At 44.1% G+C, this 62,599-nt stretch overlaps 1 protein-coding gene across 1 annotated transcript; it reads right to left on the bottom strand.

Annotated features, from left to right (window-relative positions):
* Positions 1-21,414: 21,414 nt before the first annotated feature.
* LOC106585357 (cell surface hyaluronidase) lies at positions 21,415-60,702 on the bottom strand. Its single transcript, XM_014171452.2, has 24 exons — positions 60,480-60,702; positions 54,229-54,572; positions 53,893-54,033; positions 53,131-53,698; positions 43,956-44,125; positions 43,120-43,308; positions 41,738-41,907; positions 39,856-40,065; positions 39,231-39,436; positions 37,533-37,602; positions 36,493-36,621; positions 33,122-33,210; positions 32,320-32,451; positions 31,891-31,926; positions 31,610-31,765; positions 27,163-27,340; positions 25,497-25,712; positions 25,163-25,374; positions 24,738-24,920; positions 24,304-24,526; positions 24,079-24,180; positions 23,648-23,793; positions 23,228-23,334; positions 21,415-22,998 (listed from the first exon to the last, which is right to left on the bottom strand). The coding sequence occupies exons 2-24, from the start codon at positions 54,551-54,553 to the stop codon at positions 22,805-22,807; spliced, it is 4,152 nt and encodes a 1,383-aa protein (XP_014026927.2). The 5' UTR covers positions 54,554-54,572; positions 60,480-60,702; the 3' UTR covers positions 21,415-22,804.
* Between the last annotated feature and the right edge of the window lie 1,897 nt (positions 60,703-62,599).

Below are 62,599 nucleotides of genomic sequence, written 5' to 3' on the forward strand. Positions count from 1 at the left end.
ATGCAAGCTTCAACTGGAAGCCAGTGGAGTGTGCGGAGGAGCGGGGTGACGTGAGAGAACTTGGGAAGGTTGAACACCAGACGGGCTGCGGCGTTCATGATGAATTGTAGGGGTTTAATGGCACAGGCAGGGAGCCCCGCCAACAGGGAGTTGCAGCAATCCAGACGGGAGATGACAAGGATTAGGATCTGCGCCGCTTCCTGTGTGAGGCAGGGTCGTACTCTGCGAATGTTGTATAGCAGGAACCTACAGGATCGGGTCACTGCCTTGATGTTAGCGGAGAACAACAGGGTGTTGTCCAGGGTCACGCCGAGGCTCTTAGCACTCTGGGAGGAGGACACAATGGAGTTGTCCACCATGATGGCGAGATCATGGAAAGGGCAGTCCTTCCCCGGGAGGAAGAGCAGCTCCGTCTTGCCGAGGTTCAGCTTGAGGTGGTGATCAGTCATCCACACTGATATGTCTGCCAGACATGCAGAGATGCGATTCGCCACCTGGTTATCAGAAGGGGGAAAGGAGAAGATTAATTGTGTGTCGTCTGCGTAGCAATGATAGGAGAGACCATGTGAGGATATGGCAGAGCCAAGTGACATGGTGTATAGCGAGAATAGGAGAGGGCCTAGAACTGAGCCCTGGGGGACACCAGTGGTGAGAGCATGTGGTGCGGAGACGGATTCTCGCCACGCCACCTGGTAGGAGCGACCTGTCAGGTAGGACGCAATCCAAGAGTGAGCCGCGCCGGAGATACCCAACACGGAGAGGGTGGAGAGGAGGATCTGATGGTTCACAGTATCAAAGGCAGCAGATAGGTCTAGAAGGATGAGAGCAGAGGAGAGAGAGTTAGCTTTAGCAGTGCGGAGAGCCTCCGTGACACAGAGAAGAGCAGTCTCAGTTGAATGACCAGCCTTGAAACCTGACTGATTTGGATCAAGAAGGTCATTCTGAGAGAAATAGCAGGAGAGCTGGCCAAGGACGGCACGTTCAAGAGTTTTGGAGAGAAAAGAAAGAAGGGATACTGGTCTGTAGTTGTTGACATCGGAGGGATCGAGTGTAGGTTTTTTGAGAAGGGGTGCAACTCTCGCTCTCTTGAAGACGGAAGGGACGTAGCCAGCGGTCAAGGATGAGTTGATGAGCGAGGTGAGGTAAGGGAGAAGGTCTCCGGAAATGGTCTGGAGAAGAGAGGAGGGGATAGGGTCAAGCGGGCAGGTTGTTGGGCGGCCGGCCTTCTGTGGTTCAAGGTCATTGATGACTGCCTTCAGCTAATTTGCAATGTAGAGACCGGTGTGTCTGTTGTCCCTTGTGTCTGTGCTCTTGTAGAATACTGGTTGAGGGGTGGAGATGATGTAGTTAATTATTCCTTGCCCACGAACATTCAACCACCCATCAGAGATGATTGCAATACATTCTGCTTTCTCTATGATTTGCTTGACCTTCACTTGAACTCTGTTGAACTCTGCATCCAGCAAATGAGTAGATAAAGCATGTCTGGTTGGAGGGGTGTGCTGTGCGAAGAACATTCAGAAATCTCTTCCAATACAAGAATTTGATAGAAGAATGGAATGTTGATAGAAGAATTTGTATGTTTAAAGTAATGACTAAGATATTTCACCCTGAAACTGTATAACTGTGTGAAATGTACTGTGTGAAATGTATTAGAGTCTTAAAACTATAATCTGATGATGTGTGTAGTTTTAGTCAGAATTAGAACCAGGACATTTTGTTCCTTTTTAGCTGTGTAAGCAGGGTGCAAGTGTGAAACAAATGATCCGAGGAACTATCGACAGACAAGTTGTGCAACTGTGAAACCAATAACAGGACATTCTGTCCCCACCCGTGGAGTGGAGAAACTGTTAGGCTTGCAGAAAATGATGAAACATGTTGCAGAATATGATAAACAATGTATGTGGACAGTAGAACAATACAGCCTGCCTAAAGCGGGGTGGGGTTCTCGACTGATGTGTGTGTATAAAAGATGGGCTCTGAACTTGAGAGGGCAGAGCTCTCTGAATAAAGAACTGATCATTTGTATGCTGAGACTCTATCTGTTTATTAAAACTTAGAACATTACAACCTCTAGGATACATAGAGTTATAAAATAGTTCAGTTAGAACACTGAGATAGAAATTCTCGTGACACCTGTGAGCATCAGAGGTGAACCAGTTGCATACACAGCTCGAGCAAGACATTCATCAGCATTTCTCTGACTACGTTCCTCTATTGAGTCAAAAAACCTTCTGATTCCAGGAGGACCATGAGCTGTTGCTATCGATAAGGTGTCTGATACTTAATTTTCACCACAAATAGAAGTAGAGGGACTTTTGTCAAAGGTTGCTTGTTGTGAGTGCTGAGGGAACGTTATGTACTTGGCCAGATGATTCTGCATCTTGTTGCATTCTTCACATATGATTTGGCACAGTATTTGCAAATGTACACAGCTTTTCCTTCTACATTAGCTGCAGTGAAATGTCTCCACACATCAGATAGTAACCATGGAATTTCCTGTAAAGATGAGAAGAAAATGAGTAAGAAAAAAAAGTAATACAATTCCATGTACAGATAAATAGTTAAGCAGATAGATTAAACAACTCCTTTGTAAGATAAATGTTTTGAAATCAAACAGGTATGGAAACAGGTGTATTAACACTCCTTAGTTAGCAGGCTCAAGCAAGCTAAAACCCACATGGTAACAAAAAGTAACTAGCATAAATTGTAACTAGTTAACTAGTAAATAGGCTACTATTTACTAGTTAACCTCTTACATCTAGACGTTCCGCTAGCGGAACACCTGCTCCAATATCCAATGATAGGCGTGGCGCGAATTACAAATTCCTCAAAAATACAAAAACTTCCATTTTTCAAACATATTACTATTTTCCAGCATTTTAAAGACAAGACACTCCTTTATCTAACCACACTGTCCGATTTCAAAAAGGCTTTACAGCGAAAGCAAAACATTAGATTATGTCAGCAGAGTACCAAGCCAGAAATAATCAGACACCCATTTTTCAAGCTAGCATATAATGTCACAAAAAACAACACCACAGCTAAATGCAGCACTAACCTTTGATGATCTTCATCAGATGACACACCTAGGACATTATGTTATACAATACATGCATGTTTTGTTCAATCAAGTTCATATTTATATAAAAAACCAGCTTTTTACATTAGCATGTGACGTTCAGAACTAGCATACCCCCCGCAAACCTCTGGTGAATTTACTAAATTACTCACGATAAACGTTCACAAAAAACATAACAATTATTTTAAGAATTATAGATACAGAACTCCTTTGTGCAATCGAGGTGTCCGATTTTAAAATAGCTTTTCGGTGAAAGCACATTTTACAATATTCTGAGTAGATAGCCCAGCCATCACGGCTAGCTATTTAGACACCCACCAAGTTTAGCCCTGACCAAACTCCGATTTACTATTAGAAAAGTTTGATTACCTTTGGTGTTCTTCGTCAGAATGCACTCCCAGGACTGCTACTTCAATAACAAATGTTGGTTTGGTTCAAAATAATCCATTGTTATATCCAAATAACGGCGTTTTGTTCGTGCGTTCAAGACACTATCCGAAGTGTAAATAAGGGTCACGAGCATGGCGCATTTCGTGACAAAAGATTTCTAAATATTCCATTACCGTACTTCGAAGCATGTCAACCGCTGTTTAAAATCAATTTTTATGCCATTTTTCTCATAAAAAAGCGATAATATTCTGACCGGGAATCTGCATTTAGGTAAACAGACGAAAGAAAACAAAGCATGGGGTCGACTCGGGCACGCGCCTGAGTCTCACAGTACTGTGACCAGCCACTATCCAAACGCGCTACTTTTTTTCAGCCAGAGCCTGCAAAGCCACGATTCAGCTTTTTGCCGCCTTCTGAGAGCCCATGGGAACCGTAGGAAGTGTCACGTAACAGCAGAGATCCTCTGTAATGGATAGAGATAATCAAGAAGAGCAAGAAATTGTCAGTCAGTGCACTTCCTGCATGGAATCTTCTCAGGTTTTGGCCTGCCAAATGAGTTCTGTTATACTCACAGACACCATTCAAACAGTTTTAGAAACTTTGGAGTGTTTTCTATCCAAAGCTAATAATTATATGCATATTCTAGTTTCTGGGCAGGAGTAATAATCAGATTAAATCGGGTACGTTTTTTATCCGGCTGTGAAAATACTGCCCCCTAGCCATAACAGGTTAACAAAAAGTCATGTATGTCATACAAAATATATTCATCCCACCCAGTATTGTAATAAAAACTTACCAGAAAGCATGTAGTCCTTGGCTCAGACAGTGTAGTAGTGTGGGCTCAATAGCATCTCATTAGTGAGCAAGATCTTGAGAATCAGCTGTAAATGTGATGGAAGAGTGCACTGCACATGTGATGGAAGAATGTACTGTGCATGCAGAGGGCTGCAATTCCATTAAATTGGGGATAGTTTAAAAAAAAAATATGCTATAAGACCAAGAATTGCCTTATGTATATCCCACAAAAATTGTTCACTGTTAAGGTAACATGTTTGATGAATTTAAGCAAAATTCACAAAGTTCCCGGGCTTAACTTCCCATGGAAAATTTCCGGAAAAATTCTGGAAATCTACCAGAAAGTTTCCGACCCTTTGCAAAATTCCGGTACTTTCTTAAAATCTACAGGTTTCCCAAAAATTCCGGTTGGAGGATTTCTAGATTTCCTGCAAGATTCTGTGAATCTTCCAACCAGGATTTCTGCAAAACCTTGGAATTTTGGGAAAGTTACCAAAACGTTGCAACATAGTCAGCAGCACAACAATAGACAAACATAGTGTGCTTAAACTAATAACACACAAATTATTGTATTTTTCTTGTCTATATTGAATACAATATAACTGGAGCACTGGTTAGTCGAGGTAATTGAGGTAATATATACATGTAGGTAGAGTTATTAAAGTGACTATGCATAGATAATAACAGAGTAGCAGCAGTGTAAAAGGGGGGGGGCAATGCAAATAGTCGGGGTAGCCATTTGATTAGATGTTCAGGAGTCTTATGGCTTGGGGTAGACACTGTTTAGAAGTCTCTTGGACCTGGACTTGGCACTCCGGTACTGCTTGCCATGTGGTAGCAGAGAGAACCGTTTATGATTAGGGTGGCTGAAGTCTTTGACATTTTTTAGGGCCTTCCTCTGACACCGCCTGGTATAGAGGTCCTGGATGGCAGGAAGCTTGGCCCCACTGATGTACTAGGCCGTACCCATAACCCTTTGTAATGCCCTGTGGTCGGAGGCCGGGCAGTTGCCATACCAGGCAGTGATGCAACCAGTCAGGATGCTCTCGATGGTGCAGCTGTAGAAACTTTTGAGGATCTGAGGACCCATGCCAAATCTTTTCAGTCTCCTGAGGGGGGATAGGTTTTGTCGTGCCCTCTTCACGACTGTCTTGGTGTGCTTGGACAATGTTAGTTAGTTGGTGATGTGGACACCAAGGAACTTGTAGCTCTCAACCTGCTCCATTATAGCCCCGTTTATGAGAATGGGGGCGTGCTCGGTCTTCCCTTCCTGTAGTCCCTTCCTGTAGTCCCATCATCTCCTTTGTCTTGATCACGTTGAGGGAGAGGTTGTTGTCCTGGCACAACACGGCCAGGACTCTGATCTCCCTATAGGCTGTCTCGTCGTTATCGGTGATTAGGCCTACCGTTGTTGTGTCATCAGCAAATTTAATGAATGTGTTGGAGTCGTGCCTGGCCGTGCAGTCATGAGTGATCAGGGAGTACAGGAGGGGACTGAGCATGCATCCCTGAGGAGCCCCTGTGTTGAGGATCAGCGTGGCGGATGTGTTGTTACCTACCCTTACCACCTGGGGGAGGCCCGTCAGGAGGTCCAGGATCCAGTTGCAGAGGGAGGTGTTTAGTCCCAGGGTCCTTATCTTAGAGATGAGCTTTGAGGGCACTATGATGTTGAATGCTGAGCTGTAGTCAATGAATAGCATTCTCACATAGGTGTTCCTTTTGTCCAGGTGGGAACGGGCAGTGTGGATTGCAATAGAGATTGCATCATTTGTGAATCTGTTAGGGCAGTATGCAAATTGTAGCGTTTCTAGGATAATGGTGTTGATGTGAGCCATGACCAGCCTTTCAAAGCAATTCATGGTTACAGATGTGAGTGCTACAGGTCAGTAGTCATTTAGGAAGGTTACCTTAGTGTACTTGGGCACAGGGACTATGGTGGTCTGCTTGAAACATGTTGGTATTACAGACTCAGACAGAGAGAGGTTGAAAATGTCAGTGAAGACACTTGCCAGTTGGTCAGTGCATGCTCGGAGTACAAGTCCTGGTAATCCGTCTGTGAATGTTGACCTGTTTAAAGGTCTTACTCACATCGGGTGCGTAGAGCGTGATCACACAGTCGTCTGGAACAGCTAATGCTCTAATGCATGTTTCAGTGTTACTCGCCTCGAAGCGAGCATAGAAGGTATTTAGCTCGCCTGGTAGGCTCGTGTCACTGGGCAGCACTCGGCTGTGATTCCCTTTGTTGTCTGTAATCGTTTCCAAGCCCTACCACATCCGATGATTGTCGGAGCTGGTGTAGTCCCATTCGATCTTAGTCCTGTATTGAAGCTTTGCCTGTTTGAGGGTTCGTCGGAGGGCATAGCGGGATTTCTTATAAGCTTCCGGGTTAGAGTCCCGCTCCTTGAAAGCGTCAGCTCTACCCTTTCGCTCAGTGCGGATGTTGCCTGTAATCCATGGCTTCTGGTTGGGGTACATACAGTCACTTTCGGAACTACGTAATCGATGCACTTATTGATGAAGCCAGTGACTGATGTTGTGTACTCCTCAATGCCATTGGAAGAATCCCAGAACATTTTCCAGTCTGCACTAGAAAAACAGTCCTGTAGCTTAGCATCTGCTTCATCTGACCACTTTTTTATTGACCGAGTCACTGGTGCTTCCTGCTTTAATTTTTGATTGTAAGCAGGAATCAGGACGATAGAATTATGGTCAGATTTGCCAAATGGAGGGCGAGGGAGAGCTTTGTACACGTCTCTGTGTGTGGAGTAAAGATGGTCTAGAGTTTTTTCCCTCTAGTTGCACATTTAACATGCTGGTGGAAATTTGTAAAAATGGATTTAAGTTTCCCTGCATTAAAGTCTCCGGCCACTAGGAGTGCCGCCTCTGGATGATCGTTTTCCTGTTTGTTTATGGCGGCATACAGCTCATTGAGTGCGGTATTAGTGCCAGCATCGGTCTGTGGTGTTATGTCGACAGCTACGAAAAATACAGATGAAAATTCTCTAGGTAGATAGTGTGGTCTACAGCTTATCATGAGATACTCTACCTCAGGCGAGCAAAACCTTGAGACTTCCTTAGATATTGTGCACCAGCTGTTGTTTACAAATATACATAGACCGCCACTCCTTGTCTTACCAGAGGCTGCTGTTCTATCCTACCGATACAGTGTAAAACCAGCCAGCAGTATGTTGTTCATGTCATCGTTCTTCCACGACTCGGTGAAACATAAGATATTACAGTTTTTAATGTCCCGTTGGTAGTTTAACCTGTTGGGGCTAGGGGGCAGTATTTGCACGGCCGGATAAAAAAACGTACCCGATTTAATCTGGTTACTACTCCTGCCCAGAAACTAGAATATGCATATAATTAGGAGATTTGGATAGAAAACACTCTAAAGTTTCTAAAACTGTTTGAATGGTGTCTGTGAGTATAACAGAACTCATATGGCAGGCCAAAACCTGAGAGGATTCAATACAGGAAGTGCTCTGTCTGACAATTTATTGTCCTTCTGTAGCCTCTCTATCGAAAATACAGCATCTGTGCTGTAACGTGAAATTTTCTAAGGCTTCCATTGGCTCTCAGAAGGCGCCAGAACGTGTAATGAGATGTCTGCAGTCTCTGGGCTAAGTACAGCAGCAGAGTTTGTTACTGGCCTGCCTGGGGACAGTGACACTGGAGATGCGCATTCATGTGAATTCTCCATTTTGTTCTTTCAGTCTTTGAATGAATACAACGTCACCCGGTTGGAATGTTATCGCTATTTTATGAGAAAAATCGCATAAATATTGATTTTAAACAGCGTTTGACATGCTTCAAAGTACGGTAATGGAATATTTTGCATTTCTTTTTCACGAAATGCGCTCGCGCGTCACCCTTTGGCTTGTGACCTGAACGCACGAACAAAACGGAGCTATTTGAATATAACTATGAATTATTTCGAACCAAAACAACATTTATTGTTGAAGGAGAAGTCCTGGGAGTGCATTCTGACAAAGAACAGCAAAGGTAATCCAATTTTTCTTATAGTAAATCTGAGTTTGGTGAGGGCCAAACTTGGTGGGTGTCAAATTAGCTAACCGTGATGGCCGGGCTATCTACTCAGAATATTGCAAAATGTGCTTTCGCCGAAAAGCTATTTTAAAATCTGACACCGCGATTGCATAAAGGAGTTCTGTATCTATAATTCTAAGAAGACTGTGTTTGTCTATCGGTGACCAAGATGAAGAACAGATCAAATTTTATGACCAATGTATGCAGAAATCCAGGTATTTCCAAAAGGTTCACATACTTTTTCTTGCCACTGTATCTGAGAATGAGGGAACCTACAGCTTCAGTTGGTTATATCACTGGAAATAGAAAGACAAAATGATTTAGATAGACATGCCTAGATCTAGCCTATATGCCGAGACATCCCATCCATTAAAGACATTAAGTATAAGATAGACGATACTCCTTACATCTTTGGATCAATTCACGGATAGCTACATGAGCTCCTGATTCTGCACTCTCTTTCTTCAGTCATAGTCATGAAAAAATATTCTTCCCAGGGTTGAATAAATGGCCCATTCCAGAGAACCTGGCCAATCGTAGCTCTTTGTGTAAGAACAGTCAAATGGCCATAACATAATGATGAGATAATATTAGGAATAATGAGATGATGCAATGGCTGAATTGCCTTTGCTCTAGGAGCTGATTGGGGCCGTGGGAAGGAGGGCCTGATGGAGACCCCAACACTTCAGGAAAGCCTGGTCACTGTTATGACCAGCTCTGGAACCTATAATCGACACCATGTGTAGGCTCTTTTCTCTTTCTCGGTCTTTCACCTAGTGCCACAGAAAATATATCCTTTTCAACTATACTGAACAAAAATGTATACGCAACATGCAACAATTTCAAAGATTTTACTGAGTTACAGTTCATATAAGGTAAAAAAAAAAGGAAATCAGTTAACTGAAACAAATTCATTAGGCCCTATTCTATGGATTTCAAATGGCTGGGCAGGGGTGCAGCCATGGGTGAGCCTTGGAGGGCATAGGCCCACCCACTTGGCAGCCAGCCAAATTCTCTGGCAACGGCTCTGGTGGAAATTCCTGCAGTCAGAATGCCAATTGCACGCTCCCTCAACATTTGAGACATCTGTGGTATTGTGTCGTGTGACAAAACTGAACATTTTAAAGTGGCCTTTTATTGTCCCCAGCACCTGTGTAATGATCATTTTGTTAAATCAGCTTCCTAATATGCCACACCTGTCAGGTGGATGGATTATCTTGGCAAAGGAGAAATGCTTACTAACAGGGATGTTAAACAAATGTGTGCGTATGGAACATTTTTGTGCTTATGGGACATTTCTGGCCTTTTTTATTTCATTTCATTAAACATGGGACCAACAATTTACATGTTGCTTTTATATTTTCAGTCAGTGTATGTGTGGGATAAACATAGTGTAGCTGATGACAGGTAGATTGGGACATGGATTGGATGGTTTGCTGTTTCAAATTTCAGATTGGATTTACAGATATGATGTCTGAGTTGGTAGACGACATTATTCACACAAAATAGTGACATTCTGTAGATGTCCTTATGGAGATAATCACAAAAACCCTTCTTTCAGCATTGTCGACAAAGAGCAATGACAAATAATTACATTTGTATTAAGTTACTGCTGGCCTAATAAACTGGTCTCATCTTGTTTAAGGACAGGGTAAAGTATTTAACAGCCTGAGTCCCTTTCAGCTACACTGGCTGTGCTATGAGTGTCTAATACATCTCCATTAGCAGGTAGATAAGGTTAATGCACTGGCTAATGGGGTAGGGGAACTGATGAGGCATTTGATGTTAAAGGGTAATTGAGTAGCCCTGTCTCTCTCTCTCACACACTGTGTGTGTGTGTGTGTGTGTGTGTGTGTGTGTGTGTGTGTGTGTGTGTGTGTGTGTGTGTGTGTGTGTGTGTGTGTGTGTGTGTGTGTGTGTGTGTGTGTGTGTGTGTGTGTGTGCTCAAGTGCAAATGTGTGTGTAAAATCGAACAAGATTTGTATTTTTTTTTTTTTATTGAATTAAATGTATTTAAAACGACTACAATACAATTCAAAGACAATATGAATGTTCGCCCCTACCTGCACCGAGACGCTGGTAATAAGTCAACACTCAACCCCTCTGACGTTAAAAACTACAGACCGGTATCCCTTCTTCCTTTACTTTCCAAAACACTTGAGTGTGCTGTCTCTGACCAACTCGCTCGCCTTCTCTCTCAGAACAATCTTCTTGACCCTAACCAGTCAGGCTTTAAGACGGGTCACTCAACCGAGACTGCTCTTCTCTGTGTCACGGAGGCTGGACGCTTTGCCAAAGTTGAGTCTCTCTCCTCTGTTCTCATCCTCCTAGCTGCCTTCGACCCCGTGAACCATCAGATCCTCCTCTCCACCCTCTCAGGGCTGGGCGTCTCAGGCTATCCAAACTCTAGGATTGCATCCTACCTGGCAGGCCGTTCCTACCAGGTGACGTGGACAGGATCTGTGTCTGCACCATGTACTCTCACTACTGGTGTCCCCCAGGGCTCGGTTCCTGGCCCTCTCCTCTTCTCTCTATATACCAAGTCACTAGGCTCCGTCATATCCTCATATTGTATCTCCTATCATTGCTATGTGGATGACACTCAACTATTCTCCTTCCCCCCTTCTGACACCCAAGTTGTGACACATATCTCTGCGTGCCTGGTAGAGATCTCAACTTGGGTGTCGGCCCACCACCTCAAGCTCAACCTCAACAAAACGGAGCTGTTCTTCCTCCTGGGAAAGGCTTGCCCAATCCAAGACCTCTCCATCACGGTTGACAACTCAACGGTGCCCCCCTCCCAGAGTGCAAAGAACCTTGGCATGACCCTGGACAACACGCTGTCGTTCTCTGCAATCATCAAAGCAGTGTCTCGCCCTTTCAGGTTCATGCTCTACAACATCCGTAGAGAATGATCCTACCTCATACAGGAAGTGGCACAGGTCCACTTCCTGTGCAACTCACTGTTGGCTGGACTCCGCGGTTGTGTCATCAAACCCCTGCAACTTATCCAGAACGCTACAGCCCACCTGGTGTTCAACCTTCCCAAGTTCTCCCACATGTCACTGGTTTCCAGTCGAAGCAGAAAGAGGAACTGCCAATCCCTACCTTCAGGCAGGCTATGCTCAAACCCTACATCCCAACCCGAGTACTCCATTTCTCCACCTCTGATCTCTTGGCCCTCCCACTCCTTAGCTCCTGCTCAGCCCAGTCCAAGCTTTTCTCTGTCCTGGCTCCCCAATCCTGGAACCAACCTCCCGCTGAATCTAGGACAGCAGAGTCCCTGCCCATATTTCTAAAACATCTGAAACCCTACCTCTTCAAACAGTATCTTAAAAAAGCACCTCACACTGCACCTCCCCTCACACAGCACCCCCCCTCCTTCCAACCCCCAAAAATATTAAAATAATTTTGTGAACTAACACTCGCACTTGACTTTTTCCCCCTTACTAGCTTGGACTTTGCTGATAGCTATTTTATTTAAGAGAAATTGTACATACTATGACTGTGATATGTGGTTGTCCCACCTAGCTATCTTAAAATGAATGCACTAACTGTAAGTCACTCTGGATAAGAGCATCTGCTAAATGACTAAAATGTAAATGTAAGTCTCCTTTGAAAGTTTGAAACATTCTTCACATTGTGATTACAAAGAACTCAATAAACTAATATTATTTAGTATTCTGTTGATGTATCTTTGATTTGAGCTAAGACAGTTAGATAAAAATCCTTTCCTGGAGTCAAATGACCAAAGCGCCTTCTAGTGGCCTCATGGGTGGAATGCTATTAACATTTTTCATAATTTCATAATTAATAAAAGTTATTCTTTTTTTGTACAGAAAATATGGTGTTTCTATTTCAAACAGTTTTGTTATACTTCAGTCTTCTGTGATGTAGTATATAAAGTGTAATATTGGGATGCAAACAAAACATTTTGTAAATGTCAACTCTATATTTTTCTTAAGCCCATAACCGTGTGTGTGAGGTGTATACATTTGTTTCAAAGTAGATTTGTTTAAGACTACCAAGAAACACTCTGTGTGACCCTGATTTAACCCACTGCAGTAAAAGTTCATGGCTGTGTGAATTTGATGTTCCATTTTGCTCCCAGTGCAGATATACTTCCTGAAGAATCAATCTTGAGATACATGACATCACTGTTTTATAGTTGTTTATTTAGCCTAATCTGTAATAGGTATGAGAGGATTTCTGCGTTGACCATATGACAGGTCTTACAACATTGTACACTTATAAAGCTGTGAGTGGGTTGGCTACAACAGGTTCTCTGACTGCCATAATGCCATTCTGTGCCCTGTTCCAGAGAACAACCCTCCACTGACATTAAGCAGGGAAGAGATTTACATTACCCCTCAGTGTGGCATGTCCACGGGTGAGAGGGTGCCATGGAAACGCACCCGTGTTGCTGTCAGAACCATTTAATTATTCAGGACCTCACACATCAGCTAGGAAATTCGTAACACACTGCTTGTTGTACTCACAAATATGCATACATAACAACCTAGCAACAAATACAGACACTACTAGCAGCCTACAGCAGTTTCCACAACAGCATATATTTTTTGTTGTGGCCCTGGACAAGCACACCTGATTCTACTTGTCAACTAATCATCAAGCCCTTGACAAGTTGAATCAGGTATTTTTGTCTGGGGCTACAAAAAAAAAAAGTGTTGTTGAGGCTACCTGAGGACCAGGGTTGGGAAACACTGGACTACAGTATAGAAATAGTTTAGCTATGAATATCATGTATCAAGGTAAGACCCAAGTGCAAACAGTGTGAAGTAATATTGTTTATTGTAACACCGGGACAGGAAAACGACAGGTCAAGGCAGGCAGGGGTCGATAATTCAGAGTAGGAGCAAGGTACAAGACGGCAGGCAGGCTCAGGGTCAGTCAGAGTTCAGTAATCCAGAGGTAGAGCAAGGTACAGGATGGCAGGCAGGCACAGGCAGAGAGGTCAGGTGGGCGTGTACAGGGTCAGGACAGCCAAAGGTCAAAAACCAGGAGGACGAGAAAAAGAGAGGCTGGAAAAAGGCATGCGCTGACAGGACAACCGCTGGTAAGCTTGAACAAACAAGACGAACTGGCACAGACAGACAGAAAACACAGGTATAAAAACACAAGGGATAATGGGGAAGATGAGCAACACCTGGAGGTGGGTGGAGACAAGCACAAGGACAGGTGAAACAGATCAGGGCGTGACAATGAATATCGTCACATATGAGTGGCGATATATCGGTGTATCCATGATAGTCTAAAGGAGAATGATATGTCCAATAAATGGTTGTAAATTCATGTAAATTAGGTATCTAGAAGTTTACCGGTAATTAGAATAATATACACTACATGAGCAAAAGTATGTGGACACCTGCTCGTCGAACATTTCATTCCAAAATCATGGGCATTAATATGGAGTTGGTCCCCCATTTGCTGCTATAACAGCCTCCACTCTTCTGGGAAGGCTTTCCACTAGATGTTGGCACATTGCAGCTGGGACTTGCTTCCACTCAGCCACAAGAGCATTAGCGAGGTCGGGCACTTATGTTGGGCGATTAGGCCTGGCTCGCAGTCGGCTTTCCAATTCATCCCAAAGGTGTTTGACGGGGTTGAGGTCAGGGCTCTGTGCAGGGCAGTCAAATTCTTCCACACCTATCTGGACAAACCATTTCTGCATGGTCCTTGCTTTGTGTGTGTGGGGGCATTGTCATGCTGAAACAGGAAAGGACCTTCCCCAAACTGTTGCCACAGTCTAGATTGTGTAGCATTAAGATTTCCCTTCACTGAAACTAAAGGGCCTAGCCCAAACCATGAAAAATAACCCCAGACCATTATTCCTCCTCCACCAAACTTTATAGTTGGCACTATGCATTCGGGCAGGTAGCATTCTCCTGGCCATGGAAACCCATTTCATGAAGCTCCTGACGAACAGTTCTTGTGCTGCCGTTGCTTCCAGAGGTAGTTTGGAACTCTGTAGGGAGTGTTGAAACCAAGGATAGACGTTCCCGTTCTGTGCGCTTGTGTGGCGCTCTGTGCACTCGTTGTTGGTCCTAGACGTTTCCACTTCACAATAACAGCACTTACAGTTGACCGGGGCAAGTCTAGCAGGGCAGAAATTTACGCATTTACTTGTTGGAAAGGTGCATCCTATGACGGTGCCATGTTGAAAGTCACTGAGCTCTTCAGTAAGGCTATCCTACTGCCTATGTTTGTCTATGGAGATTGCATGGCTGGTGCTCAATTTTATACACCTGTCAGCAACGGGTGTGGCTGAAATATCCGAACCCACTAATTTTAAGGGATGTCCACATACTTTTGTATATACAGTGTCATTTTTATGACTAAAATAATGTATTAATCAGTGTATAGTCTAACATAAAACATGTGGTTGCCATTCTTACTGGCAAAGACAAAAAATAACCCCATGATGTTCATAAGGTACACTCTTAGAAAAAAGTGCTATCTAGAACCGAAAAGGCTTCTTTGGCTCTCCCCATACTTGAACCCTTTGAAATACCCTATTTTTTCCTGGTATAACCCCTTTGAGTTCCATTTAGAACCCTTTCCACATAGGGTTCTACATGGAATCCAAAAGAGTTCTACCTGGAACCAAAAAGGGTTCTAGCTGGAACCAAAAATGGGTTCTCCTATGGGGACAACCGAATGACACTTTTGGAACCCTTTTTTTCTAAGAGTGTATGTATAGGCCTAGTGTGTGTGTGTGTGTGTGTGTGTGTGTGTGTGTGTGTGTGTGTGTGTGTGTGTGTGTGTGTGTGTGTGTGTGTGTGTTAGAGTATATTACATGGCATAACCTTCAGTGCAAATGTGTTGTTGTGGGGCAGGGGCTGCTGCACACACTTAAGCGTGCACGTGACATACAGTTGACGTCGAAAGTTTACATACACTTAGGTTGGAGTCATTAAAACTTGTTTTCAACCACTTCCCAAATGTCTTGTTAACAAACTATAGTTTTGGCAAGTCGGTTAGGACATCCACTTTGTGCATGACACAAGTCTTAGTCACAAGTCACAAGTCTTCTGTAGCTTGTCAACTATGTGTCTGTCTATCCCTGTTCTCTCCTCTCTGCACAGGCCATACAAACGCTTCACACCGCGTGGCCGCTGCCACTCTAACCTGGTGGTCCCAGCGCGCACGACCCAAGTGGAGTTCCAGGTCTCCGGCAGCCTCTGGAACTGCCGGTCTGCAGCCAACAAGGCTGAGTTCATCTCAGCCTATGCTACCCTCCAGTCCCTAGACTTCCTGGCGCTGACGGAAACATGGATTACCACAGATAACACTGCTACTCCTACTGCTCTCTCTTCGTCTGCCCACGTTTTCTCGCATACCCCTAGAGCATCGAGCCAGCGGGGTGGTGGCACTGGAATCCTCATCTCTCCCAAGTGGACATTCTCTCTTTCTCCCCTGACCCATCTGTCTATCTCCTCATTTGAATTCCATGCTGTCACAGTTACCAGCCCTTTCAAGCTTAACATCCTTATCATTTATCGCCCTCCAGGTTCCCTTGGAGAGTTCATCAATGAGCTTGACGCCTTGATAAGTTCCTTTCCTGAGGATGGCTCACCTCTCACAGTTCTGGGTGACTTTAACCTCCCCACGTCTACCTTTGACTCATTCCTCTCTGCCTCCTTCTTTCCACTCCTCTCCTCTTTTGACCTCACCCTCTCACCTTCCCCCCTACTCACAAGGCAGGCAATACGCTTGACCTCATCTTTACTAGATGCTGTTCTTCCACTAATCTCATTGCAACTCCCCTCCAAATCTCCGACCACTACCTTGTATCCTTTTCCCTCTTGCTCTCATCCAACACTTCTCACTCTGCCCCTACTCGGATGGTATTGCGCCGTCCCAACCTTCGCTCTCTCTCTCCCGCTACTCTCTCCTCTTCCATCCTATCATCTCTTCCCTCTGCTCAAACCTTCTCCAACCTATCTCCTGATTCTGCCTCCTCAACCCTCCTCTCCTCCCTTTCTGCATCCTTTGATTTTCTCTGTCCCCTATCCTCCAGGCCGGCTCGGTCCTCCCCTCCTGCTCCGTGGCTCGACGACTCACTACGAGCTCACAGAACAAGGCTCCGGGCAGCCGAGCGGAAATGGAGGAAAACTCGCCTCCCCTGCGGACCTGGCATCCTTTCACTCACTCCTCTCTACATTCTCCTCTTCTGTCTCTGCTGCTAAAGCCACTTTCTACCACTCTAAATTCCAAGCATCTGCCTCTAACCCTAGGAAGCTCTTTGCTACCTTCTCCTCCCTCCTGAATCCTCCTCCCCCTCCCCCCCTCCTCCCTCTCTGCAGATGACTTTGTCAACCATTTTGAAAAGAAGGTTGACGATATCCGATCCTCGTTTGCTAAGTCAAACGACACCGCTGGTCCTGCTCACACTGCCCTACCCTGTGCTTTGACCTCTTTCTCCCCTCTCTCTCCAGATGAAATCTCGCGTCTTGTGACGGCCGGCCGCCCAACAACCTGCCCACTTGACCCTATCCCCTCCTCTCTTCTCCAGACCATTTCCGGAGACCTTCTCCCCTTCCTCACCTCGCTCATCAACTCATCCTTGACCGCTGGCTACGTCCCTTCCGTCTTCAAGAGAGCGAGAGTTGCACCCCTTCTGAAAAAACCTACACTCGATCCCTCCGATGTCAACAACTACAGACCAGTATCCCTTCTTTCTTTTCTCTCCAAAACTCTTGAACGTGCCGTCCTTGGCCAGCTCTCCTGCTATCTCTCTCAGAATGACCTTCTTGATCCTAATCAGTCAGGTTTCAAGACTGGGCATTCAACTGAGACTGCTCTTCTCTGTGTCACGGAGGCTCTCCGCACTGCTAAAGCTAACTCTCTCTCCTCTGCTCTCATCCTTCTAGACCTATCTGCTGCCTTTGATACTGTGAACCATCAGATCCTCCTCTCCACCCTCTCCGAGTTGGGCATCTCCGGCGCGGCCCACGCTTGGATTGCGTCCTACCTGACAGGTCGCTCCTACCAGGTGGCGTGGCGAGAATCTGTCTCCGCACCATGCGCTCTCACCACTGGTGTCCCCCAGGGCTCTGTTCTAGGCCCTCTCCTATTCTCGCTATACACCAAGTCACTTGGCTCTGTCATATCCTCACATGGTCTCTCCTATCATTGCTATGCAGATGACACACAATTAATCTTCTCCTTTCCCCCTTCTGATAACCAGGCGGCGAATCGCATCTCTGCATGTCTGTCAGACATATCAGTGTGGATGACGGATCACCAGCTCAAGCTGAACCTCGGCAAGACGGAGCTGCTCTTCCTCCCGGGGAAGGACTGCCCGTTCCATGACCTCGCCATCACGGTTGACAACTCCCTTGTGTCCTCCTCCGAGAGTGCTAAGAACCTTGGCATGATCCTGGACAACACCCTGTCGTTCTCCACTAACATCAAGGCGGTGACCCGATCCTGTAGGTTCATGCTCTACAACATTCGCAGAGTACGACCCTGCCTCACACAGGAAGCGGCGCAGGTCCTAATCCAGGCACTTGTCATCTCCCGTCTGGATTACTGCAACTCGCTGTTGGCTGGGCTCCCTGCCTGTGCCATTAAACCCCTACAACTCATCCAGAACGCCGCAGCCCGTCTGGTGTTCAACCTTCCCAAGTTCTCTCACGTCACCCCGCTCCTCCGCTCTCTCCACTGGCTTCCAGTTGAAGCTCGCATCCGCTACAAGACCATGGTGATTGCCTACGGAGCTGTGAAGGGAACGGCACCTCCATACCTTCAGGCTCTGATCAGGCCCTACACCCAAACAAGGGCACTGCGTTCATCCACCACTGGCCTGCTGGCCCCCCTACCTCTGAGGAAGCACAGTTCCCGCTCAGCCCAGTCAAAACTGTTCGCTGCTCTGGCACCCCAATGGTGGAACAAGCTCCCTCACAACGCCAGGACAGCGGAGTCAATCACCACCTTCCGGAGACACCTGAAACCCCACCTCTTTAAGGAATACCTAGGATAGGATAAAGTAATCCTTCTAACCCCCCCTTAAAAGATTTAGATGCACTATTGTAAAGTGGTTGTTCCACTGGATATCATAAGGTGAATGCACCATTTTGTAAGTCGCTCTGGATAAGAGCGTCTGCTAAATGACTTAAATGTAAATGTAAATGTAAGTCATTTTTACAACAATTGTTTACAGACAGATTATTTCACTTATAATTCACTATATCACAATTCCAGTGGGTCAGAAGTTTACAAACACTAAGTTGACTGTGCCTTTAAACAGATTGGAAAATTCCAGAAAATGATGTCATGGCTTTAGAAGCTTCTGATAGGCTAATTGACATCATTTGAGTCAATTGGAGGTGTACCTGTGGATGTATTTCAAGGCCTACCTTCAAACTCAGTGCCTCTTTGCTTGACATCATGGGAAAATCAAAAGAAATCAGCCAAGACCTCAGAAAATAAATTGTAGACCTCCACAAGTCTGGTTCATCCTTGGGAGCAATTTCCAAACACCTGAAGGTACCACATTAATTTGTACAAACAATAGTATGCAAGTATAAACACCATGGGACCACGCAGCCGTCATACCGCTACAGAAAGGGACGCGTTCTGTCTTCTAGAGATGGACGTACTTTGGTGCGAAAAGTGCAAATTAATCCCAGAACAACAGCAAAGGACCTTGTAAAGATGCTGGGGAAACAGGTACAAAAGTATCTATATCCACAGTAAAACGAGTCCTATGTCGACATAACCTGAAAGGCCGCTCAGCAAGGAAGAAGCCACTGCTCCAAAACTGCCATAAAAAAGCCAGACTACGGTTTGCAACTGTACATGGGGACTAAGATCGTACTTTTTTGGAGAATTTTCCTCTGGTCTGATGAAACAAAATAGAACTGTTTAGCCATAATGACCATCGTTGTGTTTGGAGGAAAAACGGGGACGCTTGCAAGCCGAAGAACACCATCCCAACAGTGAAGCACGGGGGTGGTAGTATCATGTTGTGGGGGTGCTTTGCTGCAGGAGGGACTAGTGCACTTCACAAAATAGATGGCATCATGAGGGAGGAAAAGTATGTGGATATATTGAAGCAACATCTCAAGACATCAGTCAGGAAGTTAAAGCTTGGTCGCAAATGGGTCTTCCAAATGGACAATGACACCAAGCATACTTCCAAAGTTGTGGCAAAATGGCTTAAGGACAACAAAGTCAAGGTATTGGAGTGGCCATCACAAAGCCCTGACCTCAATCCTATAGAAAATCTGTGGGCAGAACTGAAAAGGTGTGTGCGAGCAAGGAGGCCTACAAACCTGACTCAGTTACACCAGCTCTGTCAGGAGGAATGGGCCAAAATTCACTTATTGTGGGAAGCTTGTGGAAGGCTACCTGAAACGTTTGACCCATGTTAAACAATCAAGGTAATGCTACCAAATACTAATTGAGTGTATGTAAACTTCTGACCCACTGGGAATGTGATGAAAGAAATAAAAGCTGTAAATAATAATTCTCTCTACTATTATTCTGACATTTCACATTCTTAAAATAAAGTGGTGATCCTAACTGACACTAGGATTAAATGTCAGGAATTGTGAAAAAAATAGTTTAAATGTATTTGGCTAAGGTGTATTTTAACTTCTGACTTCAACTGACTTCTTATTACATTCACACAGAATTTAAAAGCCTAATTGGAACCTTAGCAACATAATATTCACGATTAGGAGGGAAATTAGACTACAAATGAATGAGATCAGTTTAACCTACTAGCCTGCCTATGAAATGATTTGGCCTACACCTGCGCTCAACTGTAATGGAAGACCGAATAATCAGCAGCTAGGTGTTGCTTCTGTGATTGGTGGCCATTTTGACAGTAAGTGAGAAGAACTGCAATACTTCAATAGCCATAATACAGAGAAAAGAAACAGTGAGTACACAGATACAGTGAGTACACAACAGTGAGTACACACCAACAACCTTTACAAAGGTTGTTGGTCTTCCAACAATTCAGTGCTCAAATTAAACGCGCAATCGGAGGTTCGCGCTAAACTATAAATTATGTAGCTGTGCGCTTGGGCGGACAGAAATTACGAATGAGTTACGTGTTACGTGACAAAAAGGCCATGTGGCGCTAGATTGACCTCTGTTTGTCCCTATTCAAAAAAAGTAATTATAAAAAAATACTTTAAAAAAACTATGATGGCATCATTGCAGTGCCCCTAACGAGCGGACACGGACTTCCTGCCCCCCAGACAACTCTGTATTAACTACGCAGTCACAGTGTTAGTACAGCCTCTGTGTGGCACAGTTGATAGAGCATGGTGCTTGCAACGCTAGGGTTGATTCCCACAGGGGACCAATACAAAAATGTATGTATTCACTACTTACTGTAAGTCACTCTGGTTAAGAGCTTCTGATAAATGCTTGAAATGTAGCAGGACCCATCAATCACAAATTAAGTATATGGAATTGCAGCCATGACCAGGTCAGCAAGAGAGCCTCTACGTGTAACGCTTATGCAAGTCAAATGACTGACTTGTGAAAGTCAAATGACTGACTTGTGAACCGATGCAGGTATACAGTATTGATTTCAACGGTGTAGTGGTAGTGTTGACGATGGGGTTTCAAGCCCCCTCTACCACGTTTCTTCCTCTCTCCTTTCCTACTATCATTAAAATATAAAACCTTCAATAATATTATGCGTATTCAAAGGTTCAGAATACTGTTTTGAACAATGAATGATCCCACATTAAGTCTTTGTGTCAGTTCTCATAGGAGTTTCATATTACATCTGTAGCATGAAAACTCATGTTTCAGATTGATGGCATGGCTTTGGTTAGATAGGACTTCCTAACTATTAGAACAAGCCTGCTCCCAAGTGGTAAGATTGTCAAGTAGCAAGTACATCATTAAAAATGCACTGTTCTTGATCGTCTCCCTACCTAAACTTTCTTGCCCTCTATAACCCAAGTCGACTCTATACAGCTGCCCCATTAGTCTCATAGGCTAGATCAGAGATTTCAGTCATCTGATTCCTTTGTGCATAACATTAAGTCATCCTAGAGGCATCCTTGATTTTGTTGAATACATCAGCTAAAATAATGACAAGACAATGATGACAGGACACTTTATCACAAAGTTATCATCTCTGCAATTTCAGAGGAGCACTGAGGATGTGAGAATTCAAATATAAAGGTTTGATTAAAGAAATAAACTCTCATGAGTATAGTGATTCAACATTTCAAATACAACTCACAGCAAATTGAAAGGCACTCCCACAGTATACAGACAGCTTCTCAATATCCCTCAATACTCATTCCTATTCAAAGTGCTCTATTTGGAGTGTGCATCTTAAAAGCATTGAGGGATAAAAAAAATTACATATCAAAAAACACTTATTTACAACAGAACAGTGGTTAAAAAGCAGGTCCTTCTCTTCGGAGGCTCTCTCACAATGGTTGCATTAATTTTAGCTCGTCCAGGGCACTGGGTAGGCGGAGTTTGCACATTTTTGACCATTTCTTCGATCTTAAAGTGAAATCTTCACCGGGTGAGCTAAAATGAATGCACCCAATCACATATAGAAAGTCACTAATCACCGGCACAGTGGGGGAGCCCTGCTCAAATCACCTGCTGAGGCCACAGAGGTACAGTAAGCCATGGTTTTGGTATGGACTACTAGTCTGTGTTCGTTTTAAGGCAATATTTACCTTGTAAAATGTCCCCCCGTAACACATACTTTTGGCATTTATACGTAATAAACAACATACATTACCATACTAAAAGGTAAATTAGTTGGAAACGCAGTTTCAATGGTAAGATAATGAGAAGAAAAAGAGAAACAAACCATCTCTGCTGCATGCGTAGCCAGCCCTAGGGGAAAGTGTCACTGTGTAGAGATCAAATAAATATGGAACAAAAAAGGACACATCCTGGGGAAAAAAGTTTGTTGGAAATACAACAATCTCAATGGAATCCAATACAAAAGGTTTTCATTAAGATACAGCTGCCCTTAACAGATCTAGTCGCTGAACAAAATGCCCCCAGGGACATGCAAAAACTGCAGAAAAAAGGAGCGAGGAAACAGACTGAAGTTTTTCCTTTGATTTGCTAATTCAGTCTTCTTCTAAATGATGTGTTTCATCTATGGATGTGGTGAGCAGCAGACAGGTCAAACGCTGGCCTGAACCAAAAACCCATCAGGGGTAACTGGATAGAAGTGACAGACCACACAAGTTTGATGTGGTTACTTACTTTGTTAATCTGCTCTTATAGTTCCATTCTGGGTCCATCCCCATTGATTCCCAGTTCCCAGTCAAATATAACACAAACACACACACACACACACACACACACACACACACACATACATACACACACACACACAGTAAATTACCCCCCAAATTATTAAACATCTTTGCCAATAAAATAATAAATAAAAGTTCAGCAGTTCACATTCATTTGCTGGTTGGTTGTGTTTTGGTTAAATTGTGTTCACATTTGTCATTGTGGTCCTGTGGCGGTCCTCAGTAGCTCCAGGTCTCTGCGTGTGCTGGTCTGTGTGCAGCCGTAGGCCTCCAGGCCCAGGGGGAGGTAGCGCTCCTGCAGCCCCAGCCCCTCCTCACCCTGCCCAACCAGGATGGAGGCCCACGGAGGGGGGGCAGAGCCACCCTGGAACCCCCAAAACACCAGGCTCTCTGTGAGAGAAACACAAAGTGTCATGTGGAAAATACTGTAATGAGGTGAGCAGAGAAAGAAGAAAAAGTATACATCGCAGAGAAAATACATAGTTGGAGAGACAGCAGGAAGAAAAGAGGAATGAAAGAGGAAAACAACAATAACGAGGAACAGAGAATTGGATAGAAAAACCAGACCTGGCCTACAGTAATAGCACCCGCAACAGGGAACCATTTGAGTGACACCTACCTTTACTCTGCAGATCTGGTGCCTTAGTCATGCCCAGGGGGACCAGATATCGTGCAACACTGACCAAGCCATCGGGCTGCCCTCGTGTTCCCAGAAGCACTATTGACCTAGTCATGAGAAAATATAAGCAATTATGATTCATCGATTCCCCATCAAGTCAAAAACCTCTGATCAAAATGATAGAACGTCTACCAGACAAAGAAATGCTACCTCTTACAATTCTCTTAAAGGCACCTTGTTGCAACGAAACCAATAGAAAAGTGCCAAAAGCGCAAACCCCACCCAACTGGCACTCCAGGTTGACTAAAGCAATGCTCAAAGTATTTGAAAGATTTCAAATAGTATTTGAACCCAGGTCTGCAACAGACCACCAATCGCGTTCTAATTCCAACTAGCAAGGGCCTAATTCTTCCCCCTCACCTCTTTGGTAATCCAGTTTTAAGATACTCCTCCATTTTGGAGTCCATTTTGGAGAACGATCTCTTATTTGTGACTTTTCCAGAGCAGGCATCAACAGAGACCAGGAAGATGCCTGGCTGTGTGAAGGAGAATGTCTCACTGTTCACCTGAGAGAAGAAGACGTTGAAGAAAAGTGGGTAAGAGATACAGCTGGCATGCTACAACCACAAACCGATTCAAAATATGGGTGGTGCTTTTGTATTGATCAATAGTGTGCATACTATTAATAAATTAGTATTTCATTCATAAACATTTATAATGGCCGTTTGATGGAAGTTAAACAACAGCACACCAACAACATGCAAACACTCATTATGCACACTGTGATCGGTGGCACCGGGACACTATTCTATAATGTAATACTGTGTTATAGTTAAATCTGTGGCACTCACAGTGATAAAGGATTGTGTGTCTCCAGTCTGCTGCTCCTTGCTGCTGACCGATTTGATCTGAGTTTGGAGGTAGGAGTTCCACGGGTCACTGGAAAACACCAGCTACCAGAAAACACAGATTAAAGCAGGGCTTTTATGTCAGACAATACAACATGAGCTCATTCCTTTTCCAACAGAATTGCATACTAATGGAACAAAGACAGTGTGGGGGACTAGTAGGCTAACCTGGGAGGCCCCACAGTCCTTGCATGGTTGGGTGCTGAGGGTGGGCATGGGGACCACTGCCGAGGGAGTCTTGGTGTATTTGGGGTAGGCCTTGGCCGTGCAGTTACAGGTCAGTTTGGAGGACGACGTGCTGGCCATCACCTTCACTCTCTCGCAGCCCTTAACCGAGCAGTAACTGTGGCCATCGCGCCCCTGCCTCGCCCGCAAATACAGCCACAGCAAGCTGGGAGAGGAGAGAGGCCGGTGTTAATTGATGAAGGAGAGCGAGACGGACAGAGGGGCGAATCCTAACTTAAGCAAAATGTTCACTTAAAAATGTTACTTAGTCATACATTGAAGTCAATAGGAGACTAAGTAAAAATTCTAGAGGGAGAGAGAGGTACAGTAGATATAGCCATATGGATAGAGAGACATTAGGGTATAGTGACTCTCACCCCACACTGCGGTCAAAGAAATACTTCCTCTCCAGCAGCCTCTTCTCCAGGTCAGCGAGGGAGAACACAGGCCCATAGTCGCTGATGTCATCGAAGATGTTACTCTGGCGGTCGTTGATGTCAGCCATGACCTGGAAGGTGGTGTCATACGGGTAGCAGAGACCCACCAGCACCCAGTCACCTCTGGAGAGAAAGGAGGAGTCAACAGGTGACAATGAAGGTTAGAGATCTGTCTTACAAACTGACAAACACATCCTCTTATCGTACACACATTCAAACACACAGCAGAAAAATCAGAGACGTCCTGACCCAAATTCTGACCCAGTGTATCGAGACTGGAACGAGACCAAGACCAGTTTCAATGTGGACAAACACCCAGACCAACCACCTTAAAAGACACACATCAGTCCCAGTATGCCACTCACTGGTTGAAGTTAATGAGGGAAAGGACAGTCTCTCTGGGAGCTGGGCCGTTCCAATGCAGGGTATAGCTCTTGCTCATCATGAGGATAGGCTGGTACTGCTGGGACAGCGCCCCCTGGCTGTTAATACCCCTCAGCACCAGAGGAGCCTCAGGGTAGTCATCTCTACTGATGGACAGACTGAGGCTGGAAGCTCCCTGGGTCTGGATATACACCTGGAGGACACACATTAAAAAATGATAGACCAATAGAGCTTGGTCACTTCTATGCAGTGTATATCCTAAGCAGTGAATAAAGTCACTGGTGATAGGCATTAGGGCCACTGTCCCATCCGTACCTGAGAGTAGGTGCCACTGCAGACCACTCCGTTCCACTGGGTGATGTTGACACAGCCGGGGTGACGGATCAAGTAGTTGTCTGCTCTGCCTACATACGTGTCCCTGTAGCCCGTCACAGAGCCGTCCACGTCATGGAAGATGGAGTTCTTATCCCCGTCCAGATCATTCTCGTCGAACCACTGTCCCGGACGCCCGAAGAATGCCCTTAGACCCACCTGTCACAAACAATAGGTTTTAAAAGACAGACATGACAAAACACAATCAGTGACTTACAAAGACATGTATGGCCTAAAAAGTGATGACGCGCAATTTGGTGTGCAGGTTTCCTAACTTTGATCTTGTAGGTCTATAGTATTTGAGAGTTGAGCTGAATGTATATTATGCTCGTATTCATTAATATAGACTGCAGCAAAACGTTTCTAATGAATTCAACCCAGGTGTCAGTGATGAGCGTTCAACAAAAGTCCTTGAAAGCCATTTTGAAAAGGGATATTTTGAGTTTAGTCCAGCTTGAAAAGTTGAGTCGAGCTTGTCACCACATCCCCAACACTAGAGGGCTCTCCAATTCAGAATGACTTTCATCCAGAACCTCCCCTTCGCTCTCCCTATCTCTCAGCATGGGGTCTCCACCCAACCACTGCTTCCAGTAAAATGCCAACTCAGTAACTCTGAGCTCTCTGCTGTGTTCCAGGACAACAGAGATTCTTCCAACAGATTGGACCGAACGGCCACAATGGAAACAGACAGAGGGAAAGAGTGCATGCAGGAAAACAGTGTCTGATCCCTGCACTTCAAAATCAAAGCTTTCGATGTAAACACAAGTGGCATAAAAACTAAACTAGGCCCATCAGAACGGAATCATGACAATGTGCAAACAAGCAGACGGACGTTTCAGATGGATATTTTGCCTGATTTGGCAAAGGAAAACTCCATAGACACTAATGTTTCAGTCAGTGACCTTTATCAAATCATATCAAATATAAGTTTATTGGTCACGTACACGGTGTAGAAGATGTTATAGCGGATGAAGATAAATGCTTATGTTACTAGCTCCAAACAATGCAGTAAAATGTCAAACATATACACTAATAATACAATTTTATTCATTTTTATCTTGAAATGTCAGAACGAATCCAATGAATCCAAATAGCACATAACAGTTATGCAATCTATATGTATATACACCGGATTAATCTACTAAGAATGATATAGGGTGAGCTATGTAAAAAATCCAGTATATATAAATACATAAACGGTGTGTAGAAACTGTGTAACTAAAATGCAATGTACAGTAGTAGAAATATTAGAATATATTATTTAAATACATAGTACAAAACCCCATGGCAAAATGGATAGAATTGCAGGAATTTTGCTTCCGGACCAGAGTCCGGATATAATTATCACATTCTTATCCGACTTTTTGTTTGTAACATCATTATTACATCAGTATTTGAGAACAACAGAGAAGAGGCAATGGCCCTTCTCCTGAAGTGTGCACTCGTAAACTCCCCCTCGTAGATTTAAAAGGAAAGGACTGGTCTAAGGAATATGGCAGAAACTCCCTACACCATGCTTACACCAATCCAATGCTTTTCAATGCATGAGGGTCAGAGAATGAGTGTGCACTTCTAGGATGAAAGGTGGAGTGATGTGATGGCTACTCACAGTGGGCTGGAAGCTGAGCTTGGACAGGTTGTTGCGTGGCGTGAGCTGCCAGGTGTTCTTTAGGTTGAAGCCCACCGCGCTGGTGAAACGCTCCTTCGTCGGGATGTAATTTCGGAATGTGCTCTGAGTGATCCGCACAGGACCGTCATAGATCTGGAAGCCGCGGATCGGGAACGTCCTTTAAAAAATCCGTATGAGAGTCACACAACAAACATGACTAGAATCACACCGAGCTAACACAAACAAAACAAGTCACGTTACAGTCAAGACAGCATCAGCTGATCCAGAGCATCTACATTGAGTGTACAAAACATTAAGAATACCTGCTCTTTCCATGACAGACTGACCAGGTGAATCCAGATGAAAGCTATTATCCCTTATTGATGTCACTTGTTAAATCCACTTCAATCAGTGTAGATGAAGGGGAGAAAACAGGTTAAAGAAGAATTTTTAATCCTTGAGACAAGACATGGATTGTGTATGTGTGCCATTAAGAGGGTGAATGGGCAAGACAAGGCAGCAGCTACTCTTCCTGGGATCCAAACATAAAGCACTTACATTACATTAAATCAAATCAAAAGATAAAACAGTACATCATATAACATTATTACACTACTACATATCTACAATACAAAATGTTTGATACCACTATACAACAGTCACGCCCTGACCTTAGAGAGCCTTTTTATTTCTCAACTTGGTTAGGTCAGGGTGTGATTTGGGTGGGCATTCTAGTTTTTCTATTTCTTTGTTGGCCGGGTATGGTTCCCAATCAGAGGCAGCTGTCTATCGTTGTCTCTGATTGGGGATCATAATTAGGCAGCCCTTTTTCCACCTTTAGTTTGTGGGATCTTGTTTTTGTACTGTTGCTTTCCAGCCCTACAGAACTGTGCGTTTCGTTTTGTTTTTGTATTTGTTGTTTTTTCGGTGTCATCAATAAAAGAAAGATGTACGCCTACCACGCTGCACCTTGGTTCAATCCTTCCATCGACGAGAGTAACAACAACAACAACAATATCACAATGCATGTGTGTCCATGTGTCTGTGTCTCTTCACAGTCCCCGTTGTTCCATAAGATGTATTTTTTTCCTGTTTTTAAATCTGATTCTACTGCTTGCATCAGTTACCTGATGTGGAATAGTTCCATGTAGTCATGGCTCTATGTAGTACTGTGCGTCTCCCATAGTCTGTTCTGGACTTGGGGACTTTGAAGAGACCTCTGGTGGCATGTCTTGTGGGGTATGCATGGGTGTCCGAGCTGCGTGCAAGTATTTTAAACAGACAGCTCGGTACATTCAGCTTGTCAACACCTCTTTCAAAAACAAGTAGTCATGAAGTCAATCTCTCTTCCACTTTGAGCCATGAAAGATTGACATGCATGTCATTAATGTTAGCTCTCCATGTACTTTTAAGGGCCAGCCGTGCTGCCCTGTTCTGAGTCAACTGCAATTTTGCCTAAGTCCCTCTTTGTGGCACCTGACCACACTACTGAACAGTGGTCCACAACCCGAAGAACATCCAGCCAACTTCACACAACTGTGGGAAGCATTGGAGTCAATATGTGCCAGCATCCCTGTGGAATGCTTTCAACACCTTGTAGAGACCATGCCCCGATGAATTGAGGCTGTTCTGATGGCAAAAGGGAGGGGGGCAACTCAATATTAGGAAGGTGTTCTTAAAGTTTTGTACACTCAGTGTATAGCTACTTATAACACTGGAGAGAAACATTAGGCCTATTGCTAGCTTCATCAGCTTGTTGTCTTATCAGCGGGGAAAAAATGGTCATTGAAGTCTAACTAGATAACAGAAGGATATGTTGTTTTGTCTCACTGTGAAAAGCCTGGCTGTGACCAAACATCTAGCCGTTAGTGTGGTCAGGAAGTGTGTAAAAAGGACAGTACATCCCAGAGAGGGATGACAGGGCCGTCATGAATGAGAGAGTAGCTGGAGAAATCAGGGCATGCAGCAATTAGCTGTTACCATGATTTACAGCCTCCAGAGAGGGAGCGGCCAGAGAAGGGGATATGCAAAGCAACAGATGTTATGAACTTTTATATCACCCTTTATGTAGTATAAATTTGCTTATAAATCATTTTGTAAATCAAGCAAAATGAACCCTAACTCACTGTGTGTCACTTGAAAAAACTACAGGCACCAGATTTTCATTTCCTGGTTGTATTTTTCTCAGGTTTTTGCCTGCCATATGAGTTATGTTATACTCACAGACACCATTCAAACAGTTTTAAAAACTTCAGAGTGTTTTCTATCCAAATCTAATATGCACAATCTAGTTTCTGGGCCAGAGTAGTAACCTGTTCAAATAGGGTACGTTTTTCATCTGGCCGTGAAAATACTGCCCCCTAGCCCCAACAGGTTTTAACTTCTACGGGATCGGTGTCCCCCTGGGACGGTTGAGCTAATGTAGGGTAATGTGATTAGCATGAAGCTGTAAGTAACAAGAACATTTCCCAGGACATAGACATATCTGATATGGGCAGAAAGCTTAAATTCTTGTTGATCTGGTTTTGCACCAAGTTTGGCGTGGATAATACAGGATCGGAGTCCCCCCGCGGGACGGTTGAGCTACTGTAGGCTAATGTGATTAGCATGAGGTTGTAAGCAACAAGCTTAAATTATTGTTAATCTAACTGCACTGTCCAATTTACAGTATCTATTACAGTGAAAGAATACCATGCTATTGTTTGAGGAGCGTGCACAATTATGAACTTTAAAATGTATTAATAAACCAATTAGGCACATTTGGGCAGTCTTAAACAGGTTAACATTCACAAGGCCGCTGGGCCAGAGTGATTATCAGGACGCGTACTCAGAGCATGTGCTGACCAGCTGGCACTGACATTTTCAACCTCTCCCTGACCCAGTCTGTAATACCTACATGTTTTAAGCAGACAACCATAGTCCCTGTGGCAAAGAACACTGAGGTAACCTGCCTAGATGACTACCGCCCCGTAGCACTCACATCTGTAGCCATGAAATGCTTTGAAAGGCCGGTCATGGCTCCCTCCAATTTGCATACCGCCCCAACAGATCCACAGATAATGCAATCTCTATTGCACTCCACACGGCCCTTTCCCAGCTGGATACAAGGAACACCCACCTGAGAATGCTATTCATTGACTACAGCTCAGCATTCAACACCATAGTGCCCTCCAAGTTCACTAAGCTAAGGACCCTGGGACTGAACACCTTCCTCTGCAACTGGATCTTGGAGTACATCACTGGGGCCGAGCTTCCTGCCATCCAGGACCTCTATAAAAGGCTCCTTAACAGCTTCTACACCCAAGCCATAAGACAGTTAATCAAATGGCTACACAGACTATTTGCATTGACCCCCTTTTTTAATCGGATTTGTTATATATTTTTTGCACCGACTCTCTTGCACAGGCTCGATGTACACTCACTGGACTCTAACCACACACTCACACATATTACACTGACACTCCAACACACACACACACATACACATATTTCTTCACACTCCACATACGCTGCTGCTATTCTGTTTATTATCTATGTATAGTCACTTTACCCCGAACTACATGTACATATTACATCAATTACCTCAACTAACCCGTAACCCTGCACATTGACTCGGGTACTGGTACACCTTGTATATAGCCTTGTTATTGTATTGTGTTACTATTTTTCCTTTTGTTTATTACTTTTTTTGTTGGTTAAAGGCTCTTAGGGATAGGCATCCCGTCAGCGGGACAGTTGTAAATCATGCAGCGCCGTGTGTCACGCTTGCAGATTTTAGAGAAACAACAAATGTCGGTCTTATGTCAGCTGTAAGCTTAAATTCTTGTTAATATAACTGCATATCCTTGCTTCAGGGCCTGAGCTACTGGTAGTTAGATTTGGGTATGTCATTTTAGGTGAATATTGAACAATAATGCCTAACCCTAATCTTAAATTAAGACCAAAAAGCAAATTTTTGTTCTCATTAATTCTTTTACATATAGCCAATTTTGACTTTGCAGCTAGCGGAAATCGCTCAGTTCTTCCTCAAGGACAAGACACATCCCAATAAACATTCAATGCTCTCTTTTTTTCTACTGAAAAATGTTTTCCGTTGCATACCTTAATGAACCCGAACCTGAGGACTGTCTCTCTGACTGTGGGTGGGTTACAGCCTGCTCCCTGTCCCTGATCCGAGTGCTCTTCCGAAACTGCTCTCCGTGACTGTAACTGTTTCTCAGACTGTAATTTCGCATTGGTCACTGTAAGCAACGCTTTGATTAATTTTTTCCTTTCAGTCACTGTTTATCAAAGGAGGCTTACTATGCGGATGGAGGAAATTGGTTCTCAGGAAACACAGAAGTGATAGAAACATTTAAAAAAAAATATCCTATTACAGGAAGTTAGTTAAAGCACACACACACGAGAACACACACACGAGAACACACACACACGAACACACACACACCTGTTCCTGGGTAGTGTCCTCATCTTGCCGTCTGCTCCTCCCTGGCCCCAGTACTTGTTCTGGCCTCCGTTGAAGCCACGGTTCCGGCTCTCTCCCACAAACAGAGACTGAGTCACTTCCTGACTGGAACCCTCGTCCTTAGGATAACTACCGTCACTGACGGAGGGAGAGGAAAGGGACAGGATGTGTTTTTGAGCATAAGTGTATGTGTAGTGGGGGTGTTAGGAATGTACAGACAGAAACACAGGTGTAGAAACAGACACAGGAGCCTTGGTACATACCTCGCAAAGGAGAGTCCCACCCCATTGTCTGCAAATCTATAACCAGAGAGAATGAACGTATCATTCATTCTGCATTGTAGATGTGCACTGTGTGAGAGCTCCACTGAGTAGGGCTAACCCAGAAGTGTAGGAGTCACCAGTTCAATGTCATCCATAGCCTTGAGGACTGAGAAAGAGGAACTCCTGGCCCTTTGCCACATCCGAGATGGCCACTTGATAACATGTTAGCTTAGCATGCTAGCTACTAATTCTAATGCAAGTTACCTACAGTAAAACCTGAGTCACTTCTGAGACACACTTCTCTGTGCGAATCATACAGGGACATCGAAAGACAGAAGCGATGAGATGTGACTACTGCACAGCACATTGATGAACAAGGATACAGTAACCACATTCATGGGCTCAGTGAGATGACATCACATCACTCACCCAGAGTTCTGAATGGTAATGTCACCGCCTCGTATCCAGGCTCCGAGGTCGTTGTTCTTAAAGGCGATGAGTGTGTCGATGAGAGCAGCCACCCTGGGACGGTTTGGGTCTGCATTCTCATGTGGACGGAACCTGAAACAGACCCATGTGTAATATGAGTATAGAAACACACACACTCTTGATCTCTCTTTCTGACACACAGATACACAGCACTCTCTTAGAAAATCCACACAGACAAACACTACGCACACAGACAAACACTACGCACACAGACAAACACTACGCACACAAACAAACACACACAAACACTACACACACAGACAAACACTACGCACGCATACAAACACACACAGACAAACACTACGCACACAGACAAACACTACGCACACAGACAAACACACACACACTCAGTCCTCACCTTCACACACAAACACACACAGCATAAGCAGTGGTCTTAGATGGCCTAAGCTATTTTCTTTCCATCTGTTGAAGAAGAGGCTTGTATTTGGACAGACTGGTGCAGATTGGAGCCTTGTTTTGTCTGTAAACACAAACCTGCCAGATCCTCCAGACTACTGTACAAGGAGAGTACCAACCAGTACAGACTATCAAAGTACAGTACAGACCAGTATAGACCATATAAACTACATACCATCTACAGTAAGTGCTGTAGAGATAGATACTAACTAAACCACAGCCTACTAGACCAAGTAAATATATAGACAATGATTGATCCAAATGATTGATCCCTGCATGTCGAAATGTAATTCTAAATGCAATGTAGTTTGACGTGTATTCTTACCTGGCGTTGTTGTCCAGACACAGGTACTCCCGGGGGTCTGCAGCACTGGCATTGGTGGTTTTCACACCTTTATCAATGAAGAGCCCAGCCTGGGTAACACAAACAGGTATGGGAACTACGGTCATAAAGGAGTCGGACAGTTTTACATGTTTTGCATGTGAGTGTTATAATAGCAACAGTAGCAACTCTGTAAAATAGATATATTGTCAAATGTACGGGATATAAGAATGTAGTGTGTAATGTGCAGTTCAAGTGTGAATGCAATGTAATGAGACTGTGTATATACCATAGGTATACACTACTGGTCAAAAGTTTTAGAATACCTATTCATTCAAGGGTTTTTCTTTATTTTTGCTATTTTCTACATTGTAGAATAATAGTGAAGACATCAAAACTATGAAATAACACATGTAGTAACCAAAAGTGTTAAACAAATCAAAATATATTTAATATTTGAGATTCTTCAAATAGCCACCCTTGGCCTTGATGACAGCTTTGCACACTCTTGGCATTCTCTCAACCAGCATCATGAGGTAGTCACCTGGAATGCATTTCAATTAACAGGTGTGCCTTCTTAAAAGTGAAGTTGTGGAATTTCTTTCATTCTTAATGTGTTTGAGCCAGTCAGTTGTGTTGTGACAAGGTAGGGTTGGTATACAGAAGATAGCCTTATTTGGTAAAAGACCAAGTCCATATTATCGCAAGAACAGCTCAAATAAGCTAAGAGAAATGACAGTCCATCATTACTTTAAGACATGAAGGTCAGTCAATCCGGAACATTTCAAGAACTTTGAACGTTTCTTCAAGTGCAGTTGCAAAAACCATCAAGCGCTATGATGAAACTGGCTCTCATGAGGACCGCCACAGGAATGGAAGACCCAGAGTTACCTCTGCTGCAGAGGATAAGTTCATTAGAGTTAACTACACCTCAGAAATTAAAGCCCAAATAAATGCTTCACAGAGTTCAAGTAACAGACACATCTCAACATCAACTGTTCAGAGGAGTCTGTGTGAATCAGGCCTTCATGGTTGTATTGCTGCAAAGAACCCACTACTAAAGGACACCAATACGAAGAAGAGACTAGCTTGGGCCAAGAAACATGATCAATGGACATTAGACCGGTGGAAATTTGGTCTTTGGTCTGGAGTCCAAATTGGACATTTTTTGGTTCCAACCGACGTGTCTTTGTGAGATGTGGTGTGGGTGAACGGATGATCTCCGCATGTGTATTTCCCACCGTAAAGCATGGAGGAGGAGGTGTTATGGTGTGGGGGTGCCTTGCTGGTCACACTGTCTATGATTTATTTAGAATTCAAGGCACACTTAACCAGCATGGCTACCACAGCATTCTGCAGCGATACGCCATCCCATCTGGTTTGCGCTTAGTGGGACTATCATTTGTTTTTCAACAGGACAATGACCCAACACACCTCCAGGCTGTGTAAGGCCTATTTTACCAAGAAGGAAATTGATGGAGTGCTGCATCAGATGACCTGGCCTCCACAATCCCCCTACCTCAACCAAATTGATATGGTTTGGAGTGAGTCGAATCACAGAGTGAAGGAAAAGCAGCCAACAAGTGCTCAGCATATGTGAGAACTCCTACAAGACTGTTGGAAAAGCATTCCAGGTGAAGCTGGTCATCAAGGCAATGGGTGGCTATTTGAAGAATATCAAATATTAAATATATTTGATTTGTTTTACACTTTTTTTGGTTACTACATGATTCCATATGTGTTATTTCATAGTTTTGATGTCTTCACTATTATTCTACAATGTAGAAAATAGTAAAAATAAAGAAAAACCCTATAAGCTCACTCCTTATGAGAGAGGCATTTGTGGTCAGAGTGGACAATGGGCTCCCAGTTCACCTAACCTCATTTTGCTATTAAGCCAGAGAAACAGAAGCCTATTACAAATGCTAGTGTGCGTGTCTGTGTGCGGCGAGTGAAGTGGGTGTGCATGTGGAGTCCTTTTTTATCCTCTTAAGGATCCGACCCTTTTTTCCCCCTGCCTAAAATGACAGTACTGGCTGTAGCTCAGGACCTGAAGCAAGGATATGCATATTCTTGATATCATTTCAAAGGAAACACTTTGACGTTTGTGGAAATGTGAAAATAATGTAGGAGAACATAACACATTAGATCTGGTAAGAGAAAATACAAAGAAGAAGACATGCATTTGTTTGCATTTTATTTGCCAACTGAGCCACACGGGCCCGTGTGGCTCAGTTGGTAGAGCATGGTGTTTGCAACGCCATGGTTGTGGGTTCAATTCCCACGGGGACCAGTACTGTATGAAATGTATGCACTCACTACTGTAAGTCGCTCTGGATAAGAGTGTCTGCTAAATGACTAAAATGTAAAATGTATCTTTGAAATGCAAGAGAAAGGCCATAATATATTAGTCTAGCCCAGGTGCAATTTAGATTTTGGCCACTAGATGGCAGCAGTGTATGTCCAAAGTTTTAGACTGATCCAATGAACCATTTCATATCTGTTCAAAATGTTGTATCAAGACTGCCCAAATGTGCCTAATTGGTTTATTAATACATTATAAAGTTCATAGTTGTGCACTCTCAAACAATAGCATGGTATTCCTTCACTGTAATAGCTACTCTAAATTGGACAGTGCAGTTAGATTAACAAGAATTTAAGCTTGTTGCTTACAACCTCATGCTAATCACATTAGCCTTCGTTAGCTCAACTGTCCCGCGGTGGGGACACCAATCCCGTATTATCCACGCCAAACTTGGTGCAAAACCACGCCCACGGGTAACCTAGCAACATTCAAAGCCACGCTGATTGGTCAGAGTTCGGACGTTCCCTCGTGCCTGCCATGCAACCGACTGCAGGAGACGAGCAGTTTCGCAGAATCGTTTGAAATGAGCTAAACGAAAGGCAAGAAACATGTGACTGTAGAAAACTAACATTACATGATTGTCAGTAATAGTGAATCAATGGCAATTCGGGAAAATGCAAGTATGGATGGCAATGTTTTGTTTTGGTGGGGATTCCATCTCTAATGTTCCTCCTTCTCTCGCGCGCCTTTGCTTCGTCACAGGAAACAACCGAACTCTGACCAATCAGCTCAGCTTTTAATGTTGCTAGGTTTCTTGTGGGTGTGGTTTTGTACCAAGTTTGGCATGGATAAAAAGGACGCGTGCATGTGTAAGGTTTTGAGTGAGAGCTGGCATACTGTATGGGGGAGAAATCAGACAATTGGAAGAGCTCTTACTACTTCGTGTATGTGATCCCTGCGGGAATTTAACGCCAAGACCTTGGTGTTGTTAGCGCCATGCTTTTACCAGCTGAGCCACACAGAATCACAGTGTGTTTGTCTTTCACACAGTGCTGCCAGTGAGTGGTACCTTAAAGTTGGAGTGCACACGGTTGTTGTAGAAGATCCCCAAAGGGGTCAGCTCTGCCCGGGTCTCTGGAACCAGCCCATGAGAGTCCCCTGTGGATGAGCTGTGGAACACATACCATATCCCAGCATCCTTTAGGATGACATGGGGAGTGGGGGGGGGGTGAATGGAGTGAAAAATAATAATGATCCTGGAGTAATAATCAATCAAATGTATTTAGAAGCTCTTTTTACATCAGCAGATGTCACAAAGTGCTTATACAGAAACCCAGCCTAAAACCCCTAAGAATAAGCAATGCAGATGTAGAAACACAGTGGCTAGGAAAAACTCCCTAGAAAGACAGGAACCTATGAAGAAACCTAGAGGAACCAAGCTCTGAGGGGTGGCCAGTCCTCTTCTGGCTGTGCCCGGTGGAGATTTTAAGAGTACATGGCCATTAAGGCCAGATCGTTCTTCAAAATGTTCATAGATGACCAGCAGTGTCAAATTATAATCACAGTGGTTATAAAGGGTGCAACAAGTCAGCACCTCAGGAGTAAATGTCAGTTTGCTTTTCATGGCCGAGCATTCAGAGGTCAAGACAGCAGGTATGAGAGAGAGAGAGAGAGAGAGAGAGAGAGAGAGAGAGAGAGAGAGAGAGAGAGAGAACTGCACAGAGAGAGTACTGTCATTGAGTATTGCACAGAGAGAGTACTGTCATTGAGTATTGCACAGAGAGAGTACTGTCATTGAGTATAATGTATCAATATACAATTGTGCTTGAACTAGAACAGTAAGGTCTTGATGTTGAACTTAATCTCCTGGTTGAAGCCATCATTTATTGCTGTTGATGTAAAAGTAAGAACCTAATATCTCCCCAGATTTATCACTTCATCACATGAGATGAACCGGTAAGCCACAGCCTTAGATCCTTATGAGTGGCTAAACCTTAAAGCTGGGGGGGCTCACCAGATGTACAGTCTCAGTCCCCTGCTGATCGTTATTTATTCATTATTAAACAGTGTTGTTTTGTTGGTAGGCAGAGATGCTTATTACAGTCATACCTGGGAGCCAGCAGCAGCGTTGCTTATGAGGTTATTATTGGGGTTGGCGATCCAGAACGTAGACACTGCCCTAAAACAACACACACACACACCGAGCAGACACAGACAGACACACAGGGAGGATGAAAGGGCATTAGAGGAGATGTCTCCAGGCTAACTGATTGTTAATATAAGGATCTATTAATTTAATAAGAACAGTGACTCCTGTTATCCATGGAAAAATCCACCTCTCCCACATAAATCCTGTCCAGGGACAGTTCTGCCAACACACACACACACACACACGCACGCACACGGACACACACACACCTGTACTCTCTCTCTCTCACACACACACACACACACACACACACACACACACACACACACACACACACACACAGTCCTCCAAAAACCTTGCCTGCTGCTCCCCAAACAGACCTCCTTTTCAACCTCCCCCAGAAACAGAAACACATCCCATGCAGCGGGGTGGTTGATTTTGCAGGGATAAGACGGCCCTATCACTCTCACACAGAGGACATGAACCCTTTCTCTTCTCTCAAGGTAGGCCTGTCCAACCCAGTAAAACCTGACACACCACACCCCACAGTAGACCTGTCCAACCCAGTAAAACCTGACACACCACACCCCACAGTAGACCTGTCCAACCCAGTAAAACCTGACACAACACCCCACAGTAGACGTGTCCAACCCAGTAAAACCTGACACACCACACCCCACAGTAGACCTGTCCAACCCAGTAAAACCTGACACACCACACCCCACAGTAGACCTGTCCAACCCAGTAAAACCTGACACACCACACCCCACAGTAGGCCTGTCCAACCCAGTAAAACCTGACACACCACACCCCACAGTAGGCCTGTCCAACCCAGTAAAACCTGACACACAACACCCCACAGTAGACCTGTCCAACCCAGTAAAACCTGACACACCACACCCCACAGTAGACCTGTCCAACCCAGTAAAACCTGACACAACACCCCACAGTAGACCTGTCCAACCCAGTAAAACCTGACACACCACACCCCACAGTAGACCTGTCCAACCCAGTAAAACCTGACACACCACACCCCACAGTAGACCTGTCCAACCCAGTAAAACCTGACACAACACCCCACAGTAGACCTGTCCAACCCAGTAAAACCTGACACAACACCCCACAGTAGACCTGTCCAACCCAGTAAAAGCTGACACACCACACCCCACAGTAGGCCTGTCCAACCCAGTAAAACCTGACACAACACCCCACAGTAGACCTGTCCAACCCAGTAAAACCTGACACACCACACCCCACAGTAGGCCTGTCCAACCCAGTAAAACCTGACACACCACACCCCACAGTAGACCTGTCCAACCCAGTAAAACCTGACACAACACCCCACAGTAGACCTGTCCAACCCAGTAAAACCTGACACACCACACCCCACAGTAGGCCTGTCCAACCCAGTAAAACCTGACACACAACACCCCACAGTAGACCTGTCCAACCCAGTAAAACCTGACACACCACACCCCACAGTAGGCCTGTCCAACCCAGTAAAAGATTTTACCCTTACTTCCATTACTCATTCTTCTTGAGCTATATTTTTTTCTCATTTCTGCCTCTTTTCACTTTCATTCTGTTCCTCTAATTTCCCCTCTGTCACTTGTTTACTCTTTTTATCCGCGGCCAGACGGGTGTTTTCTGAGTCTTACTTGCACTCCATGCTCGGCGAAGGTGTATAGTTCTTATACACTTTGTCTCGGATGCTGGTGCACATGGTCTCGTTGCGGTCGGTGGGCAGGAGCGTTCCTGGTCGGGTCACCAAACCCAGGTTGTGGAAGAACGTGTTCCTCTGCTCCATCCCATCCTTCAGGAAGAAACAGTGACCCAGGGTGTCATAGCCTACAGTGTCCTTCACCTGGAGAGGAGAAACATTTGGGAAACGCTACACGCCAATGACAGGAGCAGAGCAGGAAAGCAGCTGGGAGTTGCTGCATCATGTTATCTGAATGTTGGTCGATTCACTTTCTCAACGCATTTGACATTCATTTATTTCATGACTGGCGTCATATGGTCCTCATTTCCCCAAGTTTTATCACACATACAGCACATACACACACACCAGGGCTGGAGTCAATTCGAATTAAAGACAGTCAATTCATGAAGTAAACTTAAATTACATCTATTTTCAATGACATCAATAAACTGAGAAGTTTTTCAAAAGTTTTTTATTTTTAAATATTTGTTTTTTTAAATCACTTCCTGAATTGACTGCCTTCAATTATAATTGACCCCAGCCCTGACACACACGTGCACACACATACAGCACACACACACCAGCAGGCCGTTGGTGGCGTGAATGGTGATGCAGCGGGAGAAGGAGTGGTGGATGGAGAGGCCGTCCACGTAGGCTGGTTCCCGGTAGCCCCCTCGCCAGTCAACATCCCCACAGCGGTGGAAGTGGACCGGGTAGCGACCCTGCTCCTGCTGCCCCATGTTCCTCAGCTCCACGTGGGACAGGTGCACCGAAGTGAAGTTCCCAAATATCTGAGGAGAAATGGGGTAGAGAGGAGAGAGAGAGAGAGAGAGAGAGAGAGAGTAAGCTGTGCTGTGTTGTGTTGTGCTGTGCTGTGCTGTGTTGTGTTGCATCATATTACTCTGGTTCTGCTGATCTATTGGTGGCTCTATTTTACAGTTACATCTGCTGATGAATGGAACATCATGCAACAACTGAGATGATCTGAGCACAAACAATGCTATACAGAGAGAGAGAAAGAAAGAGAAGAGTGAAACAGAGAGAGAGAGAGGGACAGAGAGACAGAAAGAGAGAGAGAGAGTGACAGAGAGAGAGACAGAGAGAGAAGAGCGAGACAGAGAGAGAGAAAGAGAGAGAAGAGTGAAACAGAGAGAGAGAGGGACAGAGAGAGACAGAAAGAGAGAGAGTGACAGAGAGAGAGACAAAGAGAGAGAAGAGTGAGACAGAGAGAGAGACAAAGAGAGAGAAGAGTGAGACAGAGAGAGAGGGACAGAGAGCGAGAGAGAGACAGAGACAGAAAGAGAGAGAGTGACCGAGAGAGAGACAGAGAGAGAAGAGTGAGACAGAAAGAGAGAGTGACAGAGAGAGAGACAGAGAGAGACAGAGACAGAAAGAGAGAGTGACAGAGAGAGAGAGAGACAAAGAGACAGAAGAGTGAGACAGAGAGAGAGGGACAGAGAGAGAGAAAGACAGAGAGAGAGACAGAAAGAGAGAGAGAGAGTGACAGAGAGACGAAGAGTGAGAAAGAGAGAGAGAGAGAGATACACACAAATATGACCTAATGAGCAAATAGACACAAACACATGCAGTAAACTCAGGGAGGTCTTTCTTAGGTATATGGCCTTTTCCACATTGTCTGTTTTGTGTTAAGGAGATATTGGCCAATCCCTCAAGCTAACTGTAACTCACTCATTCACTCACCCAAACTCTCTCTCACACACACACACTACACTTGGACAGAACTCTCTACAGTCAAGAAACAAGGTTTTTTTTCCATTTACTGCAAAGGGGCTGCTTTTACATAAGGCAAGAGGAATGTTATTATGTATTTATCAGAAGAGGGCATGAGTATGTAACACATTATACAGGGCAAATATTGTACTTGTGCATCCTGGATACAGAGAATGTGTGTGTGTGAGGGAGGGGTATGTGCATCGACGTTGGTCTGAGTAAGTGTTTGAGGTTTCTGTGTGCTCAGTGGGGTTGTGAAATATACAGAGTAAAAAAGGACAAAGAAGGATTACAATACTGAAACACAAAACATTAAGAGTAGTGAGTGTTGCTCATCCATGCCCCCTCTCTCTCTGAGTGGTGCCTGGGTTGTGTTCATTAGGGCATGCAACAGAAACCATTTGCAACCAACATTTTGAAAACACACATTTCTTATTGGAGAAGGCCAGGTAGTCCCTCCCTGTTTCAGTCTGTTTTCTTCCATTAAGTACCTAATGAAAATTACATGTTGTTAGATCATGTGTGAATGATGAATGTCCTCAGTCATTCAGCGTCTGCTGAATGCTCTAATGACCCTCCGCCACAGCAATATGGTAATGTTCAACATGATTACACTAGACTGAATGGCATTAAATAAGCATATAACTCAGGCTGAAATGCACAGGGCAGGCAGGCTCAAGGTTCAACACAGACCCTATACTCACAGCTACACACGGTTACATAAGCACACACCTTGATGTGTCCGCCGTATGTGTCGTGGCCAAAGAACTGGCACCAGTTGTTTCCATAGCAGGTGTTTTCCATCTCCCCATAGATGAGTATGTTCCTGCTGAGCAGTGCCACCTCCGCTCGCATGTCCACCCCGTCCACAATCTCCCCCATGTGACCAAACTGGGGCTTCCCTGTGAGAGGGGACACATAGAACACAAACTTCATAGCATGTACTATTGTCATATATCACTGAAAGCAACAAATCCATTGTTGTATGTAAACATTTAGACATACATATTAATATGATATTTAAAGGTGTTCATATTAACAACAGTCAGCCAAATATATGGTTGTTTCGATACAGTAGGTCTAGATTTAATTGGATGGGGCCAGGTGAGTGACCTTAATCCCAAACAGAACAACGTCAGCACCTCTCTTTCTAGCCATGAAAACAATGAGATGAGAGAGATGAGATGAGACTGTCGGTTTGTCATTATTGTCTCCCAATATGGCAAGCCAACTGCTGCCATTGCGAACCACAGGACGTGTGCTTCACCTCACAAACATTGAGAGAGAGGAGAGAGAGACAGAGACAGAGACATACACCACACACAGCCCTTGCTCCAGGAAGGGAGGTGGCTTTTGTCGACATCAGAGCAGTAGGCCAAAACAGAGGTGTTGGCAGACAGGGGACTACACAGGGTGGAACGCCAGACCAGATTACAACAAACTGGTCTTTGTTACAACCAGGTTATGATGTCCTTTTCATAACAAGATCAAGACGTCATATTTTGGCTGTTATCTGGTCAAATTACAACCAGATGAGGACTTTTTTTTGGTCGTTATTGCTAAAAAGAAGTGAACAAAAATTCCTTACAACCAGTATACAATCTGACCATGATGTCATTGCAACCAGTTTTGCTCGCTGGGCTTGTGACACCATGGACAGTTTATAAAACCAGACTGTCATCCACACACACAGCAGAAAACAGGGTGATGGAGGGAGGGACAGAGAGAGAGAGAGAAATAAGTACATCTGAAATGTAAACTTTTGTGAGTGTAATGTTTATTGTTCATTTCTTAAACTCAGAGAAATAGGCAATGAGCCAGCAGGCCCCCTGTTTACCAATGGGGAGTGTAGCTGAAATTAAGAGAGAGAGAGAGAAAGAGAGAGAGTCCGCGAGAACAATACAGACTTACAGGCAATTTTCTTTCCCAAAATTGAAAACAAATACAAACATTTTGAAACCAAAACAGAAAAGGAGAAAATCCAATATCTAATATCTAATGATACTTATTTTTATATCATACCATATCCAGTTAAAAACACAGCAGTGATACTCAATATCAGAATTAAAGTAAGCCCCCATAAATGTACAAACACTACCTTCGTTTTCACTCACCTTGAACTCTGACCTGTCTGCTGGTGCAGTGGGGGCAGGGAAGGAGTGTGAACTCCTCTGCCTGATGCATGGAATAGTCAGTACTGGCAACCACAACATGGTTCCCGGGTTGCCAGGTGTGTACATCATCTTGCAGGTTGAGGACTACCTGGTCCACAGCATCCACCTGGAACCCAGATATGGGAAAACCTGGAAGAGCACAGATAAGATCTGTTGGATTAGCAGTTTTCTACCTGCATACCAAATAACTAATGGCGAAAACAGGATCTAGAGTCAGAAAAAGTCAAATTTTCCAGGCAATTTGGCTAAAACAAGGATTTGTGTGGTTTAATGAGATAACAAATCTGAACCATACCATACACCCAACATTCAAGCTAAAAGTTAGACGAAAACAATAACAAACTTCCATAGTGTATCTTGAACTGACTCTGTGGACCATTGAAGTGTGAGAGTAAGACTGTATGAGAACAAACATCCCAGCTTACTGGACATACCACTACCAAACCCAAACCCCCTCCTGGTGAGCTGCTGTTTGCCCTGGTGACAGGAGGACCCTGCCCGCACACGCTCAGGAATGTTCAGTCCAGCTGACTGATCAATCCTGTAAACACTAACCACTTGAACCCCCCACACATACACCATCCAGGAAAAGCTGCAAGATCAGAGAATCTGAGTGTAAGCTTTGCTTTTACATGGCATTCCTGACTACTTAAAGCCTGTAGGTATAATGCACTCTAATGCGGTTATGGACATTTTAAAAGATAAGAAATGTAACAAGTTATAAACCATTCTAGCTGCAGGGTTTAAGTAAAGCCAAACTGGTTATAATGACCCACCGTTCCTCCATTCGCTGTACGCGGTGACAGAGAAGCCGACCCCGTCCACAGTGCTGAAGTTCTTCCGGGCCAGCGCCTTTCCTCCCGTGTCATGGTTCTCATGTTCCCGCACGTCCTCGGAACACGAGCCATTCCCTCCACCAATTACAGATACCAGTGCCCAGGCCTGCCTATGGGCAGAGACACAGAGTTTGAGCTTTATAGGTTGTTAAGAAATCGAGGTAACACTTAAAGCATCCAGGCAGATATGCTCTATAACTTGTTATAAGCCGGTATGAGCCTTTTTATTGTTTTATAATAAGGCTTGTTGTTATGTTATTTGTCTCTACACTCTTACAAAAAAAGGTGCTATCTAGAACCTAAAAGGGTTCTTCAGCTGTCCCCATAGGAGAACCCTTTCAAGAACTCTTTTTGGTTCCAGGTAGAACCCTTTACACAAAGGGTTTTACCTGGAACCAAAAAGGGTTCTCCCATAGTCCCAGTCGGTATTCACATAATAATAAGGAATTCCCCTCGACCATGCCCACAAATTGAGGAAAACAAACATTATTTCCTATTGTAAAAGAGGCAACTTCATAGTCAATTTGTTGTTATAAAGAAATAACAAAACATGCTGAAAAGCTGCTGTGTTATTCAACATAAATGCAACCAGGTAAAAAATCCCAATCTACGGATTGCAACGTCCCACGTAGGGAAATAGAGCCTGTGAGAAGAGCCCTGTGGCTTCAGGCTATTGGGCGTGGGAGACAGACTGGGAGACTGGGAGACTGGGAAATGTGGGGACCCGGTGTCCAAGTAAGCTACACGTAGCTATGTGTGTGGAAAACATTTCATCACAGGTAAGACATTTAACTTGTTTAGTATAGTCCCTTTGTAACTCCACTCATTACTTGTAGCTGTATAGTCCTTTTTCTGTTGTTGTTGGTCTTGGCTAGCTAGCTAGCACTCCCTCACATGGCTGCAAGCACCATCATAAAAAGGGGGGTGAGTAGTGAGAACACTATGGAGTAGGCAATGTTGAAAAGTAATCTTTACAGATGTTGTACTTTTCTTAAATATAGTTTTGAAATTGACTAAAACAAACAGATATGACAAGAAAATGTAGCTTGAAAAACGTCACGTTTTTGCTGTGAGTCAATCGAGTAACCTAGGTAACCACAGGTTATTTTCCCCACAGGCGGGCAGGGCCGCAACGTTCTATCTAATACCGACTGGGACTATGGGGAGAGCCGAAGAACCCTTTTGGAACCTTTTTTTCTAAGAGTGTATGCATAACATATTTAACTGCACATTATTGTAGTCCTGTAGTCCTGTAGTGACCACTGTAAAGAAAGCATTGGGAGTATCAACAGGACAACATTCTTATGTATGATTTAGCATCTGTGTAAGGGCTAGTCAAGCAAAGGGTGTGACCAAACTGACATGAATAGTGTCAGTGTGTGTGTGTGTGTGTGTGTGTGTGTGTGTGTGTGTGTGTGTGGTGGTCATCACATTCACCTCAATCATATAGACTGAGAATTGACATCAGAAATATTCGGGAAGTATTCGAGCGAGATAGCAGTGGATATCTCAGTCCAGCACACCACAATACCCACAAGGCAAAACGCAATCTGCCTCTGAAGTGGAGATAAGTCTATCAATCCCCTGGTTCAAGGCTTGGGTGTGGAGCAGGGGTCATGCAACTCTGGACCAGTGAAGGGTGTAGTGTGAAATGTCAGCATCAACACAACGTCAAAACAATGTCAAAATAACTACAAAACAATGTCATCACCTTTCATAAAATAATTTTGTTTTGTTACTCCTTAAAGAGTCTATTGACATGCATCAATCTAAGCAACATATTAAAAAAATCCCCATAAAAAGCTGTCAGTTTAAGTTAGAGATATGTTTTTTGTGTACGGGCTGCATCCGCCTATGTCGGCCTTACGCATCTGCGGTGAAAGATGGCCGATCTACAGCAGTGTTTGTCAGACAATGAGACATCCTGAAAACCGGACTTCTAACGAAACCATCTGTAGCGCCCGAATATGACCACTCTATGGAAAGATGAGACTCTCACGAACACGATGGTGTTCTCTGTTTTGCTTTACTTCCCACAAGTGTCACGGGAATCGTCTGAAGGTAACCCGTACAAATGAATGGAAGTATTGAGGTAGACAGACTTCTTACATCTCCTAGATACGGTATAGGACAGACTTACATCTCCTAGATACTGTATAGGACAGACTTCTTACATCTCCTAGATACTGTATAGGACAAACTTCTTACATCTCCTAGATACTGTATAGGACAGACTTACAACTCCCAGATACTGTATAGGACAGACTTACATCTCCTAGATACTGTATAGGACAGACTTACATCTCCTAGATACTGTATAGGACAGACTTCTTACATCTCCTAGATACTGTATAGGACAGACTTACAACTCCCAGATACTGTATAGGACAGACTTACATCTCCTAGATACTGTATAGGACAGACTTACATCTCCTAGATTCTGTATAGGACAGACTTACATCTCCTAGATACTGTATAGGACAGACTTCTTACATCTCCTAGATACTGTATAGGACAGACACTTCAAAGCCTTGTTCTTTATGATTTCTTTTTTAACTGTCTTTTTTGCCATTTATGAACATGTTATTCAATGTGTTTCTATGGGCTATAGTAGGTAAGACCAAATTCTATATTTTATCAAATAATTGTTTTATTTTTTATTCATAAAGGAGTCCTACAATTCCAAATCAAATAGTTAAATGATCCATGGTATGACCATCTTAAAACAATTCCATATGTTAGTGTCACAATGGGTGGCTTGAGGAAGCAGGAGAGGTGGAGTCAGGCGCAGGAGATAGATGATTCCGGGAATAATACTTTTAATAAATATTCGCACGGAAAATACAAGCACGGCGTGCAGGGTGTGCAAAATCGAAGGCACCACCCTCTAAGAAAGAAAACTAGGGATGCAGCCCAACAATAATTCCGTGGAAAAACACAGACCCTCACTAGCAACATCAGCCCAGACAATAAACAATCCCGCACAACCCACAAACCTAACTAGCTAGCCTAAATACCCCTCCCCACTAACAACTAATACAAAACAGGTGTGTAACTAACCTAGACCTAACTAACAGAACGTGAAACAGAGATCAGTGGCAGCTAGTAGGCCGGCGACGACGACCGCCGAGCGCTGCCCGGCCGAGGAGGGGCGCCACCTTCCGTAGGTGTCGTGACAGTTAGCTTAGTAAAACCCCCCAATGGCTTAGACTTTTAAACATCAAATAAGCTTTATGCCCCGTCATCAGAAATTCTCTCTTCACAATCACACAGTCATTATCTTCAACCATCATGTACCCTTTTCAGGCGTGGTAACATTTTTAAAACCTTTCCCCTTGTGTTACCTTTTTAAAACCTTTCCCCTGTACTTCTTTGGGCTTCACATCTGACAGGGCACTCCATACGATGACGTCTGGAAGTAGGCCCGACTGTCAGCTCTCTGTTGAGGCTGGTCCTAACGACACAATCACGGGCCAATACGCCATTCAGCAGATCAAAGAGCCTCTCTACCATTTACCCGCTGAAATACAAACAGGAACCATCTGTGAAAGCACCCTGTCCTCCCAGCAGCTATTACACTCAATGTGTGTGTGTGTGTGTGTGTGTGTGCAACTTCTGGTGTGCGTTTACTGTGAACACTGAGGCTGTACCTGCTTTAAGTTACAGTTATAACAGTGGCCAAGTAGGCTACTGTGGCTATTTGATCATAATGTAGCTCTACCAGAGTGGCCTACCATCAACAACAATGGAGAAAATGCATCCCATAACATTTTAACATTAGAAATAGCTGTTCTATCATTCAGCCTACAGTAGCAGCCAATGTGTGGTGTTCAATGTAGGCCCACATTCCATTAGAATTTTGGAAAAAACATGCAGGGCTTGACATTATCCTGTTTATCCACTTGTCCTACAGACAAGGAGGTGACTGAAAATGTGTTGTTTGATGCAAGAAACCACTTTACAAAATAAAGTTAATTAATATTCCCATACCATTATTACAGAGAATCAGACAAATTATGCCACCCTCTGCCTATTGGCTACTTAGATTATTAAAGCCTGTCTCAAAATACAACACTGCCCCTTTAAGACAGGAAAAAAAAGGCTATTTACCTGACTTGCTTTTCAAAAATGTCTAGAAATGTACACGTTTTGTGCTCTTGTAGGAAGTAACCACTCCCCCATTGCTGACTAGAAATGAGCTATAACTGGGCTAATAACTCACTAACTAGCAAAGAATATGAACAAATGTGTACGTGTGGCTACAAGCAGCTCTCGTTTTGATCTTAAAACAAGCGCATCTACACACGACCTCTCATGCTGTAAACACAGTCCAGTTTGGCACAGATCCATATATGGTAATGGTCTATTTGCATATAAGGATACTGCAGCTGGTTATTGGTTATGCCACACCAGTCTGTAGAATAAGGGCTTAGTGTGCCTGTCATTGCAAAATAATCCTATTCCAGTGTGTTCTGCCTATAACAAAATCTCATGCATAGTTAATTTTGCATAATAAGTTTTGCATAGTTCGTTTTGTTTCGGTTTGTTGTGCTGAAAGTGGTTAATATTGGCAATTCACACAGTAGAGTGAAACGTTGATAATGTTAACTAAAGGGAAAAACTAGAGAGTTGAGTGAAGTTCAATCTCGTGCTTTTCTGCGCAAGCTGATATTTCTTCTGCACAGAAGTCCCAGGGGAGCTGCGCCGCACACGCACACAGCTTAGAGGGTACATTAGTCATTACCCTCACTGTATGGAATGGGTGTGTTTGATCATGGTGTGTGAGTTTGTGTGTGCGGGCTTGAAATTCATGATCGTTGCTGTTTGTTTCAGGGGTTCACCTGCAGGACTCTGGGGGCATGGTGGGGATAGGAATGCCCATAGGCAGTGTGTGTGTGTGTGTGTGTGTGTGTGTGTGTGTGTGTGTGTGTGTGTGTGTGTGTGTGTGTGTGTGTGTGTGTGTGTGTGTGTGTGTGTGTGTGTGTGTGTGTGTGTGTGTGTGTGTGTGTGTGTGTGTGTGTGTATGGGAGTGCCTACATCGAACACATTTCCTGTGTGTAGAAAACATTTCCTCTGTGCAGTTCCTGGTGTTCTCCTGCTGTCTGTCCACTTTTGCCCAGCCAGATTACATCCTGGGTTGTGTTCAATAAGCAGCAAAAGGCGCGAAACTGAAACAAATAGGTACTACCTGGACTTGTCTTTTAAGAAACACATTTTGTTTTCCGTAGCAAATTATTATTCTTTTTCCGTTGGGTGCCATAATGATCACGACCCAGATGACCTCCTGCCCAGTACTTTCAATCATGTCTCCCTCAGTCACATTAAGACAGTATGACTGTAACTGACACAAGTCTCAAATACCCTGGACCCTGCTAGCTAGCTCACACAGACAGACACACACATACTAGACACAGACAAACACAGACACACACATACTACGCACAAACAAAATCAGTGTGTAATCAGAAAGCATAACAGTCCCTGTTTATCGTGCCTAGGTAGCTAGACTGAATTGTGATCCATTTATGAAAGTGTCACGCTATGGATTTGATTAGATTTGGGGCTGGGGACCGCAGCGTTGCCTTGGCGACAACTCCACGTGTGAAACGTAACACTGTGGATTGGTGTGGTTTGGGTTTGAGACTAGAAAGCTGCCCAGGCCAGGAGTGCCCAACAAATAACTAAAAATCTAAACTTTCTATTCCATTGGGCTAAGTTTGTTTGTGTGTGTGTGTGTGTGTGTGTGTGTGTGTGTGTGTGTGTGTGTGTGTGTGTGTGTGTGTGTGTGTGTGTGTGTGTGTGTTGTGCGCGTCTGTGTAAATAAGGCTTCATGAGCTCTATGTCTAAAATTGTGAGATGCTCAAACTAGAGTGTTGGAATGGTTTTACAGCAGAGCACCAAAAAATAACATAAAGTGTATTATCAACTGTACTGTATACTGTCACACCCTGATCTGTTTCACCTGTCTTTGTGATTGTCTCCAACCCCCTACAGGTGTTGCCCATCTTCCCCATTATCCCCTGTGTATTTATACCTGTGTTCTCTGTCTGTTGCCAGTTCATTTTGTTTCGTCAAGCCTACCAGTGTTTTTCCCTCTGCTCCTGTCTCTCGATTGTTCCTGTTTCCTAGTTTTCCCGATGTTTCTGCCTGCCCTGACCCTGACCCTGCCTGCCGTCCTGTACCTTTGCCCCACCTTTCCGGATTACTGACCTCTGCCTGCCCTTGACCTGCCTTTTGCCTACCCCTGTTCGATTAATAAACTGTTGTTACTTCGATGTTGTCTGCATCTGGGTCTTACCTGAAACGTGATAGTATACAAGTCACTGGCATTGCTAAAGATCTGTATTCAAATGGACATTATATGTGTCCCTCTGTGTTCAGGGGACAGTGTGTTTTTGACCTGTTTGACCTGCCTTGTGCAAAGGCGAAAAGTACAGAGTCAGCTCATTTTGCACAAATCCTGGAAGCAAGCCTGCTTATCCCTCAAGCCGTGCACTTTCTGCCGGAATATGGTCTCCGGAAAAACAGGAAGAAACGACTCTGAATGTTTCACTGGAATCGTGTTGACAGTATTTGCAGGGAGGAGATGAGGTTCTGCTGGCATGACATGAAAGATTAGGCTTGATTTTGAAGGACGTAGTAAAACAAACCCTCTCAATCACTCCCATGAGATGGGTAGTATAAACTGTTACACACTGCTCCAGTGACACAGCTTCAGATTAGCGATGCACAATATATCGTGAACATATCGGAATCGGCCGATACCGATGTTGGCATTTGTAGCAAATATCGGACGATTCCGATATGTTCACGATATATCGATGTCTAGTTTAACGCCGATGTGCAAAACCTATGTCAAAGCTGACGTACATAGCTATATAACGAAGGTACATGACGCAATGACGGCACACAAAATGTTGCGCAATACGTGCAACACAGCATTCCTAAACCAGCCCACAATGTCTGCCAGTCAACAAGTCAAAATTTCAGCGAGACAACTCAAAGGTGAAATCCATTAAAGCCAAGATAATGGAATTCATTGCCCTTGATAATGAACCGTTCTCTGTCGTGGGTGATGTTGGCTTTTGCTGACCGGTCGAACACCGGTTAACACTACCAAGTGCGCTATTTTTCCAATGCTTTTTGTTTTTTTTCTCAATGTTTCCCTACCGGAGTTACACAGTAATAGCGTCACTGCTATTAGCTTCACAACATACATACTATGGAATGCCGTTTGAGTCTTTGCGTGTCAAAAAAGATACAGTAGCACTGTCAAAGCTGTACAAAAAAGTCAGCAAACAAGAAATCACCGGCCATGAACGATTAGCTAGCTAACTATAGCTACTGAAACAGATTATGTTGTGTTATTTGATACGTCAAATAGTGTTATTTGACGTGTATCTTTTTTGACACGCAAAGACCCAAATGGCGTACCATAGAAATCCTGGTTGAGAATTAAACAACTGAACAATGAAACAGCACAGCAAGTAAGTGAAAGAAATAGGTTTTGATTATGTTTTACTGGTAATGGGGACATACGTAAATGCCAAAAGAATAACTTTTTGGTCAGTGTGGTGTGTGTGTAACCTTTTTTTAACTACGCAAGTCAGTTAAGAACAAATTCTTATTTACAATGACAGCCCGGTGTCACATCCTGACCATAGAAAGCTTTTATTTTCTATGGTAGAGTAGGTCAGAGCGTGACAGGGGGTTTTGTCTAGTTAAAATTTTCTATGTTGTGTGGTTCTAGTTTCTGTTTTTCTATGTTGTTTTTTGGGGGGATGATCTCCAATTAGAGGCAGCTGGTCATCGTTGTCTCTAATTGGGGATCATATTTTAGTTGTTGTTTTTCCCACTAGGTTTTGTGGGAGATTATTTTGAGTTAGTGTATGTTTCACCTCTTCGTCACGGTTTGTTGTTTTTGTTTATTAGTTTATTGTATGTCTTGCATAGTTTCACAGTTAAATAAAGATGTGGACCGATACACGCGCTTTGGTCCGCTCCTTCATACGACAATCGTGACACCCGGATGACGCTGAGCCAATTGTGTGCCGCCCTATGGGACTCACAATCATGGCCGAATGTGATACAGCCTGGATTCGAACCAGGGACTGTAGTGACGCCTCTTGCACTGAGATGCAGTGCCTTAGAACGCTGTGTCCATGTGTGTGATAACTATTTAACTGTACTAGAATGCTTAAAAGGCTGCTAAAAATATTAATATCGGTATCGGGTTTTTTTTTTGGCAAGGAAAATATCGGAAATCGGTATCGGCCACCTCCTTGCACCTCCTACGACTCCATCTCTAATCATTATCTGTCTATTCTTTACCAAATTAATTTGGTAATACCATAATTTCTGGACTATTAAGCGCACCTGAATATAAGCCGCACCCACTGAATTTAAAATAAAATATTATTTTGAACATAAATAAGCCGCACATGTCTATAAGCCGCAGGTGCCTACCGGTACATTGAAACAAATGAACTTTACACAGGCTTTAAAGAAACACGGCTTGTAACAAAAATAAATAGGCTTTAACGAAACACGGCTTTTAACAAAAATAAATAGGCTTTAACGAAACACGGCTTGTAACAAAAAATAAAACATTTGCAGTAAGCTTTAGTTGTCTTTTTGCACTGAGTCAATTCCTCACGCTGCTGTTTCCAACGTCTTATCATCGACTCATTAAGACCAAGCTCCCGTGCAGCAGCTCTATTTCCTTTTCCAACAACCAGATCAATCGCCTTCAACTTGAAAGCTGCATCATATGCATTTCTCCGTGTCTTTGCCATGATGAGGGTGACAAAATGACTACCGTAATCAGAATGATGGGAAGTTTGAGATCGCTCGATTTAATCTAAACAGTAAACAAAAAAGTTGTTTGACCTTAACCCGTTCGGCAATTTCATTGGTCTAATGAAAGCTTCATGCCGCCAAAAAACTGAGCACGTCACAGAATGTGTTTTTTTTTTTTTTTTTTAAATGAAAGCTGGAAAAATCCATATATTAGCCGCGTCATTGTTTAAGCCGCGAGGTTCAAAGCCTGGGAAAAAAGTTGCGGCTTATAGTCCAGAATTTAAGGTATTCATATTATATTTAACTGTATTTTTACCTGTATTTGAGGTCATGGACGTAGGTACTACCCAGCAGGCTCTGGATGGTTCTCTTGGTCTCGTCCAGCAGGTTCTTGGTGGCAGAGTCTCCCACGGCCAGCGTGACGATGCGCCCTACAGGCAGCGACTGGAGAAGCTGCATGAGCCGCCGGCTGTCGTTCCGTGACTCATATGTGTCGTAGCGCTCGGTGAACAGAATGGCGGCCGTGTCCTGGTCCACCACACGCAGGTTGATGCCACGGCTAAAGTTGCGCTGAAAGGCATAGCCCCCCGTGGCTAGGCCTGAGGAGGGGACGCTGCGGGTCAGGAGGGTCCACGACAGCCTCTCTGCCCCGTGAAGCTCCAGGGTTGCGCCTCCACGCACCCCAATGAACTTCCGGCCCAGTTCCGGTACTTCCGCTACGGCCTTCTCGTCTGAACGGCCCAGAAGGGTGATGGTGGCCCGGGAGCGGTAGCGGCATTTGGGGGCACCAATGTGCAGCGAACCCCCGTCTTCAATCAGCACATAACGCGTTCTGAGAGTGATGTTTTTGGAGCCCTCAGTATTGTCTGCAAAGACCACTCGGCCTGTGGGAAGACAGATATAGGCTAAAATATAAAACAATCACTTCATCAGAGGCCGTATTCTTTATGATACTTTCTAGAGAAAGCCACATTATTCTGAACTTAATCTCGGAACCCAGTGCCAAATACTGCATGCTCTGACTCTATTTACTTCTGGTGTGGAAATGTGTTCAGATCAGAGAGAGGACCTAACCTACCTCCTGATTGGATGGTTAGCGAGTAGAAGGTAGCAGAAGAGTCCAATCGAAACAGATCTCCCCCTCGGACGACCATGGCCTTCTCTGGGTTGTGACCTGGGTTCCAGCTGCTCAGGGAGGGGCTGTGGTCGGGACAGTTATCTGTGCACACAGACAGGACCAATCAAAGACAACATCACATCACTGACACAGACATAGATAGAGAAGCTCTGAGTCAGAGTAAAACAGGGTATGATAGAAAACTATGAGTACTGTGGAGCAATGGGCCTAAGTAACTTAGCCAAGTCCGTATTAACAGCTCATAACATCCTTATACTCACACAAACACACACTCACCGTCCAACACGTCTCCACTGGTGAGGCTGAGGATGAGGATGAGAAAGAGGAAAAAGGCCCCCAGGGAGACACTAAAGCAGATGAAGGTGTTCTTCCTCAGAATCTGAGCACGCTCCCGGTGCTGGCCCTCCTCTGATAGATTAAAGGTTGCCCGGCACTCAGGAGGCGGGCCAATGGGCTTCAGGGGGGAAGGGGGTGGGGCCTTAGCCGGAGGCGGGGAGCGGACAGGTATGACCCTGCTGGGGACGCATCCTGGCGACCGGAGGTTACCGTTGGGCGGGGCCACAAAGACAGGGACGCGACTGGGGCCATCACTCATCTGCATGGTATCTGTCTGCTACCGACTGAGAGAGATAGAGAGAGAGAGAGAGAGAGAGAGAGAGAGAGAGAGAGAGGTGAGAGAAAGAGAGACTTTTTGACTTTCTTTAATGAAACATTCTCATTTCATTAACCCCCCCACGCCCCCTTAAAATAAAACACCAAAATATATCCTGTACTGCATACATGTACCATACTCACCTTACCCTCGACCCCACGATACAAAACAACACCACACATCACAATAACCAAAAACCGCACCACTTCTACAACCGTATATCCAAAACATCTTCCCCAGCTATACAGACAACCCCCCCAACACACCATATCTCCTGAAACATCTCCTCACTTTTTAACATTTTATACAACTCAAATTCTACCCTAAGGCGCGCAGAGACCATCCCATTAAACAATTATAAAGGGTCTGTTATCCCCCCACCTTTGACCCTGTTCCTCCTTGTTAGCCAAATAGCCAACTTTGCACAGAAAGGACACCCCTGCCCGACTCCCGGTTCAACCCGTGCCAACCAGCTGTTAGTGGCCAGGGCTCCATGTAGAACCCTCCACTGGAGGTCCCCTGGCCTCTTTGGTACTGGGGGTTTGTTGAGCCCCCTCCATCTAAAACCCACCATAATCTCCGCCCCACATACCCCCTGCCACTGATGTGCCTTCACTCCTGTTAGGCTCCTAATGTTCCTTACCTTAATGCAGAGGTTGTAGAGGGCTTTGCCTCCCACCCCCTCAAAATCCCCCAGGCTCAAAGTGTTAAAATTGAACAAGTCTTCCAGACCCCCTAACCAGTCCCCTGTCTCTGCCGTCACCTGCAGTGGCGGAAACATTGGTGGCCCCTCCCCCTTTGGTCGCTCAAACACCCCCCTTACCGGCTCAGACAGTGCCTCCTGGACCTCCTCCAGGAATCTTTCCAGCAGCCTAAGAGATGTTATTCCTGTTTGTTGTGCCAGGACAGGGATTTCCACCCCTCCTTTCCCAGCAGTCGCAGGTCACCCAGCCTTAGTAAACCCGCTGCCATCAGTTGCCTCTGCAGGGTGGCCGACTGAACCGATCTCAAAGGGATGGCTGGGTTGTGGAAGATAGGCTCCTTCCACACCCACAACCCAAGCTCCACACCCCCTTCTCGCGTGGGCCTTAGCAGCTGCCAGGTCCTCAGCACTGCAGAGTAAAAGTCTGAGAGACCTGCTGTACTCAGCCTTCCAGCTTCATGAGGAACAGCTGCCGGTCCAACCCTAATCCGCCAGCTCTCCTCAGCAGTGCACATGCTGGTTCCCTCCAGCCGACATCAGTATTGTACAGCAGTCTCTGCACTGCCAACCAACAATTCACAAAATGGGACAAACACCAAACTGACCAACTCTGCATGCAGAATTCTGCAAAAAAATATCCTCTGTGTACAACATAAAACACCAAATAATGGATGGGGAGCAGAATTAGGCCGATACCCGCTAATTATCAAAATCCAGAAAAGACCCGGTAAATTCTACAACCACCTAAAAGGAAGCGATTCCCAAACCTTCCATAACAAAGCCATCACCTACAGAGAGATTAACCTGGAGAAGAGTCCCCTAAGCAAGCTGGTCCTGGGGCTCTGTTCACAAACACAGACTCCACAGAGCACCAGCGCAGCAACACAATTAGACCCAATCAAATCATGAGAAAACAAAAAGATAATTACTTGACACATTGGAAAGAATTAACAAAAAAACTGAGCAAACTAGAATGCTATTTGGCCCTAAACAGAGAGTACACAGTGGCAGAATACCTGACCACTGTGACTGACCCAAACTTAAGGAAAGCTTTGACTATGTACAGACTCAGTGAGCATAGCCTTGCTATTGAGAAAGGCAGCCATAGGCAGACCTGGCTCTCAAGAGAAGACAGGCTATGTGCACACTGCCCACAAAATGAGGTGGAAACTGAGCTGCACTTCCTAACCTCCTTCCTAACTCCCATATCTACTGGGTGAAATACCACATGGTGCCATCACAGCAGCAAGATTTGTGACCTGTTGCCACAAGAAAAGGGCAACCAGTGAAGAACAAACACCCTTGTAAATACAACCCATATTTATGTTTATTTATTTTCCCTTTTGTAATTTAACCATTTGCACATCGTTACAACACTGTATATATACATAATACAGCATTTGTAATGTCTTGATTATTTTGGAACTTCTGTGAGTGTAATGTTTACTGTTAATTTTTATTGTTTATTTCACTTTCGTATATTATCTACTTCACTTGCTTTGGCAATGTTAACATATCTTTCCCATGCCAATAAAGCCCCTTGAATTGAATTGAGAGAGAGAGAGAGAGAGAGAGAGAGAGAGAGAGAGGTGAGAAAGAGAGAAAGAGAGAGAGAGAGAGAGAGAGAGGGGTGAGAAAGAGAGAGAGAGAGAGGGGTGAGAAAGAGAGAGAGAGAGAGGGGTGAGAAAGAGAGAGAGAGAGAGAGAGAGAGAGAGAGAGAGAGAGAGAGAGAGAGAGAGAGAGAGAGAGAGAGAGAGAGAGGATAAATAAGGCAATGAGCCAGCAGGCATGTACTGTTAACCCCAGGTAAACTGTGGGGGGTTATCTGAAATTGACAATGATTCTGTCCATCCAGGACAATCCCCTGGGATTGTTTATTTAGAGGGAGCGACCTTGTCTGCCTTTGTCCAGAGTAATGAAGGAGATTTTCAATGGATTTCTACATTCTGAAGCCATGTTAAAATAGCAGACAGATGGCACCAATTTGAGTGTTAGAGGAAAATGCCCCCACACGCACAAACGCACAAACAGTCACACACACACACACACACACACATGCACAACAACACACACAGACGCTTCGTGCACACACACACACATAGAGGAGAGGACATTACACTACTAAAAACGAGTCTGTGGCACTCCTCTCCAAAACTCCCTTTTTGACACCTCTGACACAGCCATGTCAGCACCAGTCCCATGCATGAGCATCCAGCTGTCTTCTTTCAATGGGAGGAACATATTAACGATACATGTACAGTTAATTCGGAAAGTATTAAGACCCCTTGACTTTTTCCACATTTTGTTACGTTTAAGCCTGATTCTAAAATGTATTAAATAAAAAAATGTCTATATAAGGTCCCACAGTTGACAGTGCATGTCAGAGCAAAAACCAAGCCATGTGGGTGAAGGAATTTTCCATAGAGCTCAGAAATGGGATTGTGTTGAGGCAAAAATCTGGGGAAGGGTGCCAAAACAGTTCTGCAACATTAAAGGTCCCCAAGAACACAGTGGCCTCCATCATTCTTAAATGGAAGAAGTTTAGAACCACAAAGACTCTTCCTAGAGCTGGACGCCCGGCCAAACTGAGCAATCGGGGGAAAAGGGCCTTGGTCAGGGAGGTGACCAAGAACCCGATGTTCACTCTGACAGAGCTCCAGAGTTCCTCTGTGAAGATGGGAGAACCTTCCAGAAGGACAACCATCTCTGCAGCACTCCACCTATCAGGCCTTTATGGTAGAGTGGCCAGACTGAAGCCACTCCTCAGTAAAAGGCACATGACAGCCCGCTTGGAGTTTGCCAAAAGGCACCTAAAGGACTCTCAGACCATGAGAAACAAAATTCTCTGGTCTGATGAAACAAAGATTGAAAACTCTGGCCTGAATACCAAGAGTCACATCTGGAAGAAATCTTACACCATCCCTACAGTGAAGCAGGTGGCAGCATCATGCTTTGGCGATGTTTTTCAGCGGCAAGGACTGGGATACTAGTCAGGAACAAGGGAAAGATGAACAGAGCAAAGTACAGAGAGATCCTTGATGAAAACCTTCTCAGGACCTCAGACTGGGCGAAGGTTCACCTTCCAACAGGACAACGACCTTAAGCACACAGCCAAGACAATGCAAGAGAGGCTTCGGGACAAGTCTCTGAATGTCCTTGAGTGGCCCAGCCAGATCCCGGACTTGAACCTGATCTAACAGCTCTGGAGAGACCTGAAAACAGCTGTGCAGCAAAGCTCCCCATCCAACCGGACAGAGCTTGAGTGGATCTGCAGAGAAGAATGGGAGAAACTCCACAAATACAGGTGTGTCAAGCTTGTAGCGTCCTACCCTCGAAGACTCGATGCTGTAATCGCTGCCAAAAGTGCTTCAATAAAGTACTGAGTAAAAGGTCTGAAATACTTATGTAAATGTAATATTTCATTTTTTTATTTTTAATAAACTTGCAAAAATAAAAAAATTATAGTTTTGGCTTTGTCATTATTGGGTATTGTGTATAGATTGATGAGGGGGGGAAACAATTTAAACCATTTTAGAATAAGGCTGTAATGTAAAACAAATTGTGGAAAAAGTCAAGGGGTCTGAATACTTTCCGAATGCGCCATATATATGCTTCATACAATCAATACTTTCCTTTTATCAGAAAGTATTTCAACAGACCACCCTCTAAGTATGGCCACAGATGTGACCCACCCAACTCAGGTACAGAGAGAGTTGAGTGATAGTCTGAGGTCAGCACAGGTGGGCCTATCGCTCTGTGTCACTGTTCTGACCTTGTAACCATGCTGGTTTAGCTGAGGTGCACAGTTTGTGTTCTGAGCAGCACCAAGAGTAGAGGAGCCCTCTTCTCTTTGGAATAATGACTCAGCCTTTCAGTCCTTAGATTAAAGCTGGTAAACCTCACAATTAAAGCTTGAGTCTGTGATAAAAATGTAAAATATAACAGGGCAGGTGTTTTGGTATACAGCTGAGAGATGGGGTTAAGGAACTGTAATCCCTCTTAAAATGAATAGACAGTGCTCTATATGCAAGGACTGACAGTACATGACATGTACAGATCGTTTTAAACATATTTTGTTGTTTGTAAACAATTGAGTAATAAAACCTAATATTTTAGGTTATGTTAATGACAGACATGCTAAGCTCATGAGGCATTTATAAATTCTTCAAGAATCAATAGGTTTCAATGAAGAATTGAAATGACCATTGAACAGCGTCCCAAATCCCAGAAAAAAAGCTTTACCCACATCAGTTAATTAGCTAGCCAGTTAGCCTATTACAATGCAATAACACTGTCCAACTTTGAGGTAAACATAATAATAAAATATCTGAAATTGAAAGTCCTACAAACTATCACTCATAGCACAGTACCACATGTATTATTGCAACAATGTTTCAACCCAAAATCTTTATAAAGTCAAACTTTTAACCATTATTCCCATCACGGTCAACTAAGTGAAACGCCACCAGGTAAAGCCATCAGTGTATGCTCTCTCCAGGCTATTGGTATTGGTTTTATACAATACCCTTATTTAAATAAATTGAGCTGCACACTCATACGTTTTTTGTCAATAAAGATACGTCGTGGAGTTTATGAGTGTGCGGGCTCTATTTATTTTATACCGACTTTTTGCGGCCCTGCACGCAACTTAAGGATGTGCGTTTGATTACATTTTACTATTGAGTAATAAACTCTGCAGTAAAAAGTGGGATCAATCAAATACCTATTAATGGTTTGATTGGATTGGTTGATTGACTGGGTGAACAGTAGGCCTTCATCAAATGTCATGTCATCATTTACAAGACAGGAAAGGATTAAAGAAGCTGACTGCGTTAATCGTACACCTCTGCAACCAAGTATAGTGAAATACAGTGAAATAGTTGAGTAGCATGAAAGATGTAGGGATGGATTTTGGTCACATTTCTATTTTAAACACTGCTTTACTGGCACACGGTGGGACCTTATATAGAACAACGTAACTTTTCAACAACATGGGTTTGGGTATAACAACAAAAAAGAAGCAAGACAGCGCCAAGCACCTCTTTTCACCATACAATAATCACATTATTTTGTTAAATCACACAGCAGCTAGGCTACACTATAGACCGTTTGCTAAATACTTATAGTAAATATTCTATAGTGGTACCATCCGAACAATGTGAGGACTCCTACCTTTCACGGGATTACTCTGTGCCTTCACTGGCCATTCGCTCTCTTCCAAACAGCAAGCGTTTTTACGATGCGTTGACTGACGGAAGTCATGGAACGAATACTTAGAAAAATGTACAGTTTGCGTTGTGTGTTCTTTTTATACTTTTACATTGTGTTTTCTTTCGGGGCTGTAAACTGCCAGCCCCCGTCCCAGGCGCGGTTTGGAGAGGAAGTGAGCTGAGAGTACGGGCTCGTGGGAGGGGCTTGAGTTGACTCCCACTGCCTCCGCCACCTGCTGTCAAGTACCCCTGACTGCAGTGTGCAATTCGGGGCGGGGCTCAATGTGGGCGGACTCAAACGTTTGACTCCTCCCACGTTTGACCACGCCCACTGTTTTGGGGGGGTTCATCTGAGGTTTGACAGTCACACTGAATACTAACACACACGTTTGTGCCCCTCCCTGGATTTTGTGCTAAATGCTCTACAACAAAGCTTTCTCAGTGTCCATCAAGCTTTCTCTTCCCTTAACCTTGTTCTGAACTCTAAAACAAAGGTCATGTGGTTTGGTAAGAAGAATGCCCCTCTTCCCACAGGTGTTATTACTACCTCTGAGGGTTTAGAGCTTGAGGTAGTCACCTCATACAAGTACTTAGGAGTATGGCTAGACGGTACGCTGTCCTTCTCTCAGCACATATCAAAGCTGCAGGCTTAAGTTAAATCTAAACTTGGTTTCCTCTAACGAAATCGCTCCTCTTTCACCCCAGCTGCCAAACTAACCCTGATTCAGATGACCATCATACCCATGCTAGATTACAGAGACATAATTTATAGATCGGCAGGTAAGGGTGCTCTCAAGCGGCTAGACGTTCTTTACCATTCGGCCATCAGATTTGCCACCAATGCTCCTTATAAGACACATCACTGCACTCTATACTCCTCTGTAAACTGGTCATCTCTTTATACCCGTCGCAAGACCCACTGGTTGATGCTTATTTATAAAACCCTCTTAGGCCTCACTCCCCCCTATCTGAGATATCTACTGCAGCCCTCATCCTCCACATACAACACCCGTTCTGCCAGTCACATTCTGTTAAAGGTCCCCAAAGCACACACATTCCTGGGTCGCTCGTCTTTTCAGTTCGCTGCAGCTAGCGACTGGAACAAGCTGCAACAAACACTCAAACTGGACAGTTTTATCTCCATCTCTTCATTCAAAGACTCAATCATGGACACTCTTACTGACAGTTGTGGCTGCTTTGTGTGATGTATTGTTGTCTCTACCTTCTAGCCCTTTGTGCTGTTGTCTGTGCCCAATAATGTTTGTACCATGTTTTGTGCTGCTACCATGCTGTGTTGCTACCATGTTGTTGTTATGTTGTTTTTCTACCATACTGTGTTGTCATGTGTTGCTACCATGCTATGTTGTTGTCTTAGGTCTCTCTTTATGTAGTGTTGTGTTGTCTCTCTTGTTGTGATATGTGTTTTGTCCTATATTTATATTGTATTTCTTTATTTTAATCCCAGGCCCCCGTCCCCGCAGAACGCCTTTTGCCAGGCCGTTATTGTAAATAATAATTTGTTCTTAACTGACTTGCCTAGTTAAATAAAGGTTAAATAAAATAAAATAAATATTGTTGCCGTGAACAGACTTATGTATGTCATGTGCTGTTAAAATTGTTTTGATAAATGTTATAACTTTGTAATTGTATTATTTAATTGAGCATATATATACAGTTACTACCTATCCTGATTTATAGTGCCATTTACTTTCCACATGAGAATGGAGACAGACTATACCATATAGATATACTGACATGCTGAATGTGCTTTGTACATGAAGTTATACCAGCTCCAGTAAATCATCAGAGATCAGAGATCATAGACTCGGGTGAGTTCTACGTCATCTTTACTAAACAACATAACACAATTAACAATTGAAACAATTAACACAGCAGACAAAAACAAGTTTTGACCACTCCTCAAAAATGCCTTCACTCCTGCTCCTCAGAAGAGGCAGACAGTCATTTTCTTGTCAACTGCCTCCACATAGAACATCTCTCTGTAACTGGAACATGAATGGTTCCTTGAGGATAATATTTTCCTCTTCATCCAGGCCATAATACAACCGTTGTTCTTTAAGG

The sequence above is a fragment of the Salmo salar genome, chromosome ssa24 (genome assembly GCF_905237065.1).
Source record: "Salmo salar chromosome ssa24, Ssal_v3.1, whole genome shotgun sequence".
NCBI classification, from domain to species: domain Eukaryota; kingdom Metazoa; phylum Chordata; class Actinopteri; order Salmoniformes; family Salmonidae; genus Salmo; species Salmo salar.

Excerpts from the sequence above, each read along its gene's own strand:
- LOC106585357 (XM_014171452.2), bottom strand. The coding sequence starts at position 54,553 with ATGCAGATGAGTGATGGCCCCAGTCGCGTCCCTGTCTTTGTGGCCCCG. Across the intron at positions 25,375-25,496 it reads GCAGTGGCACCTACTCTCAG|GTGTATATCCAGACCCAGGG; the intron begins GTACGGATGGGA and ends TGTGTCCTCCAG. Across the intron at positions 23,335-23,647 it reads AAAACTGGATTACCAAAGAG|GTCAATAGTGCTTCTGGGAA; the intron begins GTGAGGGGGAAG and ends TCTCATGACTAG.